Genomic DNA, 70,023 nt, shown 5'->3' on the forward strand with positions numbered 1-70,023 from the left:
TAAAAAACCCTTCAGACGAGACAATCAAGACTCATAATTCCACAACAGTTATCAAGACATGTTAGTGCGAAAACATGACAGTAGCAGCAAGGCGTGGTGGTGACCTACGGCGCTAGCACGCATCCTGTAAAGGTGAAGCGGCTCAGGTACTCAACCGAATGCATGCTCGTTTCCGGGGCAGGACACAGAGGCCTTTCTCTTTTCGCTCGTCTCAGATCCAGCATCCACACGAACCCTAGATCATCGATCCCGGGCATTTTAACCAACCGACCGACGACGACGACGAGCTAAAAGAGACGGGGGAAAAGGCTGCAGAGCTACGCTACTCTGCCCGGCCGGGGCGGTTTCGCCACTGCTCCCTCGTAGCGAAGGCATGATTAAGCAAGGGGCGGCATGATTAGACGGGGTGTTTCTACCAATCCATCTGGTTGCTTGCTACGCTTTCCCTGTGACCGACCTTCAAAATAATTTTGGGTCGTCGGCTTTCTAGGTCTCCACTTCCATCTTCCGTAGCGGGTGGATAGGCGTTGGCGCACTACGATATCTTCAACTCTGTTTGGAGGTTGTCACCTTGGAAAGCAAGTAAAAGGAGCACGATGAGTGCACTAGATAGATATTGAATAACGTTGTGGTGACGGAAGTTGCGTGGAGAGTCCATTCAGGGATCGGTGCTGTTTGGGAAACAATGGGCATGCAGGAGTCGAGCCGTAGAACAGCATGTCACGGGGTTATTCTAAGCGTGCCACGCCATCTCGGTGCCGCAGGTCAACTTTCCCAGTACCGGCCGGACGAGATGCATTGAACTCGTACTGACACAGGTCAGCATTGTTCATTCGAGTCAAAAAAAACGCTGGATCAGTCGCCGGGTGGGCAGACTGTAGCGTAGCGTATCAGGAGCTCAGGGCGGGAGACGCGCACCGTATGTGGGTGGGCGAGACCACTAACCCATTACCCATGTCACGCACAGATCGATACGGGTCGGTCACGCATCATGCCGCCGGAGACCGGCCCGTGATGCCTGACGCGTCCAGAAATCGGGAGCGGCTTGGCTTGGATTCCACACGATGCCACAGTACACGTCCATGCCGGTGGAGGACTGGAAAACAGCAGCACTGATGTCACGTCCCAGAGCACCAGAGGCTGACTCCTCATAAGATCTCCGAGGCCATTGCGTCCCTACGGTCGCCCGAGCTCCCAAGTCGCAAGCACAGCCTGACTTTTTTTCCCTCCCGTTTTTCCTATAAGAAGAAATATCACTTTACAATTTAATTTAATTTAATTTCTGATATAAAATAAATAGTAACATATATAAATAATCACTGATGGTCGTGCTCCAACTAGCCTCGACTAAATTCGATTAGCTTCGAGTAGAATTCGATAAGTCTCAACAGACCTCGACTAGAGCATATCCTCGACAAGATATTCGGCTATGTACTCGACTAGCAAATGTATTCGACTAGGTATTCAAGTAGGATTTACATATGTACCTGATGGTGATGTGAGATGTAGACGCTTCTGTGGTGTCAATACTCGATACAATAGATAATGATGAAGATGAAGTAGTCTATGCAGATGTCACCGTGATGTCGATCCAGTAGACGATGACAAAAATGAAGTAGTCAAAATAGATTACGATAATGTAGAGGAAGCAAGATCGTGAACAGTTATGATGAGCGCTTTCAAAAACCTTATTTGCCCTCTCACGATACACGATCCTAAGGGAAACGGGTTCCGAAGACCTGCTATGTACTCGACTAGCAAATGTACTCGACCTGCTCTTCCATTCGTCGGTGCACGCCAGCGCAGCGGGATGAAGTAAACTATATACGACGACGCAGCAAAGAGAAATTGACATAACCCTAATTGTGTGTGGCTTCACGTCTCTACTTTGTTTGGCGGCTGGTAGATATATATAGAATGAGCGTCACACGGTTGAGATGCACCACGATCGGAGACGGTTACGTCTCCACGATCGGAGTCTTGACCAACACAATTTCTATATATTTATCGCTTGCCCACGTAGAAAAAAGAAAGAAACCGAAAGAAGGCCGGATATGCACATGCAACTGGACCCGATTTCGATGGACCATTCACGCAGGTGTCATGCGCTTGTTCCCTCCACCCCTACCCCGGCCCCGGCCTCGACTTGACGAGGTGAGCGAGCAAGCGCATGCGTTCTTTTACTCCTGTTATCCACACATGCTAAGTGGATAGATGAGAGAAACCCTTTTAGCTTGGTCTTCATCCACTTCCATTAGCAATGCGAGACTAAAGAATACACACACTCTCACATGGTTGGGTATTTGAGATTTATTTGAAATTATACAAATATAATAGGCTAAGCTCATATATTATGACAATCCCCCACCAGATCTCAAAGTCTCACAAAGATTTGTCTTTTTCTCAATACTGCTTGATATACCAGTGTTTCAGTGGAGACTATTAAGTTGAAAATCCACCTAGAACATCAAACTACACTCATTCACACCTTGTACAATGGACTAAGCCTTGAATTACAAGTCTTGTGCAAATAAATTTTACTTAAAATCATAACTGATACTAGGCTACCTCGCGGGTGGAGCATATAAGTCATACTTATAGTCTCTTTATGAGTTTATTAGAGATCACGCATACCTCATAGACTACGACTAACAGTCAGGCTCATATATGTATGTTCTTTCAAAAATGCCCTGTTGTAGGATCTAGGATACCGATTAAAGAGTGGTGAATAGACTGTTTTAAAACTAATTGCTAAACGATCAAGAAAAGCGAAAACAAATTAAAGATCACTAGAGCAATAAGAAACAACTAAGAGCTATGTTAAGGTTTGTAATCCTAAGGTGACATGCAATAATTTATATTGTAGGAAGATAAATTGCATAAGGTAAATTGCATAAAAAGTAAATAGCTCAACAATAAACTAAATAGCTCAAGAGATGACACTCGAAGTATATCCCATGGTGTTGGTGATTTGCCGATCAACCCTAATCCACGTTGAGGTGATTTCAATTTTCTAACCGATTTTCTATCAAGTATTTAATTCTCACACGGAGAAAGAGCTTACACCGAGCAAATTGATCTTAAGCCGGAATAGAGCAATAAACTACTCAATACCTTGATTCTACTATAGTAGCACTTCGCCACTCCGGTAAAGCTTGGTCAAAGCCTCTCACAAACACCATTGTGGCTCTTTCACAATCTTCTTCGAAGGGCTCAATGGTGCAACCACCTCCAAGCCATCTGTAAGGTGACAACTTTCAAGAATAACAAGCCGATGGCGCTTGCTTTATTGATCACAAGTGCCTCAATACTCAAACTCTTCAAAGTTATGCACTAAATGTTCTTACACTCTCAAGTATGCAACCACTAAGCCAAGAGAGGAAGAGAAGGAGGGCAATAGCTCAAAGGTATTGTGTTGAAGTGCTAGAGACACCCCTTGAACCAGCCAAGTTTCTATTTATAGCATACCATTGGAAATATGGTCGATGTTGTTGGTTTGACACCTCTGCGACTCTGGCGGTCAGATCGCCCAATGTCCCGATCAGACCGCGAGCTAGGATCAGAGTACCAAACCTCTTTGTTCTCGGGCGATCAGTCCGGCGGGCCACGACGGACAGACTATCTGGCCTTGGCGGTCAGACTGGCTAACCTCGCGGTCAGACCGGCACCTGAGCAGAGGGTCCAAATCCCTCTGTTCCTGGGTGTTCAGACTAGGACATACACACGGTCGGACTGGCCATGCTCGGCGGTCTGACTGCCACAACTCAGAACTTCGAAAGACATTGTTTTCTTTGTCTCTTCTCAAACTAAATATTCTCATCCTATATGAAATGCAAGTTTGAGAAATTTAGACACTTTTGATAACTCAAGTAGACGCACATCAACCCCTTTTTATAGTACAATATTTATCCTATTAATTCGGTGAATTTTCTTCTCTAATCACCTGATGAGCAATGTTGGCCTGATCTTCCGATAGGTAGCGATAAGTCGGTGGGTGGAGAACTCGACGTTGATGATCCAAAGGCTTCAACCCAAACAGATCGTCTCCCTTGCAATCACTACACCACAGCTCCATTGGTTATCAACCGTGTCGCGCGGTTGACCTCGCCAAAAAGGCTCAATCCCTGCAAGCGTACCGAGAACACAAGCAAGAACGTAGAAGATGCAATCTGAAATATTGGGAATTGAATTCAAGCACTCGAAGTCGGGGTTCCACAAACACTTAGGGCAGCCTAGTCGGTCCGGAACAAGAGCGAAAATCTCACAACTATGTGTAGATCAATGTCTAAGCAAAACCCAACCCTAATTAGGGCGGAGGCTACTGTATATAAAAGATTAGGGCCGGCCAAGGACCCCTGGATGCGTCCCTAATGGACTCCAACACGATACACAGCCCAACGGCCCAAAAGATGGTGGCGCAACACCCTGATAGATTCTGGACGTTCAATTATTTCGATGATTTCTGTTGACTCAGAAAGAATTTGGATATGGGACCAGTCCTGTTGGAAAGCTTATCTCCTTAGCTTTCCAACCATGTGTAGAACGTCAAAAACGGAGTCCGTATGCGTCCTGGGCGACGATTTTAGTGCAAGCTAGTCCTGAACTCCGAAACGGACTTGAACTTGATTGGACCTCCACCTTGGCTTGGGCGCCCTTGCTGTTCTTCTCCCGTGTTCCTAAGTAATAATACATCACAATTATTCAGTAGCATCCCATCCTTATCAAAATATAAAGGAACACTAAGAAACGAGCTCACCTCATGATTTAGTTGACGTGCGCGAGCTCGTGTCAATGGACCTATTGTTGGAGGAATACTTGGTGTGTGTGTATCCGAAAGAGTGATGTCCTCATCATCCTCCCCCTCTTGAATTGGAGTCGTCCTCGACGCAATGTCATCTTCTTCTCCCAAGTATAGCTTTAAATCTGAAATGTTAAATGTGGGACTAACCCCATAATCTGCAGGCAACTCAAGCCTATATGCATTATCATTGATCTTTTCCATAATTTTAAAAGGACCATCAGCTCGAGGCAGCAATTTAGACTTCTCAAATTAGGAAACATATCTTTGCGCAAATGTAACCACATAAGATCACCAATTTCAAAAGTAATATGTTTCTGACCTTGGCTACCATAAGTTCTATACTTCTCATTCATTTTTTCAATATTTTTCTTAGTCAACTCATGCATTTTCAGAATCAAATCAGCACGTGTCTTAGCATCAAAATTCAATTTCTCGATGTTGGTAAAGGAAGTAAATCAATAGGAGCACGGGGGTTAAAACCATACACTATCTGAAACGGACTTACCTTGGTGGTGGAGTGAACTGATCTGTTGGAAGCGAACTCAATATGGGGTAGACACTCTTCCCACATCCTCAAATTTTTCTTCAAAATAGCCCGCAACGTGGTGGATAATGTGCGGTTCACAACCTCCATTTGTCCGTCAGTTTGAGGGTGACATGTCGTCAAAAACAGCAGCTTTGTCCTAAGTTTATTCCAAAGTGTCCTCCAAAAGTGGATCAAAAATTTTGCATCACGATCCGAAACAATGGTGTTAGGCACTCCATGCAAGCGAATGATTTCCCTGAAAAACAAATCAGCTATGTTTGTAGCATCATCGCTCTTGTGACAAGGTATAAAATGTGCCATTTTTGAAAAACGATCCACAATGACAAATATACTATCCCTCCCCCTCTTGGTCCTAGGCAATCCTAAAACAAAATTCATAGAAATATCCTCCCAAGGCACACTAGGAACGGGAAGAGGCATATAAAGTCCATGTGGGTTCAAGTGAGACTTAGCTTTATTGCAAGTAGTGCAGCGTGCCACGTAGCGCTCGACGTCGCGCCTCATCTTAGGCCAAAAGAAGTGAGTAGCCAGTACATCATCGGTCTTCTTCACTCCAAAATATCCCATCAAACCACCTCCATGCGCTTCCTGCAAGAACAATAGGCGAATAGAGCTAGCTGGGATGCATAGCCTGTTAGCACGGTATAGTAATCCATCATTCAGCACATATTTATTCCAAGTTCTTCCTTCTTTACAATGTTCGAAAGCATCTTTAAAGTCCAAATCAGTAGCATATAATCCTTTAATTGTTTCTAAACCAAAAATCTTATGATCGAGTTGGGACAACATGGTATAACGTCTAGATAACGCATCTGCAATGACATTGTCTTTACCTTTCTTGTGTTTAATGATATAAGGAAAAGACTCTATAAATTCAACCCATTTAGCATGACGTTTGTTTAGTTTGGCTTGGCTTCTAATATGTTTCAAAGCTTCATGATCAGAATGAATAATAAACTCCTTAGGCCAAAGATAATGTTGCCATGTTTCTAAAACTCGCACTAAAGCATACAACTCCTTATCATAAGTCGAATAATTAAGAGATGGCCCATTCAATTTCTCACTAAAATAAGCAACGGGTTTACCTCCTTGTAGTAGCACTCCTCCAATTCCAATGCCGCTAGCATCACATTCTAAATCAAAAGTCTTACCAAAGTCCGGAAGTTGGAGTAGAGGTGCATGCGTAAGCTTATCTTTCAGCGTATTAAAAGCTTGTTCTTGTGCTGCCCCCCATTGGAATGGAATGCCCTTCTTTGTCAACTCATTGAGTGGGGCAGCAATGGTGCTGAAATCTCTCACAAAACGCCGATAGAACCCTGCAAGGCCATGAAAGCTTCTCACCTGTGTGATAGTCCCAGGGGTCGGCCAGCTCTTGATGGCTTCAATTTTAGCTTCATCCACTTCAATTCCCTGTGGAGTAACAACATAGCCAAGAAAAGCAATTCTATTCGTGCAAAAGGTGCACTTGTCAAGGTTAGCAAACAAACGTGCCTCTCTCATAGCAGTAAAAACAACACGTAGATGATCAATGTGTTCTTCATGTGACTTGCTATAGATCAAAATATCATCAAAGTACACCACCACAAATCTTCCTATGAAAGCACGTAAAACCTCATTCATCAATCTCATGAAAGTGCTAGGTGCATTAGTTAAACCAAAAGGCATCACTAACCACTCATATAGACCGAACTTAGTTTTGAAAGCAGTTTTCCATTCATCTCCCAATTTCATTCTTATTTAGTGGTAACCACTACGCAAGTCAATCTTCGTGAAAATAATAGAACCACTCAACTCATCAAGCATATCATCTAGCCTAGGAATAGGGTGACGATACCTTATTGTGATATTATTAATGGCTCTACAATCAACACATATGCGCCATGTGCCATCTTTCTTAGGAACCAAAAGAACAGGAACAACACAAGGACTAAGGCTCTCTCGTACGTACCCACGGTCTAAAAGGTCTTAGACTTATCGCTGAATTTTCTTAGTCTCCTCCGGATTGGTCCTATATGCAGCGCGGTTTGGCAAAGTCGCTCCCGGGATCAAATCTATTTAGTCCTCTATTCCTCTCAATGGTGGTAGCGCCGGGGGTATCTCAGCTGGAAAGACATCCTTATACTCCTACAAAAGGTTAGTGACAGCACCAGGCAAAGAGCTAGGTATATCATCAATTGAAAATAAAACCTCTTTGCATACGAAAGCATAGCACAAAGTATCATTATCTTGAATTTCAGCAAGATCAGATTTAGTAGCAAGCATAACACCACCCTTTAACTTAATGCCTTCGGACCTAAGTGTGTTCTTTTGTTTCTTAGGTGGAAAAACAGATTGAGCTACTTGCTGATTTTCAGATTCCAAAACACGTTCTTTCTTTTCTTTTTCAGCTAAAGCTTTATCACATTGCACAATTTCAGCAGGTGTCAAAGGAAGCAAATATATTTTCTTTCCCTTGTGCATGAGAGAGTATTTATTACTTCTACCATGGTGTGTAGCATCGGTATCAAATTCCCAAGGATGACCTAACAAAAGTGAACATGCTTGCATAGGCACTACATCAAAATCCGCATAATCATGGTAGGAACCAATAGAAAAATATACTCTCGCAGATTGTGTTACCTTAACCTTACCGCTGTTATTGAACCACTGAATGTAGTATGGATGAGGATGTGCACGTGTTGGCAAGGAAAGATTCTTCACAAGATCGGAGCTCAAGAGGTTGTTGCAAGTCCCGCCATCAATTATGGTACGAACACGTGCATCTTTGACAATGAGGAATGTCTGGAATAGATTATGGCGTTGTAGCTGCTCCGCTTGCCCCATTTGAGAACTCAAAACTCGTTTCACAATGAAGGTGCGTGAAAGGACAACAATGTCGCCTAGAGGGGGGGTGAATAGGCGTTTTTACAAAAATTCAACCATTTCTACCGTTGGCCTAAACTTGCAGCGGAATATAAACTAACGAGTTTTTCACAAGAGAAAAACCTAAATATGCTAGGCTCAACTAGTGCACAATCACCCTAAATAAGTGTGAAAATTACAATCCTAAGGTGACAAAAATTACTCAATTCTAGCTAGAGATATGCAATAAAACTTAAATTGAAAAAGGCTGAAAATACTGTTCATATGCCTGGAATTACTGTTCACCGGAGACTCCGGTGTAGTCCGGATACTCCGGTGTGTACAGGTCCGGAAACTCCGGTAAAGACCGGATTCTCCGGGTTCTGTACAAAACTGAGCCCGAAACTGAATAAAATTAATGAGTAGAGAGTTCTAGCTCAAACCAAGTGATGTCGTGTGTTCCTGGAGATGATTACAAGTAGATTCACGAAGAACCTACACTCAAATACACACAAACAAGTAGATCGAGCAATATGTACAAAGATTTGAGCAAGAACATAAAAGTAAGGAAACAAGAGAGGAGACACAAAGATTTATTTCCCGAAGTTCGGATTCACCACCGTGAATCCTACGTCTCCGTTAAGGAAGCTCCAACGAGCTGGGTCTCTTTCAACCGCTTTTCTCGATCCACTAGCTTTATCTCTTCCCTTTCGGAGGCGAGATCGACCTTCACAAACTTTCCCGCGGCTCACCACACGCGCGGGAGCTCACCGGGCAACACCTAGCCGGCTAGGAGGCTTCACCTCCAAGAGTAACAAACGCTTCGAGAACTTCTTGTCAAGAACTTAAGTGCTCAAGATTGGATTTTAGCTCACATGCACTCAATCTCCCAATCTCACAACCCAACTCTCTTTTCTTCTCAAATCACACACTAGATTGGAGTGGGAAGGAATTCTTTTGGCTCTAGAGGATGTTCTTTTCGTGCCCTTGCAGCAGCCCTAAAGGATGGGGTGAGTGGGGTATAAATAGCCCACTCCAAACAACTAGCCGTTACTGATTTGGGCAGAACTCACCGGAGTATCCGGTGAACACCGGAGTATCCGGCCCTAAATCCAAATACGGCGTCAGAACGGTCACAGAATGTGTCAGAACTAGCCGTTATGCTCTTTTCTGGACTTTTACCGGAGTATCCGGCCTACACCGGAGTCTCCGGTCGGCACTTAACCCAGAAAACAGCCCAGGAGACTTCCCGGAGTCTCCGGCCACTCCAGGTACCGGAGTATCCGAACTTCACCGGAGTATCCGGACTTCACCGGAGTCTCCGGCCTTTCCAGGTACCGGAGTATCCGACCTACACCGTAGTCTCCGGCCACAGCACAGCTGACCTCCGAAAAATGGCGATAACTTTTGATCCCGGAGTCCGATTTCGACGATTTTGGACTCTATGGAAAGCTTATTCAGAGGGCTACACATCCCAACTGAATTCATGACCTAAAACACAAAGGATAAAATTAGGAACACTCCAAAACCCATTTTGGACACTTCCCCACTTTCCGCTCCGGACTCTTAACAACAAACTCTCACTTTGGGTTTGGTTGGGAACTCTTGAGCACTGAGACGCGATAATTAGCTCACGTTGCATCCCTCTTAATAGTGCGGCATACCTATACTCAAATTCAAAGATAAAACTCGTTTGAACCACTTTGAGCATTTGAAAACTTTCAAGTACCGCTTCTTTTTCTTTCAAACCTTGAGGGTTGCCAACTTCCATATATTCTTCACTCCATCTCTTCTTGATTCCTCATATGATTGATGTAAATCATCCATAGCTTCACATAGCCTCGCACGGTCCATCGGCGCAAAGCCTTCACTCGCTCTTCACCACCGCCTTGGTCCTTCGGCGCCAAGCCATTTGCTTGCCCTTCACCACGGATGGTCCATTGCAGCCGAGTCTTGCTTGCCCTTCACCGTCTTGCTATAGAAAACCACTTTGTATTCGACAGCTTCAAGGAATTCACTTTTTCATATATGGAGTCCACTCTTGTTCTTCACTCTTGGCATATATGATTTCAATTTAACTTATGCCTTTTTATGGATCCTAACCCCAACTCACTCTCAAGCACAAAGAACATGGGTTAGTCCATAAAACCTAAATGACAACATTTATACCTTAAGTTACTTGATCTCCACAAGTAACTTATTAGCCTTCATGTATATTGTCAATCTTCATATAGAACCTAACACCACTCATTCTTAAACACATAGCACACGGGTTAGTACATAAAACTCTATTAAGAAGTCATACCTTTAGTTACTTGATCTCCACAAGTAACTTAGAATTCAAGTTTATTGCTAATCTTATTGAGCTTCTTCTTCTTCTTATGAGCATCACAAAAAGCTCATTTATTTAGATGCATATTTCTCCTCCATGCATCACATCCGAGCATCACCTAGAGTTCATGCATGTCTCTTCTCCATGCATCACCTATTGAACAACCTACTAACAATCTCAACAACATTGTTAGTCCATATGTATTGTCATTAATTACCAAAACCACACATAGGGGCTAGATGCACTTTCAGTGCGTGCTGCATAACTCTCCGTGGCAGCGGTACCACTAATCTCCTCCCCCTCACTATCCATGTCATTATCGGCTGCAAGATTAGCTTCAAATGCATATTCTTCGTCGACATCACTATGACTAACATATCCACCATCTGCTGTTGCGGAGTATGCTCGCTGGCTTGGGCAATCCTTCATGACGTGGCCAATACCTTGGCAGCGACGGCACACAATGCCCGTTGTACGACCCGTGGTAGCTGCACCTGAAGAAGAGCGTGGCATTGGATCCTGCGAAACAGTAGATTTACTCACCTCGCGTGATGGTTGTGGTGCTCCTGCTGAACGCGCCCGAATGTTGGAGGAGGGGGCAGCAGATCGTGTAGATGTAGAAGGGAATGTTGTTGCTTGTCCCGGTGGTACTCGTGAAGTAGATGTACTCCCAAAATTATTCCGCAATTTCTGCACCTGTTGTCGACCCTGCAGTTCTTTTTCTGCCAAGATAGCAAAATGGAACAACCTATTGGTAGTATTGTAATCTTTATAATCAACAAGGTCCTGAATTTCACGTCTCAACCCGGAGTAAAAACGAATCATGGTATCCTCATCATCCTCTTGTATACTACAACGAAGCATAGCAATTTGAAGCTCTTGATAGTAATCATGCACAGATTTAGAACCTTGATTTAAGTGCTGCAATTTCTTTTTCAATTCACGTGTATAATCAGAAGGAATAAATCTATTGCGCATGGCACGCTTTAGTCTAGGCCATGATTCAGGTTCTAAGCCACTAGAAACTAGACCATTCCACCAAATAATAGCATAATTCGTGAACTCACAAGTGGCTAGTCTAACTCTATGCATTTCAGGAACCATATGAGAACTATACTTTTGATCAACCGTCATTTCCCAATTCAAATAAGCATCAGCATCATATGCACCATCAAAAGGAGGCATTGAAAACTTAATCTTAGAATAAGGATCATCGCGACCGTTGCGATTAACATTATTACCTCCATTACCTTGACGACGTTGTTGTTGGTCACGACGTAATTGTTCAGCATGAGGACGTTGCTCAGCACGCGCATCTTGCCCAACAAAAACCCCACCATCTTCTTGGTCACCATCATTAGTATCATCATCATCATCATCATGTGAATGGTCATCATCCTGTGGTGGCTGTCGCAACTCAAGGTCGTTGACTCGCGTGACGAGGTTAGCAATGCTTGTTCTAATGTCTGTCAATAGCCTAGTATGATCCTGCAAGGCTTTGTTGAGTTCTTCCTTGGACACACAATCCTTAAAATCCGACGGAGAGCCATCACCTGACATGGTTAGTAGAAAACAAAGGACAACAAATATTATCCCTATCAACTACTAGGTTGTGGAAGGTGGAATCACACACACTCAAGCGTCTTACCACGCTCTTACAAATGTTCTTACCAACGCAGCAAGGAGGAACAACCGGTGACGAGTCTGGAAGCGTGGGATGATTGCAAGAGTGAACCTGTTCGGATCAAAAGAGGTGGAGCTTGGAAGGCACAATATGGTAGCAAGGATTAGCAATAATTGTAATCAGAAGAGCAAAGCTAAATAAGTGTCTGTCGGAGGGTGAACTCCTGTCGCAGGGATCCCGAGAGACCCCTTTTTAGAGATTCGGCCGGGGGGATGATCCTGGAAAAGCTTGTTTGGGAAATAAGCGGGAACGGAAACAAATGCGATGGCTGGCGGGAGATGATTGCCCTAATGCGAGAAAAAAATGGGTGCACCGGGGTTTAGACAGGTTCGGGCCGCACGGAGGCGTAACACCCTACTCCTGTGTGAGCGCTATATTTATCCTTGAAGGGAATTCTTCAAGGATGTATCTGGTTCTAAGGGGAGAGCCGTTTACAAAGAGCTTGAGGCTCTCGTGTTCTAGCTTGGCTTGAGCTGGTTCGAGCGTCTGCGTCCTCTTCTTCACACACTTTCGGTTCCTTCGGTCTTGTTCGTCGGGGGGTCCTCTCTTTTTTAGTGTTCTCCATCCTTTCCTTTTATAGGCGCGCCGACCTCAACATATCCTGAATGGGAAAGAGGGGATGCGAATGCCAAGGTGCCACGGAGAAAGGCGTAATCATTTCATCTTGACGAAGTGACAGGTGCGGTGGAGAAATGCGGCGCGCATCCGACCATCCGCCACTGTGGAAGCCCTCGGGCGCCATAAAGGGGGCTCGCCGGGCAACCTCAGAGGTGTCCGGTGCGCCCACCCTGTCTTGTTCTTCCGCCATGGCAGGGTGGCAGACGGAGCGCTTCGATCTTGGCAACGTTATCCCGAGGCACCCGGATGAAACGGGACGGGACCTGTGCATTTAATGGACCCACGCCCCCCCCTGCCAGTGCATGGCAGGGTCTGACACTGGGGCGTGGGCAGCTGAGAATGTCAGGATGTCAGGCCGCGCGTGCCTATTAAATGCGGCATTGGGCCTTTGACTGGACGACACCCTGACGACGGGACCCTTCGGGTCGTCGAATGATCTTGCGCGAACCTTCGGGGAAACGAGTCCTCGGGGGCTGCCACGTGCAGCCCCGAGCACTCTCTCCCGAGCACTTCGGTGGAACCTTCGGGGAACCGAGTCCTCGGGGGCTGCCACGTGCAGCCCCGAGCACTCTCTCCCGAGCACTTGGTGGGACCTTCGGGGAACCGAGTCCTCGGGGGCTGCCACGTGCAGCCCCGAGCACTCTCTCCCGAGCACTCCGGTGGGACCTTCGGGGCACCGAGTCCTCGGGGGCTGCCACGTGCAGCCCCGAGCACTCTCTCCCGAGCACTTTCTTCCCGGTATTTGGGCTCTGCGGATCATCGGGGAATTAGGGTGCTCGGGAACCAGAGGCGGCGACCCCGAGCACCTTCTCCCGGGACTTAGCTTCTTCTTACCTTGCGGGATGGTGACATGTGGCGGATGGCCGGCCTGGTCTCGGGACTTAGGGACCCCTGGTTCTGAATACACCGACAGTGTCCAAAGTATGAATCACAGTTGCTGGTCTATCACGTGTCCCTAGTCCTAGCACAACAGCTGAAACAAAGCTAAAAAGGATGATCAGAGAAAGACACAGCAAATAGCACAATTATCTGGGTGTTCTCTATGCGCTCCTCTTTTTTATCTTTTAGCACTAGTAGGAATCACGAATTTTTTTTTCGTATTTTTCTGATATTTTTTTCTGAACTAGGAGCACACAAGGAACAACCACAGAAATTTTCAGCTCAAACGGATGCAAGATGTGGCCTACAGAAAATCAAGCACGTTCTCTGAAAAGCGTGCGGAAACTTCACGGCTAGAATACTCAATCTTTCGAGCCGAATTTGGGAATAAAATTTCGGCGGAACCCAGTAAAACAGGGGAGCAACGGATGTAACTTTTTCTGGAGATGTTCGTGAAAATTTTTTTTTGCCTGATTCCGAGTCCGTATGAGAAAGTTATGGCTGTTTTACTGAACCCCTGTAGAGTTAGGTTTTTTTTTTCAAGCAACTCTTGCAGAAATTGATCTCTTTAAGGTATTGCAAGCAATAGGATCGCGAGATGAACAAGGATGGCAGCGGTGGCAGGGCAATTGATACAAGGCAGCTTGCGACCTATCTAGGGTTAACGTGGCGGAAAGTAACACAAAGCGGCTCGCGGTGGCAATCGAGTAATGTGGTGGCTCGACTTGTTGGTGGGGATGGTGGCGATGGGATAGCGGCGTGATCAAAACAGCACGGAGCGTTGACTAAAAACCAAGAACACGACTCTAAAACCAGCAACAAGACTCGACCACGGACACAAACTCAACAACGCGCAACTGAAAACAAAAATTGCAAAGGCACAAAGGGTTTTAGGGCAGCGGAAATTGACGGAATTTTTTTGGCTTTTTCTGGACTCTAGGTAATGAAAAACAGACTAATGTAAAGGGGAAAACGAAATTACCTAACGGGTAACCTGAAAATCTGATACCAGTTGATGAGCAATGTTGGCCTGATCTTCCGATAGGTAGCGATAAGTCGGTGGGTGGAGAACTCGACGTTGATGATCCAAAGGTTTCGACCCGAACAGATCGTCTCCCTTGCAATCACTACACCACAGCTCCGATGGTTATCAACCGTGTCGCGCGGTTGACCTCGCCACGAAGGCTCAATCCCTGCAAGCGTACCGAGAACATAAGCAAGAACGTAGAAGATGCAATCTGAAATATTGGGAATTGAATTCAAGCACTCGAAGTCGGGGTTCCATAAACACTTGCGGCGGCCTAGTCGGTCCGGAACAAGAGCGAAAATCTCACAACTATGTGTAGATCAATGTCTAAGCAAAATCCAACCCTAATTAGGGTGGCAGCTACTGTATATAAAAGACTAGGGTCGGCCAAGGACCCCTGGACGCGTCCCTAATGGACTCCAACACGATACACGGCCCAACGGCCCCAAAAGATGGTGGCGCAGCACCCTGACAGATTCTGGACGTCCACTTGTTTCGACGATTCCCGTTGACTCAGGAAGAATTTGGACATGAGACCAGTCCCGTTGGAAATATTATCTCCTTAGCTTTCCAACCACGTGTAGAACGTCGAAAACGGAGTCCGTATGCGTCCTGGGCGACGATTTTAGTGCAGGCTGGTCCTGGACTCTGAAACGGACTCGAACTTGATTGGACCTCCACCTTGTCTTGGGCGCCCTTGCTGTTCTTCTCCCGTGTTCCTAAGTAATAATACATCACTATTATTCAGTAGCATCCCATCCTTATCAAAATATAAAGGAACACTAAGGAACGAGCTCACCTCATGATTTAGTTGACGTGCACGAGCTCGTGTCAATGGACCTATTGTTGGAGGAATACTTGGTGTGTGTGTATCCGAAAGAGTGATGTCCTCATCATCACCTTTGATCGGTAAAAAAAAGTCCTATATTTTGTACCTTTAACTTGAGCTAGCTATTTTGTACCTTTATTATAACCTTGAGACACCTTTATGACTAATCTTTTCATAACTTAACTCAAACATGTTAGTCTATAAATTACATATTGTCACTAAAGATGTCCAAATGGGTCGTACCTACAGGGCCGGCCCCGAGGCACGACACTATAGGCACGGCACGGCCCGAGTTGAGACTGCCCGGGCCAGCACGGCACGAGGCCATGGGCCGTGCCTAGGCTGAGCGTGCGGCACGACGTGCCGGCACGGCACGGCCTAGCTAAGTCAGGCCGGCACGGGCCCGGCACCCATGGGCCTGGCTATTTTCTATTTTCTATATATATTTTTAATTTTGTAGCTATTTTTTATTTTTTTTATATTTTTTATCTATTTTCTAATTATTTTTTATTTTTTTAGCTATTTTTCATTTTTTTCGGGCTGGCTGTGCCAATGGGCCGCCCATGGCACCGTGCCCGCCGGATCGACCGGGCCGCCGGGCTGAAATCGTGCCCTGGCCGACCCGGCACGACACAGTGACCGGCTTTTGCTTCCGTGGTGTGTTTTGATGACCGCTAGACCAGGCTTGTAATATTCAGTGTGGTTTGTAAGCCTTTTGTACCCAGAACCTTACTATCTATATACGAAATTTGACTATAATACCACAACTATTATACTGTGCGTATCAGCTACGTAATCTAGTGACTGATACAGATGGCACAGGAGATCCCGATAACGGGAGTCTTACACCAAGTCCCGTTGGCAAGAGTGAAATCCATCTCGCTACAAACAACCTCCTTTCAAGAGTCTGTATCTGGAGATGCATAAGCTTCTAAAATCAACTTGAAAATATCATCCACAAGATACACAGTGAAATAATCACCAAAGGATTTTATTGTTCTTTGTCTCTCACTACTTCTCGGAGCCTCACTGTCATCCTTCTCATAAACTAGCTGTAGTGGTTGCTTAGAATACTTGAGTGGCGTGATAGTTTCAGGAATAATCTTAGAGGTTTGACTTGAAATGATATGTGTATCTTTTATAGGAAATATGTTTTCAAAGCAGGTGACATCTCTAGACTCCAAAATTGTATCGACTAGCATATCAGATATCTCAGATTTAACTAGTAAAAACCTATATGCAATGCTCCGATGAGTATATCTCAGAAAGACACAATCCACTGTCTTATATCATAACTTGCGCTTTTTAGTTATTATTATATTAACTTTCGCCAAGCATCTCAAGTGCACAAATAAGATAATGATGGTTTTCTCTATTCTCATTCTTTATTTGGGGTTTTTTCTTATTATTAGTAGGAACTCTATTTAGAATATGACACGAAGTCAACGAGCACTTACCCCACCATATCTTAGATAAATCCGCAGCGTCTAACATGGTATTAACCAGGTCAGTCAGGATGTTGTTCTTCCTCCTGGCTACCTCGTGGTGTCGATGCTTGATGCAGTAGATGATAATGAAGATAAAATAGTCGATGCAAAGGCCACCATAATGTCGATACAGTAGGCGATGACAAAGACGAAGTAGTCGAAGTAGATCGTGATAATGTAGAGGAAGTAGATCATAAGCAGTCGCGATGAGCTTTTTCAAAAACCTTGTACGTCCTCTCTCGGTGCAGGATTTCAAGAGCAACGGGTTTTGAAGATCTGCTCTCTTGTTCGTCGGTGTACGCCGGCGTAGCAGGTTGGGGTAGACTATGTGCGACGACGCAGTAGAGAGAAATTGACAAAATCCTAATTGTGCGTAGTGTTTCACGTCTCTTATTTGTGCGACAACTGACAGATATATATAGAGAGAGTCGCACGGTTGAGACGTACTATGATCGGAGACGATTACACTGTAACGATCGTAGTGTTGACCAACTCTTATTCCATATATTTATCTGTTTGGACACGCAGAAAAAAAGAAATTAACAGTAAAAAAATTTGTGTTAGAGTTAGATAAAAATAAGTAAAATAATTAATAGATAGATAAGAATAATAAACAGTCGAGATAAAAGATCCGTACTTAACACGTTACGGACTTGTATTTTCCAGGCAGCCCAGCACCTCGGTTTGTGCGCAGCGGAGCCTAGACAGATTGAGGACGCGCGCTGTGCTCTACTGCTCTGCTCCGTGCTTGCGGTCTCCTGACCGATCGCTATGCCCTCGTACGAACGAACCCGTCTTTTATTACCCGCTCGCATCACGTGATCTGCTACATAAAAAACACTATATTTTCTTAAAATGTTAGTAGTACTTGTACTGCTCTATAAAAAACAAAAAGGTGTCTGCAGCTATCATATAATAGAAAAAGCAATTCCAAACCGGATATACACATCGATTATATATGCCTTTCGCGTATTTTGAGATTAGGAAATGTTCTTCACCATCTGAAAATATCTTTCACATTGATCACTAAAGGCATAACTGTCCTTTCGTATGTGGATCATAAAAAAAAAGTGTGACCATCCTATGAACAAATACATATAAAATCAGAACATTAAAAAACGAAAAGTATGAACATACTACCGGAGCAAATGTATAAAAAAAACAGAATATTTACATATCATACAACATAACCGAAAAATACGGTCATCCCACCAAAACACACACATAGAAATATAAAAATCTAGAAAAATATGACTGATAAACCGTAAAACTACCATATTTTACCGGAATATGGTTATATCGATAGGTAAATTTGCAAATCTGTCATTTTCAATATTTTTCTTTAATTTATTTCAAAATTAATATATGAAATATACGGACGGTCAAGATAGGGGTATGATCATACAATCCGAGCAGTAGCACTGCAAAGAGGAAAATAACTGGCTTTCACTTTGCTATATCACCGAAATATAGCAGCACTTTGCATAGAGCCTTAGTTTATAGCTCACCCCAGCTGAGGCATGCATGAGGAGTGAGGACAAACCACGATCTACGGAAAGAGTTGGGGCTCCGGCGCCCATGCCAATCCCATGATGAGCAGGGCAGCGGATCTGATGTCCAGCCCGAACAAGGGGGCAGCAACTGGGCTGGGGGGACCAAAGCTCCAACCGAGTCGATTGCTTTCACAGGAAGGGTGCTGGCCAACCAGGGGGACAACCAGTAGACGCGGACGTGTCCGGCGACAGGCACCGGTAGACTAGTCCATTACGGACACATGACACTGCTGGCGGGCACGCACGTGCAGGGACCATGATGTTGCAAGGCTTCGTGGGGTGGCTATAGTGTGTATTTGGTTCCCGCATCTATTTTATAATGACATAGTGAATACATAGAATTAAAAAAAATTGGTTATCTGTATTAATTGTTACTATCTGGTTTAGTGGGGGTAAATATACGGTATCATTCTAAAACAAGAGTGAAGCTCGATTCAAACTTTATTCCGCAGTCTGATCTAATGAATACAAACTCTGTATCCGCTCATGCAGACAAGTCTATTTATCAGTGTCACAGAATAATCGGTTAACCAAACAGGAACTCAACTTAGGGTATATTTTTTTTATATTCTGATTGTAGATTCTAGTTTCGAAAATCAGAACCTAAAACAAGCACGGCGATTCTACAATCTAGATTCCACAATCTATGATATGTGTCATAATCTACGATCTAAGAAAATATTACTTCTATTAAATTATATCACATATTTATCTACAATTATCGTTACAAACATAACGTTTTATTTCTTTCTTTCTCCTTTCGCTTCTTTCTCCACCCTCTTCCTACCCTCTCCTTCTTGGTACCGCTCGGTCGAGCAGCCATAGCAGAGCAGAGCACCAGCTCAACATCGCTAAGCTTCCTCGACCATCCTCCCCGCCGTCTACCACTTGGATCTAGCAGAGAAGCCACGCCTCAAGCTCGTCCGCAACCTCCCCGAGCCGAAGCCGATCCGAGCTCCCGCCGCCCACTCCTCCCTCTTACTCTTCGGCAGCCGCCTTTACCGTCCTCCTTGTCGTCTGCTGCCTGGATCCAGGGGAGAAGCCTTGCCTCGAGCTCATCCAAGACCTCCCCAAGCCAAAGCCGGCCGAGCTCCCACCACCGTGCCTCCCTCTTCCTCTCTGGTAGCCACCATCGCGAGCTCCCACCACCGTGCCTCCCTCTTCCTCTCTGGTAGCCACCATCGCGAGCTCCTCCACCTCGCTATCAATCTCTCGGCTGCTGATCTCCTTCCTTGACTTCGAGCCCAGGGTGAGCTTTGCCGTGTTCCACTGAGTGTCGCACGCCTTTCCTCCCCTTCCTTCCTTCGTAGTAGCGCGTTGTCATCGTCAGCCAAGCATCGCCGTCCGCCATGCTCGCCGCTGACGCTCAGACAAACCGGATGACGGTGTCGGGGAACACTGTCTTGGTCAGCCACCTAGGTAGTAGTCGATAGCGAACTTTGGCCTCCAATGGCCGAAGTAGAGAGAGACTCTGAAAGGGAGAGAGCGAGTCTGTAGGGGAAGTAGAGAGTGGAGAGATTCTAATAATTTAATGTTATTTGTTTTAGATTGTACAATCCAGATTCTAGATTATATAAGAATAAAAATCTAAATGGTTATAATCACAATAAAAAAATAAACATGCTCTTAGTCTGTCCAGAAAGATATAACTAACCAAACATTCTTTATTTCAACAAATATTACTCCGCTTAATCTGTCTCCCCTTAATTTGCTTATGCTACGTAGCTATGCGAAAAATACTCGGAGAACCAAACACACACGCTAGGATTAGTGCTGTCCACATATATCGTGCCTACTGAACTGACATAAGGCATAACACTGTAGACACGATATGACCTGATAGGTTAAATTGACACGAAATGAGGTAACATGTCGTATCCGAATCAAACGCATGACATAGCTTAGACGGACTGATACGGACACACCTAGTACAGACACAACCCACCCAGCCGCCCAATGGCACGACCTGCCGTACCACAACCGTAATCAGATCGACTCAACATGGCATGGCGCTTCACGGATCGTAACGTGAGTCGAGGGTGCGACATGATCCGTTATCAGGACACGGCACAGCGGAACCATTTAAATAGCACTATTTAGAGGAAGTAAAGGAGGGAGCGAGGTCCGGTCTAGGTACCGTAGCACAGCCGAGCACAGTGCAGATGTGTACGGTCTACAGAGCAAGGCACGGAGGCATGGTCGCGTGCGCAGTTACGCCTCGCCAGCTGAAGTGTGAAGCCTCCTACGTGCAGTAGGGAAATTTGGGGCTGGTTTTTCCTTTTCTCGCTTTCTGTTTTTAATGAACCTGCTGGCTATATTTGTGATAGTTCTACTGCTAGTGGTAGCCCCGACTCTTCACTTGGTTGTCTGACAATTTGATGTGGGATTTATAAAGAGCGGCTCTGTGGAAGTGTTTTTTTCCCCACATTATCCCGCAAAAACACCGTAAAAAATTCTTAAAAAAAGTTCACATTTCAGTTCACTATCCCAAGTCGGATCATCCAAACTTGTATTGACACCGTGGTCCTCTTGTTCATCTACACCATCTTTTAAAGACCATGCGCTTGACAGCCTAACTATCCAGAAATATGCCAACGTGCATCCATCAATGGACGGACTACCTCCTGCGCAAACAAACTTCTTTGACGACAGCATTTGTGGCCATGGTCTCAATCCAAGGTTGTCCGGTTGCAAGCAATTGGAATTTCTGTTAGTCCCTTTTGCCTGTCAAGAATTCAGCATGAAGCCCTAAAATTGGATTGTAATCCCATAATTTTTTCCCTTGGCTGCCCACTGGAATCTGATTCAATGATCCCACAACATTCCCACCTGCTACCCGTATCTGCAGCACTGAAATGGAGTTGTTTTCCCAGCGAGAAAGATAGTGTGGACTTGGAACTCGTTAACTCAATCCGATTCTTTTCTCAGAGCAACACCTCGACCTGATTCCAGCAAGTCTTCTCCTTACCACAATGGCAACTGTGTTGAACTTCATCCTGCATCCCATAGGCACAACATGCCTAATCCATATCCTCCGAACACAGCAGACAGTGTGGACTCATAGGGCGTGTTTGGTTCTTTTGCCTGCTCGTCTCGTTTGGCAAAGCTAGCCTTGCCAGTACCAGAGAGCGGATTTGGCTCTCTCACGCCGCCAAGACGAGCACGAGCATCAATGCAGCTGGCAAAACATCTAAACGTGCGATTTCTTGCTTTGCCAAGTAAAACAAGCTGCAGTAAAGCTACCAAACGCGCTCATAGTCGTGTCTCACATTAAAAAGCGGCACTAATATTTGTTCCGACGCATATCGCAGTTCGTGCCCACTGCATATATGAAAGCGAAGAAGTATGGAACTGAACCCATGAGCATCCTTTGCGTAGGCACACTTTTGCAAGCCAATAGATCAGTAGAGAGTCGAGAGGAAAATAAGAGTGAATTATATTACATTCCTTTTCATTTTTAATGTACATATATATACATATTAAATGGATTTCAAGTTCGTCGGGAGACATAATTTCCTAACGAACGAGTGCAACTATCATTGGCGATTGCTTTGATCAGTAGGTGCGTAACGCACACGTTCTACTCATCCAGGTCGAACGATGTAATTAAGCCCAAATGATCACTCGTGTCGCCATCTTTACTTCTCGTCCCGATTTTCCGATGAACTTACGAATGCGAGTGACGTCCCTTGGGCTCGAAGCATACGTACCGTTGTCCACTGGGGACCGGCGCGGCGCCATTAGTGCAGCGCGACCAGCGATCCATCCGAGCCAACCGATCGCTTGGGGATTGGGACCCATCATCGCTCCCCTCGCTCGCGCTGTTCCAACTTCCAAGGCCAGGCAGGCATGGGAACGAGGACGAGAGGGTGGATGACAAGCAGACGGCTGCGGATTCGATTCCTCTCCTTCTTGAAAGGATATTCTATAAAACCGTTCATCAAAAGATTTCTATAAAATCTTAATTCATGTTATTTTTCTCTAATTTAACAATTAACACATGCAGCAAAGAAGAAAAAAACACGATTTTTTTTATGTAAGACATATCTTTCTTCCCTCTCCACTGGGGTGCTCGCAGAATCCGAGGTTCAAAACCAGTTCCCACGCCTAAACCCAGCACACGCGGTCGCCGTCGCGTCTGATCGTCCAGATGGACGGTCCAGATTACCCTTGGGGTTGGCGGTTTATCAGTCGCAGCATCATGGAGGACACGCTGTCATCAGTTGGTCCTCGTGATCCTGGCAAATGATGTGCGGGCCCACATGGCAGACCCAGCTATCGGGATGCGGTGGCGCATCTAGCTCACACACTCGGCTCGAGCTGTGGTACTTTCCCCCGGCCACACTCTCAGGGCCAGGTGGGCCCCGCATTCAGGCCTTTGGGGGCAGCTGCGGCTGCGGCCATTGGATCCATCAAAAGATGAGAGAGAGCAGCCAATAGGACCGAGTAGTAGTACTACTACTACAACTGATTGATTGTTCTTTTTTTCCCTCTCTCTCTCTTCCAATATGCCTCTGTGCATTGTTTATTACTCCAACCTCCAACAAGATCTTTTGCCAAGTGTACATGCATGGGCACACGTAGATACATACGGTATACTGTGATGACCTCACTCATATATTCCGTTAAGCTGTGATGTCGTCTTGTAATCCTTTTCTTTTTCAAGGGAAATGTCGTCTTGTAATTTTATGGTGACCACGTCTGGTACATGCAAGTGTTGGAGCCAAGGTTTTCAGAAGCTGACGCGCCCTTCCTGCCATCTGTTAAAGTTGCTGCAGGATTTGCAGCTTCCATCCCAACAATACTCCATAGTGTGAGCAAGAAATTTTCTAGTTGTTTTTACCCATTTACTAATTTTTAAATTCAAAACATTTCAGTCTTGACCATGTCAGCGCCACCTCACCTAAAACCACTCTAAATTCATGCCAATGTTAAAAAGCAAACAGTTTTAATATTTGAGGGTTGAAAAATGAATGATTTTAGAGTTGTGGGTTGTAAAATAGATTTTTTTTTCTTTTCTGTTTACAACTTTAAACAGTAGCTGCACGCCCTCCTCATTCACTAGGAGAAAGTTGGTTGTGTTTAGGTATCCATTGATTATTATACTGATTAAACATGTGGTGACGAAGATTATTAAGAAAGTGATCTCTCGTGAATTCCATGATCCAACTCCAGTTGAATTTATCGGTTTCCCATCTATTGTCTCGTGCAGAAATCGTGAATTGGCGCACCAACAAGAATTAAAAAAACTGGTTTAATCAGTGTATCTCTAACTAAAAGATAACCTACCATAGTAAATTGAAAGAATTAGCATCAATAGTATCTCAGCTTGTCAGATACACATAAATGCAATGATGTACTACTATTTTTCTACTTCAAGGTAAAAAAGGATAAGGAGATAGCCGGAAGAATGGGGCACGGACGCTGCAGGGGGTCATGTGAATTCAGAAAAAAAAGTATCACGAGGAGTAAAGATGGCTGGATTTGTAAGATTCGGAAAGGAAGTTTGGTACTGTCCTGTATGAATTTTATATCAAATTGCCCCCCCCCCCCACACACACCAGCAAGCAAAGGGGCTGGACAGATTCTCTCAACAGTCACAACACCCAAACTCTTTTTCTATGGCCACCCAAAGAAAATAGAACTAATCATCGCAGGGAAATCAGATACTGCATTGTTTTGTTTCAGTGCTGAAACAGTCCACGATTATCACAGCTGATACTAATATGCTTGGCTTCTCTGAAAAAAATTCTGATGGAGACAGCAGCAGGTGGGGAGGAAAAACAAGTGTTAGTTTATTTTATTTTTGGTGAGAGAGAGAGAGATGGGAGGGGGGATAAAGGTGAGTGAGGAGTGAGAAAGGATCAGCAGGAGGAGAGAGATTAAAAAGACCAGACGTCAACAAATCTGCCTGTCCTTCCACGTAGTTTAGAAGAAGGTCGTTCCATTCCCTGCCTCAGAGGAGAGAGAAAGTAAGGAACAGCCCACCGCGCACATAACCAAACAACACCCATCCAAAAACCCCCGAAAGGAGAAAAAAGAGAGAGAGAAAACCAAGCAGTCGTTTGTTCGGACAAAACAAGAACCCACCAGTACGCACTTCTTCCTTCCTCCGTCCCCCTGGCCCATCAGATCCAATTCCTTCCCCGACCCCCATCCCGGATCCGCCGCAATTCCTCCTCGTGTCGAGCTCGATTGCTTCCTCGCCGTGAAATTTGCTTCTTTTTCCTGCAAAAATCCTGCCTTGGCCGCCGTCTTGGGGGCTTGGGAGGTGGGGGGCGCTTCTGCTGGGCTTCTCGGGGCCATGGGCGTGGTGGTGCCCGCCAGGTCATTCGTTCGCCGGATGCTGAGGGTCGTCAGGCTCAATCCGCTGCAGCGCAGTGCCAAGAGTCGTTGAGGTAAAAAAAATTAGTTTGTTTTTGTCAAGCGTTCTAGCTCGGTTGTTGTGAAAAAGATGCAGCTTTTCCTGGCCTTTTTCTTTGAGGCGTCCGAGGTTTTAATTTTTCATTCTGGTAATTGGGTATGTGTTGCAATTAGTTTTGTGTGAAATTTCGGTTAGATTGACGGCAAGAAAGCTGATAATTGCATCTGGTATTCGCAGCCTTTTCCGTTCCACGTTTGGTGGTGATAGGTTCCTTAAGAGAACTGGTTCTTAGACCATCTCCAACCATATTCCCTTCATTTCGTTCCCTTCCCGATTCCCTTCCCCGTTCTCATTCCCTTTATTTCCTCTCATCTCCAACAGCTTCCCCTCGAGGGGAATCGCGAAGGGAATGGAGAGAGAATCCCATCCTGAAGGGAATGACCCTGGGAATCCCGTCGTGACGGGAACCGTGAAGTGAAACCGTTGGAGCGCTGAAGGGAACGAAAATCCCGTCGTGAAGGGATTCTGGCCCCTGAAGGGAAACCGTTGGAGATGGTCTTAGGATTTATCAAGTTGGTTGAACTATCGAGGGTTGACTTGTCTACTCTCCATTAGTTCCTTCCTGTCTTGCGTATTTACATCTAAACAGTACATGCATACTCTTTTCATTTCGAGCATATCTTTTAAGAATTGGGCCTTCTGCGCTGCATCTTTTGATCCTGAGTATGTTTGCTTGATTATGGATACGGGTAGCAAGTTTCGATCTTGCATTGTGTCTATGTTATGATACAGTGAACATCTTCTTTCTTAGATCTTTTCACATTACTCACTGCAGTAATTGATGGGCAGGTGAATTCTCTTGAACCCATTCAGCTCAGGAAGTACTATTGGTTGCTCATCCAGCTGAGCAGGTTGAGCTATCCATTTAGCTCAAAACAGTGAAGGGACTCATTGTACACGTGTTTGTCTCCCAAAAATCCAGTGGTGTCCTGTACTGTGAAGGTCACAGAACCCACTTGACTACATTCCGGGGTTATGGGAATTGCAGCATGATCAATGCAGGCTTCTTGATTTGGTAACTAATCAATGGATCCCTAATTCCTTAATAGCTCCTTTTGGCAACTGTAAATTTCAGTTTGATATTATGTAATCAGATATTGTACTTGCTTAGCGTTTCTCCTCTTGCTCTCTTATGCTTCATATGTCAGTGCTTAGTATAGTATCTTTTTTAGATGACAAGATCTAGCTGATCATCTTAAAAATATTTACCAAAATTTGTTCCATTGTTTTGTTGGTTTGCTAACGCCATTGCAAACAGCAGCTAATATGTAATATTTGTAAATTGCTTCTGCTCCTTGAAATTGGCGTTGGAATTTTAGTTAGACATCATGCTTGTAATAGAAATGTGCAAAAACAACAACAACAATGCTTTTTAGTCCCAAGCAAGTTGGGGTAGGCTAGAGATGAAACCCATAAGGTCCAACAAAAAAGGATGATGAGAAAACTAAAATAAAAAAGTACCAGTAGTAGTAATAATGGTAAAGTGATAGTAATAATGAAAAATTGTAATGGAAATGTGCAAACCACCAAAATAGAGTTGCGGCATCCAGCTGACTTAAAGTTTGTCTTTTTCTCTGCATATACTGTCAACCATCATTAAAATTAGAAGAAAGAATTAGTTCTCTTGTAAGGTGCCAATTTCTTATGTCCGTTTCATTCAACTAATGATAACACACACTTATCTTCTTCCATATTTGAGGTCGATATTGCAAAAGCTGTACCATGTCATATTTTGCTTTGTACAATTCAGTGTTGTTTGACTAGCTTGTTGAACAGATTGCAACAAGAATGGGGGCAAAGGTAGAAGGTGAAAGCTATATGCCTGGATTTTATGCCACGGGGGATCTCAATGTGGAAGCAAATGGTAGGTGGACTCCATACTATGAGGAGAAGACATCGAATGGCCAATTCTGCAACGGATATACAACAAAACCGACAAATGGTTATTCAGAATTCGACAAAGAAATGCTCAAGCACACAATGCTTGAACATGAGGCCATATTTAGAAAACAGGTAAGTGCACATCAAATTCATAAGTATCTTAATCCATCACATGGAGCAAAAAAATTAAGCAGCAGCAGCAGCACAACATAATGCTTTTTTTTCGTCTTATCAAGTGTTTTTATCTGTCAAGCCTCACAACTCACTCACTATTCAGGTGTATGAACTGCACCGGGTTTACAAAATACAGAGAGATATGATGAAACATTATCAAAGCAAAGAGGTGTATGCATACCCGATGCTGGCAGATGCATCACAGACAAATTCACTATCACAGGTGCCACCAAATGGTGCAAAGATGATGTGGCAGATGCAGGTACCTCCTGTGTCCACAACATACAGAAAAGCTCCTGTTGCAGAGCACAATGATGCAAACCATTCCTCTATTAAGTTCCTTAGAGAAGGCAGTGTGCAGTCCTCTCCAAATGGATTTCCATCAAGTGATGCTGCTCCAAAAAGCAGGCAAGGCACTTTTGGCCTTCACCTTCCAGCTGAACATCATATAGATGATGATAACGCATTGGAGAACAAGCCCATAGATTTCCTTGGTTTGGCGTCAGATACAAAACCTCAAAACGACGCTGACCTTATATTAGTTAGTGCAGAAGGCTTGGGGAGGTTCAGTGATAATAGTTCAACATCAGGTTTGCGGACCACAAATAATCTGGGGGGCCGGCAAGTTGCTGACCTGAATGAGCCCAATACTGGTATCTATATGGGTAGAGCAAATGGATCAGTATCCAGAGGCCTTTCACATACCTTGGAGAACTCGTGGAATCAATCAATACTGAGATCAAGCGTAACTAACTTCAGTTTCAATAAAGAATACTCCAAAGACAAGCATACCTACGAAGGGACAAGCTCAAATTTCTTTGATGCAAGCGTGAAAATAAGACAAGAGGATAGACCATTAACCAATAAAGGTAACAATAAGGTTCACTTGTAATGGTTTTATTTATTTTAGAAATATTTTTTTGTCCAGAGTTCTTTGTATGTTTGTCCAGTGAATTTTTATTAACACAGTAATCACCATATTTGTCAACCATGCGTCATTTTGCGGTAAGGGGTATGTCTTTGATGTGGAGTTTTGGAGGAAAAGTGGTTCTCCCTGTACATTGACTCGAACATACCATGTTTCTGGTAACATGATTTAGCAAATAGTGGAACATGCAAGTAGCATGTAATGTTCTATTTGTTATTTGTAAAACTATTTCCCTTAGCCGTGCCAATTCCAGTATCCATTTATTTGGTTCTGGACATCTTTCTATTCCCCCTTGTTACTGTACTTGATTGTAGAATGAACACCTTCATGGGGTTCAACCTTTACTTTTGACTGCTAGCAGTGGCCTGTGAGATGTGATGTACCATTATAATCTGGAAATATTATTTGCAGGCTGGTTCCTAGTCCTTATATAACTCCAATCTGTACTAGACAACTTGCTCATTTCTGTGGTTTCCCAATCATATTTCTGAATGACTGTTTGTATGTTAGTCTTACAGTATTTTGTTCATCGAAACCTGTAGTCCCTATTTTCTTTATGATACAGTAACTTGCCTCCCCCCCCCCCCCACACACAAAATAAATAAATAAAATAAATAAAGAACAAAAAAAGAGGTAAGTAACTCGCTTCGTTTGGACTGCAGCTTGTGCCTTTTTCAGTATGTCATATTGTTTGTTGCTCTACATGTGGATGCTTCTAACGTCATGCAGAGAGCTTAGGAAGCATCTCTGGGATTTCTTTTTGATAGCTTGCACATCCTTTTACTGTTCTATATTTACAATTGACTTGTCCTGTCTGATAATTGTTCTGTCTCTTGCATCAATCCTTCAGGTAAACAGGTCGGCAGTATAATTTTTTTAGCACCCAGATACAGTGATGCTGATCCGCAGAAATACTTAAAAGCTGCCGATGGGGGGCCTGCCAACAGTAACCAGTTTGTTTACCAAGGTCAGAATAGTTCAGTTGGATGGTTTGCACAAAGTCCTCTGGAACCCTCTGCCGTCAATAATTTTGCTAGACTTGACCATCCACATCATTCAAGTATGGGTACATTTGCTGCTCCCATCCCTATTCCTCAAATAGATCATCCTTCTGTTGCCTCCCCGATGGGTTCTTGCACAGTAGACCCAAGGAACAGTGTTATCAATAATCCTGCTTTCATTCCAAGATTCAATGGATCGGCAGCTGTGAATTCGTATACCAATCTTAGTGCTGTGACACAGAGCATTGGAACTTCGACTCCTAAGCTGAAAAATGTCAATAATTTAGATGGCCGCTATCCTGGTTTTCCACTTGATTCATTTTCTGCATCGCATTCACGACATCAGGTAGCAATTTCTAGTGACTTGGAGCAAAAGAACACCCAGAAGTTTGAACATTCAGCTCGACAGTCCCATGGCAAGGGCACGAAGAACTTTAATTTGAATGAGACACTGTCGGATGGTCAGGAAGGTGGTCCTGTTGAAACAGCTGGGAGATGTGCCGGCAGTCTACAGCAAAGTAAAGACAAGGGATCCGTATTTGGGATCTCTTGGCTCAAAAATAAAGCTTCCTGTGCTGATCCAGCAGTTTTGGAGAAGCCAGAGAAGGTGTTTGTCCATTCATCTGGAACTGCAATGGAGCTGCAAAATACCAAAGACAGGAACGAAGAGGCCCTGACTATTCGAAATTTGTCAGATTCTGCCTTGACATCCCTAGGTTGGGGAATTAAGAAGGATGGGGTTTCTGAAGACAATGCCGCTAGAACTCTGCTTGATTGTAATAAGACCCATGAGAGTGCTAAATGTTTACCTTTTTCATGCCAGAAGCTTGTGCCTAAAGATAGACAAACTACTGAAGGAGTCATCAAGAAAAGTGGCGCCCCCATCAGGGATTTCATTGATCTCAATGATGATGTACCAAACGAAGACAATTCAGAGGAATCGGTAGTGTCGCATGAATGTCAGGTGGCCTCCTTACCGAACAACCAATCTAAACGCGCATTTGTGATTGACCTAGAGGTCCCAGCTTGTGAAGAGGGTGCTGTATGGACTTTTCACGAAGAATGCACACGTCCTGGTAAACTTGATGCATACCAGGAAACTGACGACACATCTGTTACATCCGCTATAGCCGCAGCTGAGAACATTGTTGCGTTGTCAATGGATATGCCAACAACTGTAGAGACACCCGAAGATATGTTGCAGTGGTTTGCAGATCTCGCTATATTAAACATCGATGAATGTGCTGGGCAAGTGGAAGTTCAAGCTTGCATCAATGATTCCAGTGATGATGAGTTGGATTCATTTGAATCCTTGACACTGAAGCTGGAAGAGACCAAGATTGATGAGTACTGGAGCAGGCCGCTGGCACCTGCAATCACAACTGATGAACAAACAGTTTCAACTGCTCACCTCCTGATGAAGCCTAGAAGGGGCCAGCAAAGGAGGCGGCGGCAGAAGCGGGACTTTCAGAAAGATATCTTACCTAGCCTTTCGACACTTTCCCGGCCTGAAATCATAGAGGATGTTCAGTTACTTGAAGGGTTAGTACAGGCTTCTGGTGGATCCTGGGAGTCGAGTTTAAGTAGGCGAGGACGTTATGGTGGGCGGACTAGAGGCAGAAAACCTCGCAAAAATGTAACTGTAACTGTAACTGTAAAAGAGCCGGAGGAAGTCGAGGTCAGTGCACCGCCGAAACCGGGCACTGGAGACTTAGAAACCGATGATAGGGGTATGATTGGATGGGGACGAACAACAAGGCGGTGTCGCAGAAGGAGATGTCCGTCAAGTAGTAACATCGCTGCTGCGTCGTGAGAGATCTTGCCAGCAGACATTGGATTTGCTCAGCTCGGGTATTGAGTTGTTCCCATTTGTTATAGACATTCCGATGGATCGGTACAAGGTGATCACAGCCACGAGTGTACATACTTTGTCAGCCTATTTGGCCTCCCCAACTTTCATGCCTTTGGGTCGAAAATGGTGTACCCTATAATAAATTCGTAAATTAGCTGAAATACATTTCTGCAACAGCATTGTATTAAGCTGTTCCAGGTTATGAAATTCGCTGTAATTCATTATGAGAAACTGCAATGCCTGTAAACAACCTCGATCTCTGAAGAATAGCTCATCACATCAGCAAAAAAGGGCCCTGAGTCTTTATTCTTTTTGTACCTTATGCTTTGCTTAAATGGGCAAATGGCAAGAATTTAGAAACCAAAATACTATTTGACCCAGCCATTCAGCTGAATCCTTGGATATGCCAAGGTTGCGCCGCAATGCTTTCGTGCCCTCGTTAACCGGTGGGACCCAGTTGGCGTGTAACTTATGTTGTAGCTGGTTGATGTGGATTTTTTCTCGAGATTTGATCACGTTGACTTCTTCTGTTATGGTGGGTTTGGATGTTTGAATTTTCTCTAGTCTGGTTTGGTAGATGTGGGTAATTTTAGTGAGAAGTGTATTTAATTATTTGTATTTAATGTTCTGATATATTTTTACGGATACAGGCTATATATCTGTCTATGTAGTTAGATCTGTTTATTAGTGTCATAAAATTATCTTTATACGAGTAATTAATTATAATTTTAATTTAGTATTTGTTTATACAGTTTTAGATTCAGTAAATCAAATAGAAAGCTTAGTTTTATTTGGAGATATAACTAATCATTTTTTTTAATAAATATGATTTTTTTCAACCTGCTTATATGATACAGTTCTATAAAATTTTGTATAAATAACTAAACACACTTTGAAGGTTTGTTAAAGCTCTAGTTCTAATAATTTTTTAAATTGGTCATCCGTATCTTCAGAAATTATTAGAGTGAAGCTACGGATAGTTTGAGGGTTTTTTATTGGGATATTTTATTTTTATTTTAAATTAAAAACAAATATTTTAAATATTTTATTTTATTCAATAAATTTAAAATCCTGTATAGATGTCGAAGTTCGTGCTTTGCCAAACATGATCTGAGTCTGCCAGCAGTCAACCTAATATGTTTCGGCAGATCACTGACTCGAGACAAAAAAAAACTGCGGTTACTAATCATCCGAGCCGGAAGGCCACTGCTATTGGGCCCGAGCTCAATCTGTCTTAACACCTGGGCCCACGATGCAGCGAGAGCTCAGTTTTCCTCACTCCACTACACTCCACTAGCAAGGGCCGCGCCGCGCCTGAGACCCACCCGTCAAATGGCGAGGCGGAGCCTGGCCGGCGGAACCACCGCCGGCGCCGTCTCCCGGGTTCTGTTCGCGCCCTCCTCCAACAACTTGCTCGTTTCCTCGTGGGATTCGGTGAGACCTCTTTCTTCCCCGACCCCTCGTGGTTCGTTGCGGCTTAGCCGTTCCGAGCTCTCTCGCCACTTCCGATTCGGTCGTGTTCGAGGGTTGCGATTCTGATTTGTTTGGGGGAATTTATTTCTGGTAAATCGCTCGTGCTCCAGCCCGTTTCGACTTCCAATTTGGGCGCGCTCAATTCTAGTTTGAAATCTGGGGGAGCTTGTCTGATTGTTTCCGTGGAGGTGGGAAGAGCTGTTTGATAGAGTTTTGCGTGGGATTTGTTCCGCAGGGGCTGCGGCTGTATGACGCCGATACGAGCACACTCCGGTTCAAGGCGGAGTCGGAGGCGGCGCTACTCGACTGCTGCTTCGAGGATGAGTCCGCGGTGTTGGCTTGCGGCTCTGATGGATCTGTCAGAAGGTAGCTGCTGCTGCTGCTGATTTACAGTATCAAGTAAAGTTAGCATTCTCCATGTTATGTAGTTTAATATATTCGGCAATATTCTCAGGTATGACTTCCGCTCAGGTGCTCAGGATACAGTGGGGCTTCATGAAGATATGGTTGCCTGCGTTGAGTTCTCCCAGATGACTGGTAAGGAACAGTATATAGTCTTATATCTTGACGATTCTGTTTGATTCACTGGATTATTTCTCTGGAGCACCAAATAACTCTATAGAACTGTACATACATGCTCTCATGAACTGAACATGAAATGATTATACGAACCTGGCCGTTTTTAGCAGTTGGTTATTTTTCTTATTACCTGATTTGAACAGCAATACTTGCTAGGAAAGCTATGTTAGTTTGAAATTATTGTGTTTTACTTGCCATTTGTAAACAACATCATCACCAATTGACATCTAAGATTTATGTACCAAGTTCAGAAAAGTCATTCTTAAATATTAAATACGTCACTCAATGACTATCAAAGCATGTATTTACTATTAGTATTGTGTTACGCGTTTTTCAGGTCAAGTTGTTGCTGGCAGCCTTGACAAGAAGCTACAGTTTTGGGATACAAAAATAAGAAGTGTAAACCCTAGCGGCACTATAACATTAGATTCAGATGTGGTATCACTTTCAATATGCGGCATGTATATATTAGCCGCAGTTGCAAGAAATGTCTATTTTTATGACATTAGGAATCTAACTGGGCCAGTTAAAGCAAAAGATTGTCCTCTAGAATATCACATACGATGCCTTCATGCTTCTCCAGAGTGGAATGGTATGTTTTTGTACTTATTAGGATTTTCCATATTGCTCTGTTTCTTCATAGTTCAGAATATTGAAGGCTTTTAGTTGGTCTTTTTAGAAGAACTTTTCCAAGGAAAAATGACAATTCTAGATGCTTATCAACATGCTGTAAACCTTAGCAAAACATTGTCTATAGTCGCTATTTCCAGAAAATATTAGTAAAATGTATCTTATGAAAAGGAAGTCCATCATTTAAAGGTGGGATTATGTAAGAATAAATCATTAGGTTTAATTCCTTTGGTGGTTTACCTTCAAATGTTCCCCAAGTGACTACACTATTTTGGATTGAGATTTGACATTATTTTTTAGAGTGAATTGCACAAAACTACAAGTATTGTGCCATTTGTAACATAAAACTACAAGTATTGTGCCTAGTAACATAAAACTACAAGTATAGTGCAATAATTTCACACAAAACTCAATTTTAAATAGATTTATCCAAAAAATGGTCTTATGTTTCTTCAAAAATCCTAGAACTTTTTGTACGCGTTCCATAATCCACGTGCAACCCATTTTAATTGGATTCACTCAAAAATTCTGTGTAGAACTTAAACTAAAATTCTCCAAAAAGACTACTTTTATAACCCCTAACAATTGTTAGGGCCTCAAATAAAATCTCAAAAACATGGAAAAAATCACTAATATTCTTCTTATATGATGAACTAATTTATAAAATTATTTTCAACCCTAGGTTATATGGTGAAAAAGTGTGTTCCTTTGGTAATGATCCATTTATATACTTACAAAGAAACTCACTTTTTCACTATATAACCTAGGTCTGGAAATAATTTTAGAAATCAGTCCATTATATAAGAAGAATATTAATGATTTGTTTCAGATTTTTGGGATTTTATTTGAGGCACTAACGATTGTTAGGAGTTATAAAGGTAACATTTTTGGAAAAATTTAGTTTAAATGCTACACAGTCTTTTTGGGTAAATTCAATTAAAATGGGTTGCACATGAATTATGGAACACATACAAAAAAGTTCTAGGATTTTTGGAGAAATATAAGACTACTTTTTGGGCGAATTCAATTAAAATCAGGTTTTATGTGAAATTAGTGCATAATACTTGTAGTTTTGTGTTACTAGCCACAATAATTGTAATTTTGTGTTGCAAATGGCACAACATTTGTAGTTTTGTGCAATTCACTCTATTTTTTAATAATAAATGTTCGTCCTGTATGATTGTTTCTTTCTTAGGTTATGTTGTCGGCTCGGTGGATGGAGTTGTTGCATTGAAGTATCTTGACCGTGGAACAGATGGTGATACTGGGTTAGTATTGTTAGTTTCTTTCTGCTGTCGGGGTTTCAGTGTGCTGTTTATTTTTTGCATCATTTACTATATATAATCAAATATGATTAAAATTGTTACAGAAGACTAGTGTGTTATTAAAAAGACATTTTTTTTTGTCTAAATGGAGATGATGTATAAATTGCACTTGACATTTGAAGCTTTTTTTTTCTCATATATCCTATCATCTCTTATTTACTTGTGGAATTGTCTTTTTTGTATTCAACTAAAATTATCCAAATCAACAGTTGGTTTTCTAACCATAATTTTTTTTACAAAAAGACCAACGAGAACGAAAGTTAGCTATACAGGAATCAATTTGGACATCTTCATGGTAGATGGGCCAAATTAAGTCCCTTTTTTAGGGAAAGCCAAATCAAGTCCTTGGAGAAAGTAAAGTACAAATCATCCTCTGTAATTCACTGGGATACTTGTGGTTCTGCAGATACACTTTCCGATGTCATCCAAATTCCAGAAATGGAAGATCAGATTTGGTTTCCATAAATTGCATCGCAATTCATCCCTGGTATGTTTTGTGTATAGAAGTTCTATAATTTTCTCAAGGTGAAGCTAAGAACATATGTTTCTGATCAGCAGCAAGAGAACTTTTGTTACCGGAGATGATAAAGGATACGCTATTTCTTGGGATGCTCAGTCAAAAAAGAAACTGCTTGAGGTAATATCAAGTTCGTCCTAAAAATGTTACATTGTGTCATTGATTGCCTAATCTAAAAAGAGTTGTTTTTGTTAGTGGTAGGATTACTTAGAGTGAGATCAATATGTACTCCTGCTAAATCTTGTGTCATCCTCCCCTTTCCCATACTGATTAATTTATGCCTTCCGCAAATACTATTATCATATGTTCTGCGGATTCAGTTACAAAAGCTATTTCTTAATAAGAGAAGAATGCAGTGTTATATAGATTGAAAACTGTGCTAAGTTCATTGCATATTTTATGCAAATTTCCAGGTGGCAAAGGTTGTTCATTACTGCTTACGAAAAAAAATCCTAAATAGTTGAACACTTGCTAACCCTCTGACCTTGCATGTATTACTGGTTGATGTTGCCTTCAATTGCTAGGCATACAAAGTTGATTTTCCCCCCTCCTGCCTATGATAGTTTTCCCGTTCATCTAATTATCATCGACTGATTTTTTTTGTTCTTTGTTTTAATGACCTAAAAGTAACAGTGTTTTACCATCACAGTTTCCAAGCTATTCGGGCAATGTGGCGTCAATAGCGTACAACCATAGTGGCCAACTTTTGGCGGTTGCTCCAAATTACCATCAAGAAGTGGATAAAGTGTGAGTGGCTTCTAAACTACAAGATCTTATTGATTTTATCATTAGTAACTTCAGATTAATCTTGAATTGTAAAATATAAAAATAACTACAAGTCGACAATTGCTTCTGTTGAAATGCTGCAAGGAAAATGTATTTGTGGCTGCTGAATTAGACAGAAATATTATGGAAGCACATCATTTTATTTTGACGATGCTGACACTTACATTGTAGGCATCTCCAGTAGGAGTGCTTGAGAGGGTGCCTTAGGCCATCACCTATGTAACTGCATGAATAGGTCTTTACCACTAGAAAACCACTTTTGTCTTGCCAGTTGCCACATGGGATAGATTATGTGTTTATCACATTGCATTGGAGATGCCCTAAGAGCAGAGAGCACCCCATTAGCTATTGCTTTCTCTCTCCCTAAGCACCAATGCTTTTATAAGCATCTCACCATCTCCGTTGGGGTAGGTGGTACTGTGGTAGTATTTGCTGGGTGAAAAGGTGAAGAAGTGATAACCCTTTCCAAAAGTGCGATATCCTTCCATTGTTTAGCACGATATTGGCTTCGATGGATTTATGGAATGCATGGAAGGGTTTCTCGCTTCTGCGACAGTTTTTGCACCCTACCTTAATCTTTACATCTCTTCATCACAAAGAAAGCACTGAGTGTGTCTGATAATAATTTCACTTGCTTGCACGTTTTTCTTGTTCAGGGAGGAGAAGCACCAGATATTCATTGAGACGGTGGAGGACTTCAGAGGAAAGTCTCGCTTGGTGTAATACCCTTCTAACCAAAACTGGAGCTGCTTACCCATTTGTTGTACAAATAATCAAGCTAAGCGTGTCCCCTTGTATTCTTTGTGCCTAACATATTCAAGCTCACCAAGATGTTGTATTTGCTGTATGGATAACCATTATTTGTATAGAATAATAGCACCATTTTTTCCGTCCCAGCTTTTGTACACTAGAGAAACTTGCAGGCTCATGGTAGAGAACATGGTTCTGCTTGCAACAGTGTCGAAGCAAAGTTGTGTTTTTCCTTTTCTGCTAAAGTCTAAAGAGGTCGGAAGTAGGGACATCATGTCGTGAAAGGAATATTGCTTCGTTTAGCTTGAGGAACATATTGAAAGTGCCTATGACTTGATGTTTGCCTACGTCGGGAGTCTTTGTTGCGTTCTGGTGCAGTGGGCATCCAGCAGACCAGCAGTGGTGCTGTCGACTGTGATCTTCAGGGATGGAAATTCCAGGCAAAGACCTTGCCGCTTGCGTTAGGGTCTTATGAAATGGATTGTCTGATCTGTAATGGTATTGGTTGTGCAGAATTTGAGGACTCTGGGAGCTGGGAAATGTTTGGTCTTAACAGATGGCTCCATGGATGTGCAACTGTGGAAGTGTTTCGGGTTGATCTGAGCCGTCTATTATCCATCTTCTAAAGAGTCATTTGAATCTCTGACAATCTCACAAAATTACGACCCTGTCGTATGAAAGTTTCATACAGGCAGTTGGATTAGCTGCTACTTTCTGGCTGGCAGAGATGCTGTGACATGTGACAATACGTAGGAGCGTATGTTTCAGTCAGCTCTAGCACACGCATCAGATAATTCGCAACGCTTTCCATGTCTTCTAAGTTCTACTCCGTAGTAGAGTGCGAGGACGAAGCTAAAGCTTGAGCCGAAATGACTCTTGGTGTATAGATCGATATGAACAGAATTTTCACGCCGGTGGCCATGCATCACCCTAGCTGCAGATAGATATAGCTTCGGCTTGGTAGAGTGTGCGTCTCGGCACGCATGGGGCGGCTTCTCCGTGCCGCGAAAAGCCGGCACCAAAAAAACTCCCAGAAGCGTCCAAGTCAAGAAACGTGTGCCGTCAGATGCCACGGAACCTATGGATCCGACGGCGGTGCACGGACGCCGCCTCGACTCACGCCACGACGACAGAGAGGTCCGGACGGGCCTTACTGGGCCGCGGAGAAAGCCCACGGCCTCCCCGCGCAGCCACCACCAGCGGCGCCGCATAAAATGACTCGCGTGCTGCGCCCGTGCGGAACCCTAGTCAGCCGGATCGCAGCGTCGCTCCGCCTCCCCTCCCAACTCCTCGCGCCGCGTCTTCCTCGGTGAGCGGCTGCCCTCTCTCCTCTTCCGCTCTCTCTCTCTGTCTAACCCCCTCGTCTGGTCCGGCGAGCTCGGAGCCCTAGGGATTCTGATATGTGCTTGCGTGCTTTGGGTGGCAGCAGGGTTTTCGGTCGGGCCTCGGAGATGTCGGACTCCGAGGAGCACCACTTCGAGTCGAAGGCCGACGCCGGCGCGTCCAAGACCTACCCGCAGCAGGCCGGCACCATCCGCAAGAACGGTCACATCGTCATCAAGAACCGCCCCTGCAAGGTCCGGATTCCTGTTTCCCTCTCCCTCTTTTTCGTTGCGTTTCGTAGGTTGGATGTGCCCTGTGCGAGAGATGCCCTGCGCTGATTGTTTTGTAAAGGTATTGAGAACAAAAGGTTGGTGCTTGGTGCTTTTGTGTGTCTGCTTAGTCTGTAGGATGGCTATTGTAGTTGCTATCTGTTGTGTGGCACTAATTGTGTTAAATTAGATGCCTTGGAACTATGTTAGTGTCAGGTCTGTTGATTTTAGGCGCATTATAGCGGCAAAATGTTCATTTTTCTTTACCCTTTTCATTTGAAATGTTTATATGTGCTGTGCTTCTGTAAGCTCATCCTGTGAGATCTCAGCTATTTTTCTTATGTGTTTCTGATCTACAAAAATTGAACAATTGGTCAAAGTTTTTACTATCGTCATATCTTGATTAGTAATTGCTATGAATCTTTGAAGTTCATGGAGCACGTTTGTAGGATTTATATTCCCTTGTTATTGTCTCTTAGCTCTGTTTAAATGATATATTTTGTTTCTAGCATAGTATCAGTGGTCGCATTTTGTTACATGGTGTGAATTTTGCATAGCTTTCTATTGCCATACTTGTTTCTTGCTGATGCTTCGTATGTCTTATCGGTATCATTCATCATTCATGTGCTAATTAGGAATCCCTAATTGTGCTTGAACTCTTTGATTGGTTATTAGTGCAGACTGGTCTCATTTTGGAAGTGACTGGTTTCATCTAGTTCCGTTTTCGTTGTAGGTTGTTGAGGTCTCCACTTCCAAGACAGGGAAGCACGGACACGCAAAATGTCACTTTGTGGCCATTGACATTTTCAATGGAAAGAAGCTTGAGGATATTGTGCCATCCTCCCACAACTGTGACGTAAGTGTTAACCATGTTCAGTAGTGTTTCTTCGGTTCTTGCCATGCAATGTTTTTTTAATATTTTTCCCTGTACTGTGTAGGTCCCCCATGTCAACCGTACTGACTACCAGCTGATTGACATTTCTGAAGATGGATTTGTATGCTTCTTTTGACTCTTCCTAGTTTCCTGAAATCTGCTCATAATGATATGTTTAACTCTTCATTCGTGTTGTACACATTATGCAGGTCAGCCTGCTGACCGAAAGTGGAGGCACTAAGGATGATCTGAAGCTCCCTACTGATGATAATCTGCTTACCCAGGTTAGAGAGCTCTAAATTATGTTCGGTAGCCAGCTGCAGCTTTGTGGCAAAGTACTTTTCAGGTCTAAATCCCTTTTTTTTTTGCTAAGCACAGATCAAGGATGGATTTGCCGAGGGGAAGGATCTGATTGTGACAGTGATGTGTGCTATGGGTGAGGAGCAGATCTGCGCTCTGAAGGACATTGGCCCCAAGAACTAGAGCTGCATTGCCACTGCGCTGGTTATTTGCCTGGTTGTTTATTACTTGGGAGGTGGTGTGGTGAGAACTAAACTTGCGACTTTGGGACTGCTTTTCCATCTTGCGGTTTACACTGAATGATTTGGATGTACCTTGGCTATCTGTTATGTTCTTATGAACCAAGTAGCTTTACTGCATCTTGTTCGCTTGCATTTGAATCAGATGATAAGTTGGTTATATGCAGTTCATTGTTCTGTTCATTACATTTCTTGCGGTAGTTGTGACCTGGTGTTACAAGAGGTCGTCGTTGTTGACAACGTGTGCCACTGATAGCACAATAGTCCGCTCTTGTGAACGACCTTGGATACCCAGCTGTATGTTTTAACGGTTTACGGCGTGTTGAACCATTTTAACTTTCCAATTCAGAATTGGGATCTACAGAATTCCTAGAGAATGGGATTGCCGGATGGGCCAATATTTCGGTGGCTAGTGTTTTGGTCTCCTGTGGAGCAAATCAGGATGTGCTGGGATCTGATGCATTTTGGAAGCGGTTAGACCGTTGTGTCGGACGCCTGACGACGGTGACAATTTTGAGGCCTACCGATATCTTTCTGGAAGAAGGATGAGTTTAGGCCATCTGTGTCCTCGATATCTCTTCGAGTTCAACCAATTCCACATCATTGTGCACCTCTTCCATTCGGAGACGTCCCGATTAAGTTTTCTCGCTGGAGAGGCGTATTCTCAAGGTGAAATAAAACAGCGGGGAATGAAAGATCTCTCCTTTTCATCGTGCCTTTGTCAGCGATAGCGTTGGGAACTGAATACTGTTATACACTTATAAAATCAATAATATTGTAATAAGAGTAAAAAATTAATGGGAAAACGAATATTAGGCTGACACTGCTTTCTAAATTAGCTTGCTTATTGATTGAGGTTTTTAAATTAGTTGCTAATTAATTTAACGTGTAGATAAGGGAAGAAACGGGAAAGAAAAGAAAGAAGACACAGGACTAACTTTGATCAGACCGTTTTATTAGAGATGTGCTATAGCTCGTCCATTTTATGACGTGCTTAGTTCACGGGACACAGGTGGATGGGATCACCCTGTGACAGTTTTTTGCGTGGCCGGCTGTTTGGTTGGTGAATCAGCCGAATATTCGTCGAGATGCTAGATAAGCTGATCCGAAAAAAGACCCGGCCGAAGCCATCCACATCCGCGTTCGTCCGTCGCTGTGCATCGCGCTCGTCGAAGAAAGCTAGGTAGATGCCGTTCTAACTTCTGCGTGTGTATTTATATTTTTTTATTTAACTCTCGATTTTATATAGAAGTATAAAAGTGGTCTAAATTTTTTAAATATTTTTTTAAATAAATTAGAGTTCACTAGCAACTTATTTTAATTAATTTAATTCATAAATCTTAAAACAATATTTAATTAAAATTCTCTAAATAAACCTACTTTTATAAATTATAGTAATTTTTAATGTCTTAAATAAATTCTAAAAAATAGAAAATTTCACTAATATTGTACTAATTTATAAAAATGTTTTCAGCACTAGATTATTAGTTGAAAAATTGAGTTCATTTGTAATACTCTATTTATATGTATTTTTATTATTCCATATGATATTCACTTTTTAATTCAATTTGAATTCAAATAAATTAACATATACATAAATTCCTCCAAATATTGCACGATCATCATAACTAATACAGCTCATATAATTCATCCAACCAAACAAAAAATTAACTCATACTATAACCTCTAATTCCACTAAACAAATAAAAAAACTAATTCATCCTATCAACTAAGCAAACAAAAAATTAAATCATTCCATTAAAAAATTATAAATAATCATATCTCATCTAACCTCATACTAAAACATGTAGCAAACTGAACGCACAAACGCAGCACTCTCCCGCTTCCCTCTCCCACTCAACCGCCATGGCGGAACCCCTCGTGGGCCTGCGGGTCGCCGCCCCCGCCGTCCCGCAGCCTCAAATCCGCCGTCGCTTTCTCCCCTCCGCCCGCCTCGTCCCGTTCCGGCGCGGCCGGCTGTGCACCGCCCGCGCGGCGGTCGCGGGGCCGCCAGAGGTTGACGAGGACGAGGCGATGAGCATCGACAACCTCCATCGCTTCTTCGACCTCAACGTCGGCAAGTGGAACGGTTCCTTCTACGTATGCCCTGCCCCGCCTCTGATCTTCAAACCTTCCTGTTTCGCGATTCGTGATTTTGGCTAAGTGTTGCGCGTTTGTCTGTGGTTGCGCTTGTGTTTTGTCAGCAATTCGAAGCACGGGAGGCTGCTACAGGGGATCAACTCCCTGTGATATTTGCTATTCATGTTAAATCGTGTTCGATTAAATTTGGTGAGGTTTTAAGCTTCTCTACCTGTATTTCTTGTCTATGTCAGCGCTTTTACCAATCGTAAATTGCAATGCTTTGGATGTTTGCATCTACGCGGGGGTCCTAAATGATGTATTTTACATATTTGTGATTTTTAGGCTGTATATTAAGCAAGTTTCCTCTAAGATATCAATTGTAGATGAGGATGATTCTGGACCAGAGTGGGTGGAGTACAAAATCAAAGAGACGAACATGTTCCCCGTGGACAAATATCAGCAGGTGCGCTGAAAATTGTAGGCTTTTCATGTTTCCTTATCATTGTAAAATTCTGTACATCTGAGCTTAGTTAATGAGTGATATTGTTTAGTGTACAGATAGGGTTCTTTCCTGAACAGAAGGCTTTTGCTCTGAGGTACCAGACTGCTGGAATGCTGGAGACTGTCCTTCGTTTTGGTGTGCTTGGAGAAGATGATACTGATGAAGAATCCCCTAAGTAGACAATGCTCCACAAAACTAGGTCGTTGCTACATTGTGAAGCTCTTATATAAGGTGTAACATATCTATTTTGACTTCACCAGAAACTTGAAGATACCTTCTCATAAGCCATCTGTTGTATGTGAGAATTGCCTGTACTCTCTGGAAGGCAATGGCAGAGTGAGAGCTTTCCACATGATGGACCCAAAGGGAGTGCTCGACACACTTCTTGTTTTTCTTGAAAAGCAGGGACCTGTAGTGCCACAGCCACTTATATAGCCATCAGTTGATCCTGAGGTGAATTCTTATAATCAAATGCTGAAATCTTCATGCTGAATCGTCTGATGACAGGAATCACAGGATCATACTAAATTAGAACAGATTTTATTTTTTTGTCACTAGATTGCCAGAAATGATAGGATAAGTGCACTACTTGGAAGATGGGAGGGCCATTCTGTGACTAAGAGGAGTGGGGTGTATGGAGCAACTCTCGCTGAAGCAGATACAGCTGTTGTCCTTGAAATGGATAGCAACGGCCAGATGATTCAGGTATGCTTCAGAGATTGTGTGATATATCTACCTTGCACTTTGGTCATACGCCCATTGTTTGAAGGGTATAGTTCCAACTAACTTTTTGGCAATACTGACCTAATCAGCTGTTCCGGAACTCGAGAGTGATACATTTCAAAAGGTACATGACATGGATGGTTTGGTGGGTTTATCTGCATCCGTGCGTGCATCAGCACACTTGTGGTCACTCGTTTCCTAACATATAAATAGTTAGTCAAATCTTTTGTTTCCAAGAACTAGAAAAAAATAAATAAAATAGGAAGAGCTTTAAGTAGCAAAAAGCATTTATGGGGGAAAATGGTTCATTTTCAGTGTTGCTACATTTTCTTCAAAAGAGAATCTAAATAGATTACTTGTTCTGTTCATAGGATAATATATCAACGAAAACCGGAACTAGCAGACTACAGCGGTCCACTGGGCAGGTTCAGCAGATAACAATTTGCTCTAGTTTGATGGAGGCTACGAAATGACCTTGCTACCTGGTGGAATGTACATGGGATATCCATCTGACATCAGCAAAAGTGTGGCCCAATTAGATTCTTTTCGTTTGGAATTTTGTTGGATGGAATCGCCAGGAAAGAGGCAACGGCTTGTGCGGACTTACTGACCTAAGTATGAGTCTCAACTTTCACTTACTTCCAAAATGTACTGTGCCAATTTTGTAAGTTTTTCCGGTAATCTCACGGACTAATTTTGTAGTATGTTTCTCATACATGATAATTGAGTATATATTGTCAAACATTATTGTCTGTGCAAAAGAAATAAATTTATGTAGCCACTGGTTCATTCTTCTTTTGCTCAATTTCTGCTCTCACGTTGCAATCATCCCATTCCAGTTGGCCTCTTTTTAAGCTTAGATTTGCAGTTTTCTTCTCCCATATCCTATTAGAATTCAAAACATGATAATTTAGCAGGATATGGGCCTTTATAATGCCACAATCCTATTAGAATTGTTTTGCTGACAACTGGATTGTGATCTGTATCTAAAATTCTAAAGTGGGCATGCAAATTATGGTCATGGTATTTATTTTTTTCACTCTGTAATCTGCTATGGTACCTGTAACTAAAACCTGACTGGCACTGCTGCTGCCGGTCCTTTCAATTTTCTAATATCCTTCCAAAAAGAAATTTATGGTCACGGCTTGTCCATATATTTTGGTTCCAAGACATTGGGAGTCAAAATTCTTGACTGAAACTATAGGACTTTTGCGGGTCTTCTTAAAGCATGTATAGAAACTGAGGTGGACCTAGTAAAAAAGTGGAACTTTTCATCTCAACCGGAATTTTATAATGTTGCAAAGAAGTCATTGTAAAGAATTCTAAGGTTTGTGTGTTATGAATAGAAGCAGCATACGTGCGTACAAAGTAATTTACTTCCTCGGATGGAAACCTCAGTATATTTTACAAATTTGGGAACATTTTGCTCTATATTACTTCCATCTCGCTTTTCTGATGGATTCTAACCAGCAGGATAGACAGCCATAAGTTTATTAAGAACTACAGTTTGTGGTCTAACGAATTAATTTAGTGTTTAGCAACCAGCCGTGTGAAAAGAGCTTACTGATAATGAGCTGGCCGAGAAAGCTGCTGTTTGTCAAAGAGATGTATTCTATGAACTTAATGGTTGCAAAAGTTTGCTACCAGTTGAAAATGGCCTGAAACATTATAAAAAACAGTTGGGATTAGGATGATATTGTATAAATGTCGAAGCATTCTATAGGTTGATGGTGACGATGGCGTTGTGTGGTGCTGGATGGTTAAGGCGGTATTCAGATAAGGGAAATTGCTCTCTGAATTTTTAGGATTGTGTTCGATTTTGAACTTAACTTTAGGTATTTGGATCCAGATCCCCCGTATTCAGACAATGCCCTCAGAGTCTATACTTGGAACTAATGGGGAGCCTTGGTCCACGTTGTGTGCAACCGTGTGTGCAACGATACACAGCTGGTAATGCCTCTTCAAAGTTAGCACTACAACTCGCAAATCTCAATCGTAATAATGCATATTAGACTCTTAGTTGTAGACAGCATGCAGATCTTTGCACCAATTAAAACCGAATGTCACGCACTATCCAATTGTTGATCCATTTGGCAAATTTTGAGATGAGCCGTGTCTGCATCCATGGCTTAGATTAACCGCCCACATGCATAGACCTGTGAAATGTGGTCTCTTTTTTTTTTTTTTTGAGAATTGAAACGCGGCATCGTTGGTAGATCGCTCCAACACTTAGCCTACTCTTGGCGTCTCCTCTATTTCTCTCTGGTCAGCAGCTGTCCCAGTCGTTGCCATTTCGCAGTCTTCTTACGCTTGTCAACAGAAGCAAGAGAGGTCATCACAATGGCCGATCGTTGGCGCGGCGACGCCATGCCCCAGCGGCCATTCGCGTCTGCTCAGGAGAGGGAGTTCGACGGCGGAGGCAGCAGCGGCGGAGGCGCCGGGCCGGCGTTTGGCGGTGACTTTGATCAGGGGTCGTCTTACATGGCGCTTCTTGGCGCCGTTGTGAACCCCCAGCCACCACTGCCGCCGCCGTGGGGGTCCATCGAGGAGGTGACGACGGCGCCTGCTATTAATCTGACGCCTCAGTTCATGGTAAAGTTGCATGCATGGTCTCTTGTTCTCAATTAGGCATAGTCATTTCGAGTCAATCGGATTATTCGGATGGAGAGGTTCAGAAACTTCTTTCTGAAACTTATTTCTTGGCACGGGAATCTTCAGTTCCTCTTAAATTTGAGTTTGTTTTATGTTTTGGTGCGCGCTCGTTGATTAGGCTATATATTGTTTCTGTTGGTAGCCTTGGTCAAAGAACCATTACATGAGTTGCAAAACACCTATATTCAGAATCATGTCCATATGCAGTTGATTCATACACTCTTTACCCCATGCTAGTATGCTTTACCATTCTTTTTTTTTCTCCCATTCTTATTTTTAGAGAGCACAATGTTTTACCATCCTATGCATTCTAGCTAGTAGTTCCCGCATCATTCGTACGGGGGGCTTTCTTAAGGATGAACTGGTGCTACAGGCTGCAGTTGTCAAAATACTTGTTGGCCAATCCCAGGAACTATCTGCTTTGCACGTTAAGGCATAAGAATTTAATACAAACAAATTAACAGCTCGATTTTAGGTACTAAAGTACTCACTGGTACTTACAAGATTTATCATGCATCCTAGAGCCTAATCACATAAAAAAAAATGCAATTATCACATGTACAGCTATTGATCATTTCCGGGGTCTAGCTACTTCGAGGAGAATTAGATTTTGCAGTGTTACAGAATACAGATTCACAGTTCACAACAAGACCAGCTGCATCTTTCCGATCGCAGGCGAGCTCCTACACGCCGCCGTCCTACCAGCATCCCGCCTTGTTCGCCCCATCCCCGCTTGGCTGCAGCATGCAACCCTACGCATCGTACCTCCAGCCAGACCCTCCGCCGCTGCAATGGCCACTTCCGCGAGCGATGCCGGCGTCTTCCTCCCTACCGCCGTCCAACTTCACCGTCCTCCTCCCCAGGGCGGCTCCGCACGACCAGCAGCACATGCAGCCGCGCGTCGGCGCGTTCTTCGGCGGCGACTCGTCCCAGAAGCATGCGACGGCGGCGGCTATCGAGCAGCCGGGTAAGGACGGGTACAGCTGGCGCAAGTACGGGCAGAAGCAGCTCAAGGACGCCGAGTCGCCGCGGAGCTACTACAAGTGCACGCGCGACGGGTGCCCCGTCAAGAAGGTCGTCGAGCGCTCCTTCGACGGGTTCATCACGGAGATCACCTACAAGGGCCGCCACAACCACCCGCGCCCCGCGCAGCGCGGTGTTCACGCTGGCGGTGGGGATGATGCCGCCGCTGCCGACGAGCACGAGGACGGCCCGAGCGACGACGACGACGACGCGTTGCACGAGGATCATGACGGCGACGGGTGCCGTGACGGGTCAGTTATGCATGCATGGTCCTATTATACTATCTGGTGCAAGTGCAACTCACCGCGCCCAAAAATGTGAAGCGTGACGAGCTGCCGATTGTCTGGTCAGAGGTGCGGACGGCGAGGGCGGGCCGAGGGTGGTGAAGAAGCCCAAGATCATCATACAAACCCCGAGCGAGGTGGATCTCCTGGACGACGGCTACCGGTGGCGCAAATACGGGCAGAAAGTGGTCAAGGGCAACCCCCGTCCCAGGTAACATTTGCGCTTCCACGAGTTCCATCACCTGCACCTGAACACCTGAATGGCTGGTGCTTACAAGTACGTTCACTGTGAATCGGAGTCGTGATGATGCTCAGATGCGCAATGACCTACTGCAGGAGCTACTACAAGTGCACCGCCGACAACTGCAACGTGCGCAAGCAGATCGAGAGGGCGTCCAACGACCCCAGGTGCGTCCTGACGACGTACACCGGCCGGCACAACCACGACCCAACGGGCCGGGGCGCCGCCGAAACTGCCGCCGCGGGCGGCTCTTCCGCTGATCAGGCGCCATCTTCATCCACGAACGTAGCCGGTGGAAGTGGAATGTTTCAGCAAACCGGTGGCACTCGGCAGCTGAAAGAGGAGAGCTAGCCGAGATTAACACCTGTTGAATTGATGGATGGTTTTTGTGGAGTGTGGTTTTCCTTGGTGTGAATAATAGATTCTTTTGGGCAGGTGTTTCAGCTGGCTAATTGTCGGTCATCATTCTTTGGATTTCGGCTGTTTTAGGGGAGCTGAAGTGATGATTTGGTTGCACAAGTTGGTTGTGTTGCGTGATTGTACATTTGTTGTTTCTTTCTTTCTTTTTTCATGAACTTGAAGGCACGAGTTCATTCGTTTTTTCTCGCAAAATATTCTAGATGAAAAATGGAAGGTCCAAGGAACTCATATGTACTGAAATACTGAACCTTTAGTAACCATCAATTTTGTTTTAAAATGAAATGTATATACATCTTCAGACTGCAGATTGCTCCAATTGTCTTCTCTCCACTTTTTTTTTGGGCCAATCAGGAAGCATTTACCGTTTTACACGAATCTATGTGCAGCCCTTAGTGCAGAAACTAGAATATCCTACAACTACCTGCCGATCTATACAGCAACATCTCAAAGAACATCTACGACACTTTTAGTGCCTTGCAGTGAAGACATGAGAATTTACTCATCAGCTGCCGTTATCAGCGTTGGTATTTGCCCGTTGTCGGTAAAGTCGATTTTGTGCAACCTCATGCAGCACAGCACATGCTCAGGCAGCTCCTCAGCCTTCTGTGCCTGCACCAAGATCAGACCATGCTTAAGTTTCAGACATTCAGTCAAGGGCTTTCAGCCAGGGGCAGATGAAATTTAAGTACCTGAATGGTTAGGCCAATATCAAGAACACCATGCTTCAGCCGTTCTCGTAAGGTCTCGAGCCCTTTCCTCGATATGAAGCTGAACCGATGCACATCGAGATCGATCTCGAAGTAATTTGGACCCTGCATTATCAACGAAAACACACACATTTTTAATGTTTCAGTCAGAACTGGGAGCACACAAAGATTTCAGCACCTGTGAGTTGATACAAAAGTGAGGAAATGTACTTCAGTTACCTTGTAGAATTTGTGTTGTGGACGTGATAACACTGGCTTCTGGTTGTAGGTCTGCACGAGCTTCCTCTCAGCTGTGCTGAGCTGCAGGTCTTCAGGGTTTACTAAACCGGCCAGAATTTTCAGCCTCTCTGTGTAGGACACAGTGTTGTCTACTGGGAACCCCTTCACCTTTTCCATTTCCTCGTTCACAAGCCTCTGCATAACCAAGTAGCCAGTGAAAATTCTGACAAAAGTTCTGAAAAAGGGAGGTTCTTGTGAACACGAGCAAATCTACCTTGATGATGTCCTGTAATTGAGGAGAAATCTCCTTGTCAAAACTGTCAGATAGCTTGAAATACAGAACTAGGCTTATCCCGTCGCCATCGTTCTCGCCAAACATTGTAGCAGGATAGGTGGGCAACTGTAGAAACCATTAAACTTGTTAGGCTCTGAAATCAGAAGTCATAACTAACCAGGTAACAAAAAGAAGTCAGAAAGTAGTAATTGAGTATGTGTGTCCTACTGAATTACCTGAATGTTCACAATGAGGAGTGAAGGAAAGGTCTCATGAGTCTTCAGAGACGGAAGCGCGAGGTGCTGCGCAATGTGGTGTATCTTCCTTGTGCAGGCAAACATGTCTGCTCCAATGGGGACGTAGGGGGAGCAGTCTGGAGCTGAGGATTTCCTCTTATCCCTACGAGAATTTCGTAGACTCAGTCAGGCATGATCGCGGACAACAGGTAAGCAGTTTGTGTACAACAATGTCCACTGCCTCTTACTTGAAGAAGCCCTCTCCGCGGACTCTGAATGTCGACGGCTCAAGAATCGACCAGCAACCTTCTGACAGTTTCTCTCCTGTCGAACACGGCACCATAAAACCCGCCCTCGGACGGTACAAATAATTTGCAGAACCACCTGGATTTGCAAGTTTTGTCAGCAAAGTAAACGCTAGCTATTGGCCGACATCACGAAGAAGACATTGCAATGGCGTAGCTGAGTGTTAATGTTAAGCAACTCACTCAGTTCAGTCATCTCATCACCCTCATATGACCTCCTCCTGAATGAGAGCCTGACCACAGCTGATTTCTTCTTCTGCTGATGCGGGCTGACACCGACAATCGGCATCGGCTGGACCTTGTTGCTTGGAATCGATGGCGGGAAAGGCCGAGGCGAGCACGACATTGTGCTCTGTAATTCTTTCAGGCTACTAGTGCAGCATTCCTCAGCTTTGCAGCTATCAGTGTTAGCGGCAGCAGCATTTGGGTCATCACTCTTCTCAGCGGGGTTACCATCACATGTTTCTGCATTTGCGATGCTCCTGAGGCGCTGCACGGCGTCCGACAAGCACGCCGCGTCCTTGCACTGCGACGCCTGTGGCGCGTTTGTGCCGCCGGTGACGTCAGGGAGAGGATCTGGATAGGAAGGAAGTTTCACGTGAGCACTGAAAAGTCTGAAACTACACTGCACTACACAATGTAACACTGAACATCAAACATCTGTCTAGAGCCCTAAAAAACACATTACCTCCACTGACGCTGGCGAAATCGTTGTCGAGATCGTCGTCGGAGTCCATCGACTCCAGGATACTGAGGGAATCGTACCATGCTTCCTCACAAATCACTGGACAATATTTTCAGAGCTGTGAGCAATCTGATACTGATACCAATTACAGAAGGGAAAAGGAGATGCTCAGATGCACTGGTATTACCACTCCCTGCATCCATTTGGCTGTGCTGCCACTGCAGCTGCGTGAGGTGCAGCATCACGTTCGAGACCGGCGCCTCCACGCGGACGACCTCGTGTCTGGCGAAGCAGCTCGCGGCGTCGCCGTCGCCGCGGATGATCGGCGCGTCGGCGATCGCCGTGGACACCTTCCGCCGGAGCTTCCTCGCCGCGACCGACAGCTTCCTCGACCGCCGCCGCTGCCTCGTTGACGACACGCAAGAACCCATCGTCGCTTAGGCTACACACCTGGACAGACCACCAAGAAAGGCAAGTTGCACCTTGCAGAATCAGCAACTGAGGCTACAGAGCAAACCACCATCTGACACTGCACTTTCAAGAACGCAGGCAACAAATCAAAACGCATCAATTACCCTGCTCAACTGATCTAGCGACCTCCGATAATCTCTATCTCTATCTCGCTCAGTGGATAATGCTAACAGAAAGCGTCGGCTTTCCGCAAGGTCACGGGAGCCAATTCTGAAACGGCCACGCGAGCAAGCAAAAGCAACCCCAATTCTCAGTTGCCTTCCTCTACTTGTAATTTGCAATTGCAAATACCACGCATCATCCGCAAGAACGCGATATGCATGCCATTAGACAAAATGGCAAGGAGGGCCCGTGTATGGCCTGCCGGAAGCGTGTTGATCCCTCTGCTTTTCTGTTCAGCAAAGGCACGGCATATAAATCAAAGCGAAGGATGAAGAAACAGGAGGAGATGGTACAGGTCACTGTCACGCGTGTTTGAAGAACCTGGCCGCCTGGGAAATGCAACTCCGCAACTCGGCTAAACTATTGCGGCCGTGAAGGTTCTGATGGTCTAGCCGCCTTGTATTTTTCTGGTAGGTTTGTGGGTGCTAGGGACAAGGGAATACAGGTTAGGTGACACAATTGCTCCTCTGCTCATGCTGCTCAAGGTTTGGTCTGGCCAGGTTTGGCAGAGTCAAATAGTAGGTGTCTGTAAACTTGGTCACAGAGGAAGAAGAAGCTAATGGATAGAAGCAAGAAACTGTGGGAGAAAAAAATATGTGCAGTTGATCGTTCTGCATGACTTGCAAATCTCGGCAAAATATAATCCGTCGGGATATAAAATCTTTGGATTCGTCGTGTGGCGGAGAGACAAGACTATGACACAGATACCTATGAAAAATATCATCTATAATTGGTGCTAAAGTATGGTTATAATAATGCTAGTTTTATATATAAAAAAAGGTGCCTTTTCTGAAGACAGCTGCAAGCCAATTGCAACCGAAGCGAGAAGAATTGCAAAATTCCAAACAAATGATTTGCAGGCAGCCAACTGCTGAAAAAGGCCTCTCAACCTGAATGGAACTAAGGCCAGTTTTCTATGAATTTTTTTATATATTTTTTCTTTAATATTTTCAAGAATACATAGTTATTTTAAAAAAACATAGGTCTAACCTACAGTAGTCCGTTTAATGTGCAAGAACAAGATATCATCCGTTGAGCGGGTGAGATCTTGTAGGCTATATCGGTCAGCGAATTAAATAACTGAAGAGATAGCGGATTAGGACAATTCTAACTTCAACAACCTTTGGTGAATGAGGGGAATCAAGTGGACTAAGAGTATACGCAGAATGAGTTGACTCAAGTGCTAGTTATACTATCAGTCAGCCCAAAAAGGATGTTGTGATTCAATGAGCGGCATCGCTTCGACGACAGTTTTATATTGTTAAGTTAAGCAAGAAGAAATATGATATCAAGCGCGTGAATGAGGGTTGCCTATGTCGGGTGCACGACTTTAAGGGGAAATGGGTTAATTATTGGGAGGTGTCAACTGTGGTCGAGCACAATTGCATGATGGGCGTCAGGTCTAGAGTGGTTTACATTTCTTACTCTGTGTTTGTTTTGCATATACAAATGTAAATAACATGTGAACATATATGTATGGCGCACCTGAAGCTGCTTGACACTAAGGTCGACATTAGGCAACGTTCATACTGCACCCCGGTACAAGTTGAGGAGCTCTCGGTACTACGACCTCGTCTGGCAGATGAGCTCTTGAGGATTGACGAGCGTGGGATTCCGAGGTTTGTTCATTATACATTTAATGTTTCATACCGATTTTTATCATTATTCGTCATTAAATGTATTATGTTTACAGGTTGCATGTTGCTGGCCTACTTTCGTTGTGCCAGCCGGTGGAGGTGGACGCGTTGGCGGGTTCTCGGAGGTGGTGACGCGATTCAGCTACGACAGGGCCCTCCTTGTGGTCCTTATCAACAGGTGGCGTCCTGAGACGCACATGTTTCACCTCCCGTGCGGCGAGATGGCACCCACGCTTGATGACGTTTCGCTCCTGATGTGCCTGCCTTTCACGGGTGCTGTTGTTGGGGCTAGGGACATGGGCATAGGCTGGCACGACATGATGCTGGCCCGCTTCTCCGTCGTTGAACAGAGGGACAGCGTAGCCCTATTCAGGCCTTTTCCAGGGACGGAGAAGCACTATCCGACAAAGGCCTTTCTCGTTCAGTTTGGTGTACGTATGTCTCATACTATTTTCTCATCTCTGTTACGTTACTAACAAAATAAGATATTGGTACTTATTCTTTTTTTACAGGCAGACAATATCCACCCACAGGCAGGCGAAGATGACGTCTCCTACCACCTGGAGGCATACCTCATGTGGTTGTTCAGTTGGATCATGCTCATCGAGACTTGTGACAATACGGTCTCGAGGAGCATGATCCCATACGCTAGAGAGGTTGCGGACGCCAACCCCGGGAGGTCCTGTAGTACAACTGGGCTTTAGCTATGCTAGCTGCGACGTACCACGGACTATGCGATCCTGTATGAAGACCAACATCAAAGCGATCCTGACCGGGTGTCCCCTATTGCTTCAGATGTGGTTGTATGAGCGCATTGCCATTGGTAGGCCCATTGTCGACCATAGCACACACCAGTTTGCCGCGAACGGTATCGATGACCCAACAATGGAGTCCTTGTGGTGTAAACATAGAGTAAGTGATATGCTATTTGTGTACGTATATGTTCATTATGGATATATTTTTGTTTCTCTAACTTATTTTAGTTGCACAGTCAAGTTGGTCCTACGTGTAGACGCACCGCGCATACCTGGACTTTATTCACCAGTTTGATGAGCTGACGGTGGATTATGTCCACTGGACTCTATACACGAAGGCCGAGGTACATCGATGCGCTCTACTTGAACTATTTGTGCTCTATTTACGTGATCGGGAGTATTGGCTCATGACTCGCGGCCTCATCTTCGACATCTACGTTGAGGAGTACTCACCACATCGTGTGATGCGTCAGTTTAGGAAGTTCCAAACGTTCCCGCTACAAGTGGTTAGGTCATTGCCTATCAACATACATAGATGTGTAACATTATAATTATATTTTCATACGACCCTCTTCTACACCTATTTTCACGTATATTTGTTTTTGCAGGTTGATACAGAGGAGGCTCATTCTACGAGCACGTTTGTGTCGCGTATGCAGTGGTGGGTTGACGAATGAGACCAAGATATCGAGCACATCATCGACGAGGATCGGCCACACTTTGAGGAGGTGTACGCGGCGTACCTCTTGTGGTTCGTGCCTCAGACGCGAATTCGGGTCACGTACACACCGACTGAGCCTCCATGACACATGACGGACGTGTGTGATACGTACCCGACACATAGGGACCATGTGCGTTCTCTTGAGGTACAAATAACACTATACAAGTATGTATTTACTACAATATATGGTAAAAAATTATTTAATTAACTGAATGTTTCATTTGCAGAGGGGCATAATGTGCCAGATTGATGCCGAGGCACGCACGTCAAAGCTACGGCTTGACAGTGACGGCGAGGTCCCAAGGGCGGAGATGAGTGCGATGTTTGGCCGCATTATTCGGAATGTGGCCAGGGTCTTCCAATCAATGAGCTGCAATTCATCCTTAGACATTACGACGGGACCACGAGCGCCGGCTCATATCCCGTCACACCCGTCTGCCACCTTCATCAAGTCGCCGCACCCACCGGTACGTCTGAGCTTCGCTGTCGACTCGTCGAGGACGTCTTCGACCCTGGCTTCCTCTTTGACCCCTACTATGGTGAGACGGTCTTTCACCGGGGCTAGTCACCCCTAGTACAGTGGCATGCTGTCTCGACTTTCGTTCTCCGGCGTCGTTGATTCCCAACTACGATGTCACAATGTCTAGACCAGCCTTCATAAGTGGCGGTGACCCCTTATACGCCACCAGCGGGGCAAGGCACCCTTACTCTGCGGACCGAAGTCCTTAGAGATCTGATGTCTTTAGCTTGGTACGACACTCGTTTTATGCATAACAAATTGTTACGTATATCACGGTTTATCGATGCTAACATATTTTCTTTGTTGTTTCGTGTTCAGAGGTTGAGGATCTCCGGGGCGTAGAGGCGCATGGTAGCTACATGGAGCTGCTTAGCAGGGATGTTACTCAGGTTGTTGGGTACGACTTCATCTTGGGACAGGGCGATTAAAACGCCCGTGTATTCTTAAAAATATTAAATAAATAAAAAATATAAAAAATTCACTTTTCTAACGAAGAAACATTAAAGAATGATGCAACCAGTCAAAGTGAGGCCTTTTCTAATGGAAGAGCACATCATGATAATACTGCCCCTTTCCTTTTCTTTCCTGCTCACCCTGTCTGTCTGCTGGTGTGCTCTCCATGTAGGACCAGCTCATGAATTGTCAAATCGAACTCCAAGAAAAGAATAAAAAGAAAGCAACTGTCTGGTACATGTGATCTACTATCAGCAAATGAAGGCGTCTGAAACTGAAACTTCCAAACTGAAGCACAAAGAACAAACCCAACAGAAACACTAGTGTAGATACCTCATTAACCAACCAGGGGAAAACGTAGCAGAAGACCTGCGATGTGGCGCAGCAGTTGCCAATGCTTCGTTCTCTGATGAACAGAACAGGTGAGGAGAGCAATTTTTTTCTAATATTTTTTGCCGTTCGATTAAGAATGGTGGAAAGCTTTGATGATATTTACAATAGACTTTGGGGAAGATGACCTGAACTGAACCTGAACCGGTGCCGTCAGTAATGCGGGTCAGTACTTGTGCTGTTCGTGGTGTGGAGCACGGGGGAAACCTAAAGTTTTTCTCAGATGGAGACGTGTGCAGCGCAGCCGCGGAACGCCGAGGTGGTGGCATCGCATATCGGTTCAGGCATCAGAACGGAGACTTGACCCGCATGCCGCTGCAGCACGCGGCCGTGCGCGAATCGAGACGGCCGTTTCAGCGTTCCACGCCTCGCGCTGTCTTGAATTGCACCTCGAATTTAGAGAAACAGTACATCATGATACTAGATGATGAAGAGTATCATTGTTATGATCTAACCGTCTATTTTAGTAGGTATTATTGTAATTATCTTGATAACCTTAGGGGTAATTACGTCATTGACTGATCGGATTTCGAACCTTCGCCACCCATCATCGACCGACCGACGGAGGATGGAAATCCTAATAAATGAAATGAACAGAATAAGTGAAAGCTTATCCGAAGAATAAACTAATATTTTGATCTTCCCTAATTAAACATATAATTTACAAATTTATCATAGTTTTTTTTCCAATCCTACCCTTATGATACTTTTTAATGATACCCATGATACTGATGGACGATAGAGTATCATTGGATCAATCTAAACCACCGAATAAAAAAATAGACGATATGCACTCATTTAGATGTACTGTAAAAATCCTCCGAATTTAATCGTTCTCCCTCAAGCCAGTCTACGGTGACTACCTCCAAGAGCACCTCGAATTTAATCGTTCTCCCTCAAGTCGTCTGATTCCGATGGCTCCTGCTTTTTGTACACCGTTCTTACCTCCAAGAGCACCTGCTTCTCCCGTCACCATCCGACCAAAACCCAACGTTGGTCACCGTAGAGGAAAGGTAACTGCCGCGTTATGCTGTGCCCGTAAGCATCTTGACCAATCACTTTTTTTTGGGGGGGGGGGGGGGGGGGGAGAGGTTAGCAGAGGGGCAGAGCATTGTGTTTCCCTAATTTTACTTGTTACAGGCACATGGTCTACTTCAGCATTTTAGTCTTCCAGATTGCTTCGGTCTTAAGCTCAAGCAAACGATCTGCTGAACCTTGGAAGTGCTAGAGATTGTTATGCTATATTGATCATCACATGCCAATTGGTAACTGCGCGCGCGAGAAATGACCATGTCTCCTCTTTTTTTTTACGGTTCTTTTGGAAAGTTAAAAGTTAAAAGAGGAGCAACATCATCATAATCCTATGCAGCGGTTGATCAACCCCACTAGCGTTATTTCCCGTTTCTTGTGTAGTAAATCCTTGTTCCATGTCGGCAAGGACCAAGAGTATCTTATGTTACTGCTACTGGCCAACTCCACCTGCCACAAAAGAAGCAAAAGAGACTTGTTTTTCTTTCAAAATTGTAGTGCTATATGTTAATGTTTACACCAACAGAATTTGGTTGATGCTGTACCGAACACCATTTGCCATTTTTTAGCCAAAAAATCCTGCAGACCATCATTTGCCAAATAGAATCAGGTAGGAACTTTCATATCTTATAAGGTCCGAAATAGATAGTTCGTTTTGTGGCTGTCGCTCTTGACGCTTTTGACGCCCTGTCGCCCTGTAATCATGTTGATGTGGAAACACGGTGCAGCATGATGCCGCGACAAGTCCCTTTCAGCATGCCATGACTAGTCCTCTTCGAAGATAAGCTGTCCAAATCGATCCATCACAAAAACAAGGAGCAGTTGTTGGTTGACACCGTCGTAGCTAACAAGAAGGCATACTGATATCTTCGATTCTTGGGTTAAATGCATTGATCGAGTAGTAAACTAGCCTGGTGTTCCTTTGGCACGAAGGCAAGGAACGCGAGAAGAATTGATAGTTTGATACTCGTGCGCAGCGCAGACGAGAGCTACGGACCGTGTGTTAGTCTTGTCGACCATTCGAAGCACACGGCCGATCTGAGCGCGTGCGTTTACGGTTGAGTGCTGGCAAGTCGTGGGTCGGATTAAAAGGCACATGCGACTTTAAGAGGTGCTCTGCAGCATGGGTCATTTCAGATTGGTTTTCAGTGGTTGGCTGTTTGAGCTAACCATTAGGCCTCCTCTAACAGCGACGGCAAATGCCTCCCGTATTACTGTACCGATCGGATTACCGCTTTTGCTGTCTCGGTTCGTTTTCTTGCAGAGTCGGTATCTGCTGTTACAGTGATACGGTTACTCTACTGCTACATTGCAATGACAACGTCATATTTGCCGATTCTCTCTCCGATCTATATTATTGTTCACAGAGCATATTTGTAGGTATGAATAGAGGAGGAGAATAAAGAAATGTAGAAAATATGGAAGCTGATAGAGATAAAAAAAATAGAAAATACTATAGAGGATATTGTAATAGTGTTATAAGAGGTGAAATTTAGATTATCTACTGAATATGGCTTTAGCGTGATGAAATGACCGCACAACCTCAATTTAATTGTAAAACCACCCCATTAGTCACTTTGATTTTCAGTTTTGCTCATATAACCTATTTTATTGCAGATACCCACATTCTATGTTGTCCTTGGTTCGGTTTTACCTCCTATACTCATGCGACATGTTGATTTAGACTTATTGTTTTATCATTTGACACGACTAGAGGTGGCAATCGGGTGTGGCAGGTACGTGCAGTACTCCCTCATACCTGTAACTGCCAGTTTTAGCTTGCCCGTGAGTATACCTATGAACTGACGCATGTGAAGAGCAGGCAATAACCTGTTGTACGCGAATATACCCATTTACTAGTACGGCATTGCATTGATAACTCGAGGCCCATTTATCCGCGTGACGAAGCTAGCAACCAACGCTCATCTTCACTCGACGGTGACAACGACATGATCACGGGTGATGACAGCGCAACCTCGCGTAGCTGGAGCTTCCCCCGACGTCCACCACCACACAATTATCTAGTGACAGCCACGACTACCTCCACGACGACATGGTGCAAGCCTTATCACTGCCCTACAAATCCAATGGCGGCAGCTGCAGCAACAGTCTCAACGCGCCCGAAGACATCATGTTTGGCGACGCGCCCCAACGCCGCTCACTCTATTGGCATTGACCTCTCCAACGGCATTGTAGATCCTTACACACGCAAATAATTGCACAGCCCACCAGTCACCGTCAAGATTCAAGAGGTTGTGGGGCGACAAATGAAAAAAACGTGGGGGCACATCGCCAAGTGGTAGTGCGATCCGGTGGAGGAGGAGGTGGCGCGGATTTAGGGTGGACTAGTGAATGCGAGGCAAGTGAGATCTGAGCTCCTCTGAGATGGGCGCTGTGCGGGTGGGGGTGGAGGCATGGAAGGCTAGAACTAGGGATTAGGGATTAGGGAAATAGGGACTTGGGAGGGGGCAAGGTCGTGAGTGAGAGTGGGGACCCTTTAGTACTAACGACTAGATATTAATTTGACCCACCTATTATAGGTATTGATGGGTAAACGAGTGTCACGGGTATGAGTATATCTGACCTATATCCGTACCTGTATACCTATTAGTTGGTATTTTTTACCCATAAATATACTTGCGGATATCAAATTTGGACCATACCTGATTCTATTAGTGTATTTACATGGGTAAATGAGTAATCAGGTAAAATTGCTATCCATAGATAGGACTGAAAGATAGCTTGTGATTTTGTGCTAGATGCGATGTGTTTGTGTGACTCATTTTTTACGCATTTATCATCATTACTTGTTTGATCATTGCCTCTAAATTCTTGATAACATCTTTAGACTCATAAGTACAATCAGTTAGCACGTGGGCCATATCTAGAAGTAAGGATATATCATCCGCTCATGTCACATAAGTGAAAATTCCGTTCGGTGAGTACGTCACGAGCATTGGGGGAGGATCAAACCAAGCCAAAATAGTAGGTGAATAAATTATAACATACTAAGGTAAATAGTTTTCAACTTATAAAATAAACTCCTAAATTCTAATTAAGAAACTTTTTTTAAGGATCCAAATAAGAAACTGTGATCTAGGCTTGGGTGGTTGGGGTTGATTAAACCGACCCAACTTCACCCCAGGACAGTTCAGATTGGGGTTTGTTATTCACCTAGGACCTTTTTATAAGGGAAAAAAAGTCTATATTGCCTCCCTTAACTATTATTTGAGTTTGTTTATTTTCTTGGACTACAAAACCAGATATCTCACCTTCTTAAACTATTTAAACTGGTATAATTTACCTCCTTAACTGATTTTAATAATGGTTTCATTCTATATGGCGACAACTCAGTCTGTCTTGTTGGCAACGTTTCGTGGTGTGACATCAAAAAAATTCAAAAAAATATCATAAAAATAACAAAAAATTATAAAAATAATAAAGACAATTCTAAGACCTTATGTGATTTTTTTAAAATAATATCCTTTACATTATATTTCACGGAGATGAAGCTTGGAAAAGAAAAGAAAAGGCGTGCATCTTATTTATTAACCCACGTCAAAGAAAACATTAACATGAAAACACATATTTTTTATGTGTAGGATGTACCTTAAAAGGATCTATAAAATTAGTTTCACTTCATTAAAAATTTTATTAATTTTTCCATGATTTTTATAAAGTTCACAAGCATAAAGCGAACATGTTGGGAAAAAGCACTATAATTAACTTTTTCATGTCTACCATTATTATTTTTACACAAATAATTATTTAAGTAAACTAATAAAAGTGGCTTCACTAATTTTGAGGGTGTGATGGATTAGTTGTGAATTAATCTATTTGAAACACATTTACTCAATCCTGCACGTTACAATAACTATTTCATAATCTCATGTATTTTTTTTAAAAACAGAGGATCATGTAAGAAAACTGAAAAAATTGGTTTCAGGATTTTTAGATTAGCAAATAATTAACTATACATTTAACTAGGTTTAGTAAATAGATTTTCTCATAGAAAATATACAATTTTTTCATCAGTATAAATACTTTATCATGTAGATCATGTTACTAGAAAACCAACAAAATTTGTTTCACTTGATTTGAAGCTCAGATGAATATACAAGATTTGTTTACTCGATTTTGTAAGGAAACAAATAAAAATCAACATGTTCAATTTATGCTTGTGAAATTTGTAAAAATTATAGAGAAATTAAATAAATTCTAAATAAAGTGAAACTAATTTTATAGATCCTTTTAATTACACCCTACATATAAAACAATATGTGTTTGTATGTTAATATTTTACTTAACGTGAGTTAATAAATAAGCTGCATGCTTTTTAAAGCACATCTTTTTTTTCTAAGCTTTCTCTCTATGAAATATGGTGCAAAGGATATTATTTTTGAATTTTTACATAAGGTCTTACAATTATCTCTATTATTTTTAGATTTTTTAGTTTTTATGATTTTTTTTAATTTTTTGATGTCACGTCAGAGAAACGCTAGCAACAGAGAGGTAATATGGACTATTTTAGCAGACTAAGTTGTCACCACGTAGGATAAAATTATCATAAAAATCAGTTAATGAGATAAATCATACCAATTTGAATAGTTAAAGTAGACGTGATATTTAATTTAATATGGACTTTTTCCCTTATATAACCGTTGGCCGAACCAGGCGCTTGTTGGCCCATGTCCAGTGTGCTTTCTGGGCCGCACCCGTCAGCCGGCGGCAGCCTCACTGAGATCTGGACCGAATTTCCGCCCCGGTCTGTGCTCCAACCATTTTGGTCGGAACTGAAACTGGCCTTCCAAGCCTACACGACGATAGCCCATCCGTGCCGCGCCGATTCCGGTAGCTTCCCGCCGCGGCGCCCGCCCAAAAATTCCCCAACTCCCGCTTGGCGTTCGCCGTTCCCCTCTCCCAGCCCCGCCTCTCGCCGCTTAGGGTTCCGACCCCCACCGCGCTCCGCCCCACCTGCCCCCTCCGCGATGTCGCAGCCCGTCACCCCGCGCCGCACCACCCGATCCTCCGCTTCGGTGTCCGATCCCGCTTCCTCGTCCTCCCCTCCCAAATCCAGACCTAAGCCCTCGCCCAGGCGCCGGCTCCTCGCCCCCGCCGCCGCAAAGGAGGACGAGGACGAGCAGCGGCAGCAGAAGAGCTCCATCGACGCGCTCCTCGAGGCGTTGCCCGGCCGCCGCGCGCAGGCGACGGACCTCCTCCGTCTCCTCGCGCCCGCGCCGGCGCTCCCGTTGCTCCTCCACGGGGGCGCCGCCACGGGCAAGACGCGCGCGCTCCTCCTCGCACTCCGCCACGTCCGCCCCCGCCCGCGGCGCGTCGCCTACGCCGCGCTCCGCTCCCTCCCGTCTCCTCGCGCCCTCTTCGCCTCCCTCCTCTCCCAGCTCAACCTATCGTCGTCATCCACCTCTCGCCAGCGCGTCCCTGACAAGCCCTCTGACTTCGTCGCCGCCCTTCGGGACGCCCTCGCTGGCCTCTCCGCCCAGGGCGAGGTCGTGTATCTAGTGTTCGATAACTTGGAGGTTGTTAGGAGCTGGGACAAGGGCGGCCAGCTTCTCCCCCTCATCCTCCGCCTCCACGATCTCCTTCGGTTGCCGCAGGTTGTGCTGGTCTATGTAAGCAGTGCAACGCCTGACGCGTACTACTCCATGACTGGCTCTATAGAGCCGAATCACATTTACTTCCCGGATTACACAGTGGATGAGGTCCGGGACATTCTGATGCGAGGCCAACCCAATCCGAAGCTGTACTCATCCTTCCTGAGGTAAGGGACGTGGCAGTTGTTCTGGCTTTGTGTTAATTTGATCCTTGGTCGAATGGATAGTAGTAGATTTGGCATGGTATGTTGATGCTTCAACAGCTTGGTTAGATACCGAATCGTGCTAATTTTATTCATTCTCTTGATGCTTGGCAGTGTGGCGCTGAAGCCATTATTCCGGGTAACAAGGAGGGTAGATGAACTGGCCGCCACACTGGAGCCACTTTTCAGGAAGTACTATGAGCCACTGGGGGATTTGAAGGCAGTTCCGGATGAAGGCATTAAGAGGAAGTTGTTTGAACATATACAACCACATTTGGCTGTTGCTTTGAACGAGACATTCAGTGTTCCCATGAGGGCTTCAGTGGAAGAATACAAGGACATCAGTTCTGGTGTGAAGGCCAGTGCTAAAAGGCAGTTTGGAAGTAGAGATAGTTTATCAACTGAATTGGAGTTCCACATGTCCGTTTCTGCTAAATACCTACTATTGTCTGCCTTCCTAGCTTCAAGGAACCCGGCTACTCTTGATGCAGCTTTGTTTGATTCAACTGGTGGGTCAGATAGCCGTAAACGCAAGAGAAAGTATGCCACCCTGACATCATCGCTTGACTTACCCAAAGTTAATTATCTTATTAGATGCTTACATTACTGTTCGTTGATGTAGGAGCTCTCAGGTTTCATTGGCTATGAAGGACACCATGGTTGAAGAGATGCTTATGAAAGGCCCTGGTACATTTCCTCTTGAGAGGCTCTTGGCTATATTTCAGTGCATTACATCAGTGTCAGAAGATGCTCTCAGTGATGTTGAATGTCCTGATAGTACGATCGATGGAGGTGGAATGACTTATTTGATGTCAGATGTTCTTTTGCAATTGTCAACACTGTGCAATTCTAATTTCCTATCAAAAAGCCGGAGCTGCCCACTAGAAGGCTCAGCTAGATATAGGTCCAACATTGACGAAGATTTAGCTCTCAAGGTGAACACATTATAACATTCAGCTGTAAAATCTACAGTACATTGACATTGTGTGGCTAGGTACTCTTGTCATATGATGTTCATTTTATGAATTCGTTCCTATATTATTTGCAGGTTGCCAGGAGTGTCAGTTTCCCCCTCTCAAAGTATATCTACAGAAGATAGCATTTAAATTCTCAGTCTAGGTTGTAATGACTGGTATTGTTAGGTTTAGATTCTATTGTGATCAGCTGCCTGAGATCTATCTAGTTGCCTTGATTGTAGAGCATCAAGGGACAAGGCAAGTGCTAGATGCTTTATGCTATTTAGTTTCTTGACTTTCTTCCATTATGTTGCTCTCTCCGACATTGAGTTTGGTACTCAATCCTGAATTTACTGTCAACTGAACATTTCTGAACTTCATTTAAATGCCTCAGAAGCTACTTGTGCTTCAGAAAGGAAAAGAAAAAACCATCAGCAACTGAAGGTTGCAATGTTTAATTGGATTGCTAGATGTTCTTTTCTTCACAATCTGAATGTAATGACATCAGCACGATCACTGTTCTTGTGTAGCACCATAATTCTGACGTGAAAGATCAGTTCCACTTTGTACAATGTCAATGCATTGATCATCTAAGTTAGTATTAATTCTGTGGACAACCATCTTCTGCTCGATCTCACCATTTGAACTTCCAATGCTATTCTTACAGAACTGCTAACATGGCGATGGGTTGTTGAGGTATTGTCCCTGTCATTTTAAGTACATTTTAATCTTTTTGACTATTATGCCTTTGTCTTTGCTTTATTTGAAACTAAAAGATTATGCTTTTAGCAAACCAATTATTGCAGAAATATTTGGAAGTTACATGCTTACACGTCTTAATTAGTCAACTGAGTTGCTTGGCTGCATCCCTAATTGCATGATTGTTTTTGTGAATAATTAAGTGATACGTCAATTCAAGGTGCACAACAGTAATGCCAAGCTACCTCCTTCTTGCCAGCTCATTGTATTATTTTCGGGCTGATGGTTTATACTAGTGTGAGCCAACTCTCCCGTCTATTTTCTTTTGTGACTATCTGGTTTGGAGTTGAACGGTGGCAGGTGACTGGTGTTAGGGCAAACACTCTGGGAGAATAGCTTGGCGGCGTTAGCTGCTAGTGGAGGAGAGATTAGACTATAGGGAAAGGCATATGAGAAGGGGATTGAGAAGTAAATTGATTTCTCTTGCTTGATTGATTCCTTAATTACGACTAGCATCGTGTATATATAGCTGACCAGAAGATAACCTAGCTAACCTATGAAGTTCTAATTCAACTCCAACTATAATTATCTCTAACTCTTATCTGATTTAAATTAACAAATATCTAATCTTATCTCTAACTAAATCTGATTCAAACTAACAAATCAATCTGACTAATCTTATCTCTAATCAATCTGATCTTGTGCTTAGGGATGGCAGTTTAACTCATTTCCCGTTTATCTGCCGGTAAATACCCAAATAGAGCTAGATATGGGTAGCATTTGGTACCCGCAGGTACGTTCGTGGGCGAAAATACTATCCGACAAGTATACTTGTACGGGTATGGGTAAGGTACCCATACTCGTGACACCCGTTTACCCATATAGCTCTATAATAGGTGGGGCCATTCCTCCAAACCCTAATCTCTTACCCACATCCACATGAGTACCTGACATCTCGACCCAGACATAGCCACTCGTTAGCATACAGTCACGCTCCCAGCTCGCGCCCCCTGGCCGCCCTAGCCTTGCTCCCCTGCCACCCCACACGACCACCCCGTGTCACCAGTTGCCACCCTGCCCTGCCCCACGCCACCACCCTGTGGGCAAATGGGTATACCCGCGGGCGATGGGTTTGGTGCCGGCCCTTCGCCCGTGGGTAGGTAAAAACCGGTGAGTACAGATATGGGTGAGCACTACCCGTAGCCGTCATACCTGATTGGCATCGCTACTAGTTCCTACACATAACACTTGACCCTTCCTTCAAGACAACTTGTCCTCGAGCTGTGGTGGCGGCCATGACGGGTAGCCTTTGGTAGCCTCTCATTGCCGCAATCGTTGGACTTGCCAAAATCGAGTGGGGAGCTACTGCAGCCATATTGGGCAACGCCATGGCACCCAACGTGTAACTCTCGTGGATGGGATCACCTGGTCAGTGGCAGAGCTTGGGCACAAAATTAGGAGGGCCATCACTAAATGATGGATGAATTAAGCAAGTTAGATGTGACCACTTTGAATCTTAATCAGCAAAATTACCTAAATACTCCCATTTACTGAGTAGTTGCACAAACATTGAGGGGGCCAAAGCCCTCCTTGGCTCCAACGAAGCTCCGTCTCTGCACCTGGCGTGACACCACGTCTAGCATGAACATTGTCTCTTGTTGTGCTCGCGACAGCGATGACTGCTGTGCGAACACCGCCTCCTACTTCTGCTGCGGCGTCGATTGCTGCACGGGCGACATCTCTTGCTTCGGCTGCGGAACGGTGTTGAGAGCCTCGACAAACCCATGTCACTCCTGCTTGGGCTTGAGAAAACCAAAAAGTGGCGGCGGTGATTGGACAACCTTCTCCACCACCGTGATGCTAGAAGACAGATTGACCATCTGCTGCTGCTGGGTTGACGCTAGTGAAGAAGCTGCTGCACTAGATGGCGTTCCACGTTGCAGTGCGGCCATCTAACTTGCAGTGTTCAGCGTCTGCTTGTCCACCTCTGAGAGCCATGAGGAGAGGGCGACCACTTGCTGTGCCAAATTGGCAATCTGCTGTTGCAAACTCTTATGCAAGTCGACCACTACTTTGGCAAGGGTGTCCATGGCATGAGAGCTATCACCCTCGCTGGATTCAGAACCTGATATCTCTAATACCAAATATTAAGGTAACCACTACTAGGAGGATAGCCGGACGATGTCAGCTGCTCGGGGAGGAGAGATTAGACTATAGGGAAGATATAGGAGAAGAAAACTGATAACTAGATTGATTTCTCGTGCTTGATTGATTTCTTAATCATGGCTGACACTGTGTATATATAGCCAGTAAGGAGATAACCTAGCTGGCCTACAAACTAATTTAAATCCAACTCTAGCTTATCTCTAACTCTTATCTGATTTAAACTACCAAATCTCTAATCTTAACTCTAACTGAATCTGATTTAAACTGACAAACCAATATAAATAATCTTATATCTAACCAATCTGATCTTGTGCTACAGTCTCCCTAATCTATAATCCAATCTCTCCTCTAGCAGCCGACATTGCTCGGTTATCCTCTCGGTGGTGTTTACCCTAACAACTAGGCTCCTTGATTTATTCATTCACAATGCTCATTCTGTTCAAGTTGACTAGTAGAGATGATCATAATTCATAAGGCACAATCTTTTCTTGTAAATTGTTCACTCTACTGTAAATTGTTCACTCTACTGAGGTGTTGCCCGTTCAGAGGACAAGAACTTTGTGTCGACCAGTGAACGGATGACATGTTGCTTCATCTGATTTTTTTAATGCACTGACCACCAGGGCCTACATAGTCTTATTCGTTCATCGGATAACATCTTGTTCTCGTCTGTTTAACGGGCGATGGTAGCCTATTCCTACCATTACACGCCCATTTCAAAAAATAACATCTACCGTCATCTCTTTATCGGACGACCCGCTAAACGGACAAGATCTTGTGAGGCTCGACGATCAGAACATATTAATGACTTTCCCAAGGTTCTTGTTGTTCGGCTATTTGCCCAATAAGGGCCTTCTTTAACTTTCCTGAAACGCAAAGCGAAGCCCAATTGGAGTTGTGCAATGACCCTTAAGGGCCTGTTGGCAGAGCTCTCAGAGCAGCTTCCCGACTGGAATCAATGAGTGCTCTGCCAAACAACAGCTTTCAACTTTTAGCTCTATAAGTGAAATTCGTGGGAGTGATTCTCTGTAATAAACTAGAAGCTAAGGAGCTAAAAAATGTAGCCTCCCCTGATTCACTTTTCGCAAAGAATCATTTCATCCATATAATTTATTCTAGAGAGTCACTTTCTCCAGAGAATTAATCTCCGTAGAAAATTTGAATTAGAGAGAACTTTAACAAACATGCTCTAACTTTCATGAAACACAAAGCAAAGCCCAATTGGAGTTGTGCGATGCTATTTCTCTTAGTTGTTTTTTTTTTTTTTTCACAAAAGCCATGGTCTTAGCTTTTAGTGCATAATAGGGTACTCTCCGATAAAAAGATAGATGTTATTGTAGCATGTGCAAGTTCACCGTTTTTAAAACTGCATTCCACTCTGTTTTTTTTTAAAAAAAAAATGAGTTGTTTTGCTTTTGCAAACCTTGTGGGTAGCGTTACTCAGCTCCTCTTGTGTCTTGTTTCTATCCACTGATACATGCGGTCAACCCTTAGATCTTGGCTAGTCCTGGGTATGAACTCGACATTTGGACTATCTCATAGGCGGTGAAATGTTAAGAAACTATACTGCAGGGTATGTCATCTTTCTGTACTGTATTAAGTAAAAAAGCTAGTTTTAACTTTCGTGCAAAAGGAATAGAACTGGAAAAGGCGGAGGACAAGATAGCCTAGTGGCAACACCCTCGAGGTTGAGGTGAGCTGAGAGGGTTCGATTCCCCTCCCGCATTCTCTATAGAAACGTCCAATAAACGCTGAGTAATGGAGCTCTAGTCTTAAAAAAAAGAATAGAACTGGAAGAGACTAGTGATACCTCTATTCTTGCCCAATTCCAAGCCAAGTAGTCACGAACGGGATGGGAGACCCGTGATCTGTTGGGCCATACATGAACAGAAGGAGACAAGTTTTGCTTGAGAAAATCAAACGAAGGTAGGCCACCTTTTGCGACCTGAACACAGGCACAAACAGTTTTTTTGATTATGATGTCAACGTTTGTGCACTTGCGACCTCGTTCTCATTCAACAAAAGCCCTTCACGAGCAGCTAAAGTATGTAGGTGTGCCTCAATAGACGCCTACCTGTTTTTGTTTTGTGTTTTTGTTATCTAATGATCCAACGCATATAGTTTGCATATCGTCTGTCTTGATTGCAATGTACCTAGTGTCTTCTTTGTGTCAGCCAATCCATACCTTTCGAGTCCCTACAAATGATGACTAAGAGGTATGAAAAGATTATAACTATAGACTATTCAGGACTACATTATTTGCTGTTTGTGTCGTAAGAACCAAATTTGATAGTAGCTAGTATATGTTTCTCTGAACTCATTAGCGGGCCCTCGTTTGACTATCATGACAGGAACAACTCAGCTTGCAGAGGCATCTTGCAGTTCGGATCCTGCAAAGTTCTATTTACCTTCTATTGTGAAATAGTCTTCCGACTTAACCTTCTATTGTGAAATAGTCTTCCGACTTAACAAAGTACATCGATCACCCACCTGCAAGCCAATCAACTACGACGGATGCGAAGGTATTCGACTGCAAACACGAATGGTTCGATTGTCAACTGGTTTTCTTCCATCCTTTACATACGCATGTGCTAACAGTAGGAAATGGAGTCACCATTGTCTCCGGAGATTTGTTAGGTTTGGATTTTTGCGCTTCGTTTTCCAGGATTCAGATGCATTGCATTTGAACCCGTGCCGCCTCAGTTAGGCAAGCAAGTAGGAGCTACGGATCCTCAACACCTACGCTCTGGTTAAGAATGGACTATGCACCCAACTTGTAAGCATATCTTGCCCATCACCCGTCAGTCAATTTTATAGACTTACACTTCCAGTTTGCATTTTTTTTCTTGCATGTTGCTGCGATCCCTTTTCGTTTGGTACGGCTGGTCTGACGGGTCACGGATTGTCTGACTCTGTTTGAACCATCCATCCGATTTTCTAATGTAGTTAAAGCTAGCACTAGATGCCTACACAGCGCCGAAGGTCCAACCGTTCATCCTACACTAGAAAGCACCTGGGTGATGCCTCCTGTTTTTTTTCTTTTCCTTCTCTATTTCGCATGTGAACTCTTTTCCTCCAACCACATTTTTATCGCAGATACGCACTGAATGTACTGTACATCAGTCGATTTTTTTTAAGAAGAAGAGCTTGCAGCCTTTGTTCTCTGATGATAGATAAGGTCACAATAAAATTAGAGCATAGATGACGTCAAATCTCTAAACCTGCTACTATGTCTATATATCATCCATTTGATGTTATTTTTTCTTGTTCGTAACCATCCTGTTGTTCGGCTCGCCGGACAAGGAAGATAAGCGAGGCGAGAGCAAAATCCCAGTAAGAAAAAAGGAAAACGACAAGTCCTATGCAAACATGCCTCCCTGCGGGCCCGCCGCGCATCACGGTAGCTAGTTACTATATATTATTTTTTTATGTCACATATAGATAGTCTAAAAATTTACTGTATAATTAAAGTTTTAATTAATACACCCAATCATTTTCTCTCCTAACCAATCACTATGTATAATTTAATGTCTTATATGTATAGTCTAGTTTTAGATTAAAAGCTAATTTTTCTATCTCTTTATCTCTCTTCTCCACTCCACAAAAATCCGATGCGGATAATCTTATAGTTAGATGGCACATTATTGTTAAAGACGCTCTAAATGACCGACGAGAATCGGGGGCGAAGCCAACAACCAAACTAGGAGGTGCACGGTCTCTTACTATTTATTGCATAAACATTAAATTACTGTTCATACTAAATATTATTAGCAATGTTTTTAGATAGGAGGGATGTTTGTACACTCACACTCCGTAACGTGGCTCTGCCACTGACGAAGAACCGTATCTGTGCGCCTAATTGCATGGTCTACGCGCAGGCAACATCGCACTTGTGAAGTCACGGTGGCTAGCTTTGAACTAGGTTTGCCTCAGGGAGGTGACAGGTTCTTTTTAGTGATTCACAAAGTAAATT

General features: G+C 43.9%; 5 protein-coding genes and 1 pseudogene across 6 annotated transcripts; 5 read left to right on the forward strand and 1 right to left on the reverse strand.

Moving 5' to 3' along the window:
• Positions 1-24,463: 24,463 nt before the first annotated feature.
• Positions 24,464-31,171, forward strand: LOC133913357 (uncharacterized). Its single transcript, XM_062356488.1, has 5 exons — positions 24,464-24,996; positions 25,812-26,037; positions 26,799-27,035; positions 27,181-27,946; positions 28,856-31,171. Exons 3-5 carry the CDS (start codon positions 26,811-26,813, stop codon positions 30,817-30,819), a joined length of 2,955 nt encoding a protein of 984 aa, XP_062212472.1. The 5' UTR covers positions 24,464-24,996; positions 25,812-26,037; positions 26,799-26,810; the 3' UTR covers positions 30,820-31,171.
• A 972-nt stretch (positions 31,172-32,143) lies between these two features.
• Positions 32,144-40,106, forward strand: LOC133910777 (uncharacterized). The gene is made up of 16 exons (XM_062353049.1): positions 32,144-32,292; positions 32,567-32,697; positions 32,786-32,868; positions 33,248-33,502; positions 34,736-34,808; positions 35,272-35,352; positions 35,421-35,502; positions 36,032-36,129; positions 36,825-36,885; positions 37,432-37,511; positions 37,985-38,227; positions 38,345-38,495; positions 39,244-39,366; positions 39,449-39,505; positions 39,594-39,668; positions 39,763-40,106. The coding sequence occupies exons 1-16, from the start codon at positions 32,191-32,193 to the stop codon at positions 39,865-39,867; spliced, it is 1,800 nt and encodes a 599-aa protein (XP_062209033.1). The 5' UTR covers positions 32,144-32,190; the 3' UTR covers positions 39,868-40,106.
• Positions 40,107-41,564: 1,458 nt separating this feature from the next.
• LOC133913361 (uncharacterized) lies at positions 41,565-44,007 on the forward strand (annotated as a pseudogene).
• Positions 44,008-45,443: 1,436 nt separating this feature from the next.
• On the forward strand, positions 45,444-48,124 carry LOC133913359 (probable WRKY transcription factor 58). The gene is made up of 4 exons (XM_062356491.1): positions 45,444-45,822; positions 46,558-47,156; positions 47,257-47,400; positions 47,526-48,124. The coding sequence occupies exons 1-4, from the start codon at positions 45,571-45,573 to the stop codon at positions 47,779-47,781; spliced, it is 1,251 nt and encodes a 416-aa protein (XP_062212475.1). The 5' UTR covers positions 45,444-45,570; the 3' UTR covers positions 47,782-48,124.
• Positions 48,125-48,158: 34 nt separating this feature from the next.
• LOC133913358 (uncharacterized) lies at positions 48,159-51,529 on the reverse strand. Of its 2 annotated transcripts, XM_062356490.1 has the most exons (11): positions 51,231-51,529; positions 50,852-51,138; positions 50,464-50,726; positions 50,280-50,375; positions 49,775-50,167; positions 49,535-49,670; positions 49,287-49,449; positions 49,051-49,176; positions 48,777-48,971; positions 48,540-48,662; positions 48,159-48,459 (listed from the first exon to the last, which is right to left on the reverse strand). In XM_062356490.1, exons 3-11 carry the CDS (start codon positions 50,705-50,707, stop codon positions 48,346-48,348), a joined length of 1,590 nt encoding a protein of 529 aa, XP_062212474.1. In that variant the 5' UTR covers positions 50,708-50,726; positions 50,852-51,138; positions 51,231-51,529; the 3' UTR covers positions 48,159-48,345. The 2 variants fall into 2 exon arrangements, with proteins under 2 accessions (XP_062212474.1, XP_062212473.1); XM_062356489.1 differs by having other exon boundaries at positions 50,852-51,529.
• Positions 51,530-61,276: 9,747 nt separating this feature from the next.
• Positions 61,277-63,700, forward strand: LOC133911250 (origin of replication complex subunit 5-like). The gene is made up of 4 exons (XM_062353449.1): positions 61,277-62,193; positions 62,344-62,769; positions 62,852-63,164; positions 63,278-63,700. Exons 1-4 carry the CDS (start codon positions 61,403-61,405, stop codon positions 63,326-63,328), a joined length of 1,581 nt encoding a protein of 526 aa, XP_062209433.1. The 5' UTR covers positions 61,277-61,402; the 3' UTR covers positions 63,329-63,700.
• The last annotated feature ends 6,323 nt before the right edge of the window (positions 63,701-70,023 follow it).

This window comes from Phragmites australis, chromosome 3 (assembly GCF_958298935.1).
Source record: "Phragmites australis chromosome 3, lpPhrAust1.1, whole genome shotgun sequence".
Taxonomy (NCBI): Eukaryota; Viridiplantae; Streptophyta; class Magnoliopsida; order Poales; family Poaceae; genus Phragmites; species Phragmites australis.

What these genes read in the sequence shown, in the direction of transcription:
- LOC133910777 (XM_062353049.1), top strand. Translation starts at nt 32,191, where the DNA reads ATGGCGAGGCGGAGCCTGGCCGGCGGAACCACCGCCGGCGCCGTCTCC. An exon ending in ACATTTCTGAAGATGGATTT is followed by an intron (nt 39,506 to 39,593) that starts GTATGCTTCTTT and finishes CACATTATGCAG; the next exon opens with GTCAGCCTGCTGACCGAAAG. An exon ending in ATGATAATCTGCTTACCCAG is followed by an intron (nt 39,669 to 39,762) that starts GTTAGAGAGCTC and finishes TGCTAAGCACAG; the next exon opens with ATCAAGGATGGATTTGCCGA.
- LOC133913358 (XM_062356490.1), bottom strand. Translation starts at nt 50,707, where the DNA reads ATGGGTTCTTGCGTGTCGTCAACGAGGCAGCGGCGGCGGTCGAGGAAG. An exon ending in TGATGAGATGACTGAACTGA is followed by an intron (nt 49,671 to 49,774) that starts GTGAGTTGCTTA and finishes TTGCAAATCCAG; the next exon opens with GTGGTTCTGCAAATTATTTG. An exon ending in TCCTCATTGTGAACATTCAG is followed by an intron (nt 49,177 to 49,286) that starts GTAATTCAGTAG and finishes TGGTTTCTACAG; the next exon opens with TTGCCCACCTATCCTGCTAC.
- LOC133913359 (XM_062356491.1), top strand. Translation starts at nt 45,571, where the DNA reads ATGGCCGATCGTTGGCGCGGCGACGCCATGCCCCAGCGGCCATTCGCG. An exon ending in ATCTGACGCCTCAGTTCATG is followed by an intron (nt 45,823 to 46,557) that starts GTAAAGTTGCAT and finishes TTCCGATCGCAG; the next exon opens with GCGAGCTCCTACACGCCGCC. An exon ending in GGCGACGGGTGCCGTGACGG is followed by an intron (nt 47,157 to 47,256) that starts GTCAGTTATGCA and finishes TTGTCTGGTCAG; the next exon opens with AGGTGCGGACGGCGAGGGCG.
- LOC133911250 (XM_062353449.1), top strand. Translation starts at nt 61,403, where the DNA reads ATGTCGCAGCCCGTCACCCCGCGCCGCACCACCCGATCCTCCGCTTCG. An exon ending in CTGTACTCATCCTTCCTGAG is followed by an intron (nt 62,194 to 62,343) that starts GTAAGGGACGTG and finishes GATGCTTGGCAG; the next exon opens with TGTGGCGCTGAAGCCATTAT. An exon ending in ACGAAGATTTAGCTCTCAAG is followed by an intron (nt 63,165 to 63,277) that starts GTGAACACATTA and finishes TATTATTTGCAG; the next exon opens with GTTGCCAGGAGTGTCAGTTT.
- LOC133913357 (XM_062356488.1), top strand. Translation starts at nt 26,811, where the DNA reads ATGGGGGCAAAGGTAGAAGGTGAAAGCTATATGCCTGGATTTTATGCC. An exon ending in AGGCCATATTTAGAAAACAG is followed by an intron (nt 27,036 to 27,180) that starts GTAAGTGCACAT and finishes CTCACTATTCAG; the next exon opens with GTGTATGAACTGCACCGGGT. An exon ending in TAGACCATTAACCAATAAAG is followed by an intron (nt 27,947 to 28,855) that starts GTAACAATAAGG and finishes TCAATCCTTCAG; the next exon opens with GTAAACAGGTCGGCAGTATA.